Below are 60,948 nucleotides of genomic sequence, written 5' to 3'. Positions count from 1 at the left end.
AAAGATTTGGAATTTACCTCCCACGCGAAGGCAGATCAAGCCGTTGCAGACTTGGAAATCTTGGAGGTTGTCATAGATGCTTTCGAAAGGGATTGGGGGGAGCCTGGTTGCAGGGCCTAGCGTGCCGCCCTTCTGGATCTCGGCGGAGTAGAAGTGTTCCTTCTCGTGTGCAATGACAAAGAACAGGATTCGCCCGGTGCGAGATATAGATTGACGATGGGACAAAAAACGGCGGCGTATGAGGAGTGTATTGAACTTGAAGGATTGGGAAACGCTTCTCAGCGCCGCAGATAGGAGGACTAGGAGAGGCATGTCTTTGCCGCCAGTAGGCTTGGCAGTTGGCAGTGGAATTGATGGAAAAGATTTCGGGAATGCAAGGGTTTCGGTCCTTGGATATACCAGTAATTCTATTTAGAGCCAGTTTTGGCTCAAAGGCTCAAAGCGATTTTTATTATGGGGGTTTCAGCCCATGGGGTAACTTTGGATTTGGTGTGGATGTAAACTTTTTTTTATTTTTGGTGTTCTTCCTTTAAATGCAGCAAAAGTATGTTCTACAAATGCATGAGGAAAGAGATCCAGACAAGGATCATGGAACAATAAATTCAGTTTTATCACCAGAGATCCCAAAAAGGGTGTTGCAACGATATAGGATAGAGATTTTTAACAATTTTGTTGTTCAAATCGTTAATAATTTTAGCAGCAACTTTAAGAGACTCTATGAGATCTACCCGTCTAAACAAATGGTTGAACAATCTAAGTTTTATTTGGACAAATAAATCACATATGAGTTTTTAAAAAATTGCTGGAAATCCAATCCCATGAAATGGGTATTTAATTTCTTAGGGAAAGCTATTTTTGTCAGACAAATGATATAAAAATTAAATTTCCGTGATGTCAAACAAACCATTTATGATGTCTTGCTTGAGATCCTCCATATTATTCTGTAAAATTAACTCGAGATCCTCCATATTAATTTATATTGAATATAAATTAATTCGAGATCCTTCATATTATTCTATAAAATCTTGACATTGTAAATGGCTGGTAGGTCGGATCCGTTGTGTTCTTGGTGTCTTGCTTGTAGGTTACTTGATTATTACTATGTATTATGAATTTATTTTTAAGTGCTAGTGTGATTATTTAATTTGTACAAAAAATAGTAAATTAATTCTACTCTAGACCTAAAATTGGTGTTCACTTCTAACACATATGTATATGTGGAGCTTTAAATGGGTTTGGACTGCACATTCGTGTCTTCACAGAGCAAGACATCAAAAATGGTTTTTTTGACGTCATGGAAATTTAATTTTTATATTATTTGTTTGACAAAAATAGCTTTCCCTATGAAATTAAATACCCATTGAGATTGGATCTCCAACAATTTTTAAAAACTCATATACACACACATAGGTACACTCATAGACCGGAGAATATTCAGTTCATGGTTAAACTTTTTTTAAAAAAATCCTAAAGTCATAAATATGACACTTGTCCACTAATTAAAAATAATAATAAAATATTATTTTAAATTTAAATAAAAAAAACAAAATAATAAAATATTAAGGGTGGCTGATCACCCCAGTTTGGGTCTAGGGTGGCCGAAGCCAACCCAACCCCAAACTGGGATGGTCCGGCCACCCCAATGGTTAATATTTTATTATTTATTTTTATTTAAATATAAAATAATATTTTATTATTATTTTTAGTTAGTAGACATATGTCCATATTTGTGGCTTTGGCCATAAATTATTTTTTCGTCCAGATTTTGGATCATAAAAGAATCCTATTCCACATCTTTTTAGGTTGAAGAGAGTTTTTTAAGTGGGAAGGCTTAGGTGCGGTGGTAAAACTACCGCTATGCGATAGTCAAAGCTGCACCGTTTGGTGCAGTTTTGAGAAGGAAAAATTTAAAACTGAACCAAACGGTGCAGTTTTGGGCTGGAAAAAAATAGGTTTTTTTTAAAATATAACAAACAATTATTTAAGAATTAAAAAATATAAAAAACTAATAATTAAAAATATTTTTCATTTTGGCCAAGGGGTGGCTCCACCCTTTTCATTTTTTATTTTTTTTTCTCTTCTATTTTTTTAATACTTTTAGTTTTTAAATATTTTTCTTTTTCTTTTTCTTTTTCTCTTCTACTGCATGGTGCGGTAGTTTTGAACTACCGCACCTAAGCCTTGCCCGTTTTAAGTAGGGTTGGCAATTTGGATATGACTTGTAAACTCTACATGAATATCACATGAAGTTATCGGGCTTGGGTCATAAACAGATTACCTGTTTATTTTGTTACTTACAAGTCAACCACTGGGTGACCTACCATACCAGTTTAATAAATAAATATATTAAAATTTAAAAAAAAAATATATAAAAAAATTCTGAAGGGCTTCCTAAACCTAAAAGATCATTTTCCTCTCCTTTCTTTCTTTCTTTCTCCATCCCTTTCTTCCTCACGCCGCCTCCCTTTCTTTCTCTCTCACTCTCAGAGTCTCAGCCCTCAGGCTCTCACAGACTCACTCTCAACTCAAACTCTCATTTTCTCTCCTCACGCCTCCTCTCTCTCTCTCTCTCTCTCTCTTTTTCTCTTGCTCTGATTTTGTTTTTCATTTCCAAAAGGCACCCTAGGCCCTGCAATCAGGCTCCCCCCAATCCCTTTCGAAAGCATCTATTACAAGTTTACAACCTCGGCAATTTCCAAGTCCGCAACGGCTTGATCTACCTTCGCGTGGAAGGTAAATTGTCAGCATAATTTTCTACTTTTGGATTGTGTGAGAAAGAGAAAATCAACTTCTATTTGAGAAAATCAAGTCACTTACGTATAGATAAGGCTAAACAACGTCTTGTTTTTCTGGTGCTAAAACAACTCCTTCTTTTCAGAAAATTCTTCTATTTCTTTGATTCCTGAAAATTTAATTTTAATTTTTTTATTTATTAGAGTACATTCTTTGAGATTGCATTTTTTAGAGAATGTAAATTCTTTGAGATTGCATTTTTGAGACAACGTAAATTCAATCTCAAAAATCCACGTTCCTCTTGTTAAAGTACTAAATACTTGCTTGAATTTTGTAGGCAACGAAAGGGGATTATCATGACACTTAAAGACACATTTTTTTTCCCATATAAGGATGCCTCAAGAATCACACGGATTGACTGAAGATAAAATGGAAGGTATGACTTCAAATTTAGGGCAAGTCTGGGAAGAATTGCTTTCAATTGCAAGGTCCAAGATCTATTTGCTCTATTTTATGGCTTATAACTACGAACAATTGCATCGAATGAAAATTGAGTTTGTTGAGGAATTTGAGAAAATTGTTATTTTAATTATGCATGTGTGTTATAGTTTTTCTTTTTCAATTAAGATTTGTTTACCTTTTCTTATTAGAATAATGATTTGTTTTCATTTTCCAATTAGGTTTGCTTTTCATTTTTCCTTGTTAATTTAGGAGGTGCATAGCCTATATAAATGCATTAGTCTTTGTTATTTTTTAATTCAGTTTATACTATCAATTAAATTTAAGTCTTTCAAAGTGATTTTTATGTTTGCTTATTTAGGGCAATTAGGGACTTTCTCTTCCTATTTGTTATTTGCTCTTTTTGAATTTCCTTTTTAATTTTCAATCTTAGTTTCTGCTGTTATTATACACAGTCAGAACAATCTTAGTTTTGCCGGGTGTCATGATCGATTGATCGTACTCGAGTTGTTTTACTTATTTTTAGATGATCAATACTTGCATTAGTCGACGCATAAGGAATCAAAATCATATTTTGCTTGAATATCTTTGGCAATAAGGTAAAACATTTACTAACATAATCTTATAATTGTTACAAACAGGTAAAGATTAACCACCATAGAGGAGAAGTGTTCACTTAAGAGTGCCGTTTCGCTCAACGTCAATGCATCAATTCTTCAAATTACTCAAACAAGTACGGTGGCATTCATTGCTCGAGACAAAGACTTCCGTCTTTGTATTGTGGGATGGTCTGGCCAACTCAACAAGATAGCAGCTTTGTTGAAGCTATTGGAGTTTGCATCACCATTAAAACTACGTTTAAGGAGTCTGGGACAAAACAGACAATTACTATGCAAACGGCCAACAAAAATTTTGTGAGGCTCCTTTTAAAGGAACAAAAAAGAATAGCGACGAAGAATACCAAGACAACTGCAGACAAACCCATTATTGACAAGCTCGTTGATTGAGTGATGGATACACTTAAAAAAACATGATCTAGGCTTGAGGTGACATATGTTCCTCACATCCGGAACATTGTAGTGGATGAATTGACAAACCCAGTAAGAAAATTGACACATGTAGTTACTGCCAATAATGTAACACTAGAGTACGAACCATTCTGGGATGGCTAGGAAAAAAAATAATTTGATCATGATATGGGTGATTGGATACACATGTACATGTATTGGACAAATAAGATTTTAGATACATTGAATGGGACGGTCCTAGAAGACATGTTGGTTAGAGTTGTGGTGAAAGAAGGAAAACAACGCAAAACCGTTAAGGTAATGACTGCGACGGTTAATAAGACTGAACTCAGAAAAGATAGCAGAGACCTAGTGACAGGTATTGTTTTCTATTTGAAATATTTCCTTCAATATTTTTAATTAGTATCATTATGTTGATTTCCCTTATTTCTGAGCTTGGGAAACAAATAAACGATGGAAATGTCAAGATATTTGTATTGAGATGCAACTTAGAAGATATGATAGAAAAAATTACGTGTATAATTTAATTAAGTATAACTAGACCATAGTTAGTTATGTACAAACGTTTTTAACAAGGTTGTTTATTATTGACAGTTACCGTTTATCCTTTGGAGAAGAATGGGCCTTATGAGGACAATGTTGAGGAAGAGTGAGTATGACACTCACTAATTTCCAAACATAAAGTTTATTTTTTTAGAAACACTGATAGTTTGACAATTTTCTATTTTTCATCAGGTTGAAGTCGCTATTACAACATTACGTGAATGTAGTGTCACCACCAAGCCCTCAAAATGTAAGTTTGTAATAGATTATGATTGTAATGTATTATGTCTTCCTATACTTTTCATACTAACTCCTATTTTTATTAATTAAGGTGTATTAGTAGACATGTGGACAAAATATGAGAAGCTTGTTTTGTCAGAGCCAAAGATTGAAGTTCTTACGGATTTAACTATAGTGAAACCTTATCAGGAGGTAATTATTGTTTTGTCATTATGAAATGTTAATTGTTTACATTTATTTAAAAAGTTGAATTGAATAATTTTTTATTGTTGTAAAAAGGTGGCAACACATCGAGAGCAATTCGAGGCTACCCGATTATCTAGCATGGGTGGTCACAACAAACGTCATCATTGACTACATACCTGTCGTTAAGTCTATGCTCTATTGTACATCTTTTCTGAGTTGAGTTTTATTAACCTTCGTAGTCATTACCTTAACGGTTTTGCGTTGTTTTCCTTCTTTTACCTCAACTCTAACCAACATGTCTTCTAGGAGCGTCCCCTTCAATCCATCCGAAAACTTATTTGTCCAATATATGTAGGTGTGTATCCAATCACTTATATTAGGATCAATTTTTTTTTCTAGCCATCTCATAATGGTTTGTACTCTAGTGTTACATTCTTGGCAGTAACTATAGGTGTCAATTTTCTTATTAGGTTCGTCAATTCATCCGCTGCAATGTTTCGGATGTGAGGAACATATGTCAACTCAAGCCTATCATGTTTTTTAAATGTATCCACCCAATCAATGAGCTTGTCAGTGGGTTTGTCTGCAGTTGTCTTGGTCTTGTTTGTCGTTATTCTTTTTTCTCCTTTAAAATCAGCCCCACAAAATTTTTGTTGTCCGTTTGCATAGTATTTGTTTGTTCTGTCGCGGACTCCTTAAGTGTAGTTTGAATGGTGATGCAAACTCCAATAGCTTCAACAATGCTGCTATCTTGTTGAGTTGATCAGGCCATCCCACTATACAAAGACTGATAGTCTTTGTCTCGAGCAATGAATGCCACCGCACTTGTTTGAGTAATTTGAAGAATTGATGCATCGACTTTGAGTGTAACGACACCCTTAAGTGAACACTTCTCCTCTATGGTGGTTAATTCTTTACCTGTTTGTAATAATTGTAATAATTGTTAGAGATGTTAGTAAATGTTTTACCTTATTGCTAGAAATATTCAAGCAAAATATGATTTCGATTCTTTATGCGTCGACTAATGCAAGTATTGATCATCTTAAAAAAAGAAAAAGAAAAATTTAAGTAAAACAACTCGAGTCTGATCATGATGCTCCAAATAATTAAGATTGTTTTGATGGTATATAATAGCAGCAGAAACTAAGATCGAAGATTAAAAATGGAATTCAAGAAGACAAATAACAAATAGAAAGAGAAAGTTCTTAATTGCGCTAAATAAGCAAATAACAACTAGGAAGAAAAAGTCATAAAAGAAAAATGAAAAATGAAAAGCAAACTTAATTGGAAAAGGAAAACAAATCTTTATTAAAAAAAGGAAAACAAAAATACATATGCATAATTAAAATAACAATTTTTTTAAATTCCTTGTGAATCAACTATCTAAACAAATAAAATAAATCAACTGTAATTTCAGAGAGAAATATAAACTAAGAAATACAACAACAAACTCAATTTTCATTCGGTTTGATGCAATTGTTCGCATTATAAGCCATAAAATAGAGCAAATAGATCTTGGACCTTGCAATTGAAGACAATTCTTCCCAAACGAACCCTGATTTTGAAGTCATAACTTCCCTTTTATCTTCAGTCAAACCGTGTGATTCTTGAGCCATCCTTCTATGGGAAAAAAATGTGTCAAGTGGCATGATAATTCCTTTGTTGCGTACAAAATCCAAGCAAATATTTAGTACTTTAACAAGTGGAACGTGGATTTTGGAGATTGAATTTTTTTCAGTCATACAATATCCATAATTCGTCCCCGAGTTTGTGCTCCAAGTTGACTTTACCCGACAACTTCAGTTTGTCCATCTCAAATATTCCTAATACAAGAAATAACCAAAAGTTGGTTGCCATCTTTCATAACCCATTATTATTTTTTAAGTAAAGCAAAAATACATTGGAAAATGATCTTCTCTAGTTGAATTCAACTAGAGAGGAACCGGTCCCTTTTAGAAGAGCAGAATTGTCATTTTATAATTTTTTTAACAATTCTGCCCTTCATTTAGAAGGAACCGACTTCTCTCCAGTTGAATTCAACTGGAAATGATCATTCTCAAAACAACACAACATGAGGAGAAAAAAAGAAAAAAAAATTATGAGCTAACAGCTGAGCAACCCAACCAAGACAAACAAATAGCATATTACACAGTTGGAGGAAACCGAGAAACGTAAAAGTCACTATGGAATGCAGCCACTTAGGATTATGATTTTGATGCCTTATGCGTTGACTATTGCAATTATTGATCATCTAAAAATAAAATAAAAGATAAGTAAAACAGCTCGAGTCCGATTATCTAAACAAATAAAATAACCTAGCTATAAATTCAAAAAGAAATAGAAACTAGAAAAAGCAACAACAAACTCAATTTTTATTTGTTCGCAGTTCTAAGCCATACAATTGTTTGTTGCTATTTTTGCATGGAATGAAAATTTTCAAGAGTTAGTTCGCAGTTATAAGCTATACAATACTGTTGTCGCGCGATGCAATTGTTCGCAGTTATAAGCCATAGAATTACAAACAGATTTACATTGTTTGTAATTCTAAGGAAAGATGCCACTCATATAGTTAGTATTGAATATAGCAATGTGGAGCAAGCTGTATCAAAGTATTTGATAATCGCAGTCAATTTCTATTAATTCGTTATCCTGGGCTCAGAGTCAGAGCTTAAAGATCTAGCAATTAAGCTAATAAAGGAAATGAGTCTATTTACATAGAGCACTCGAACATAGCACAAATTTCTGGAAGTAACGAGAAAATTATAGGTATGCAGCAATAGAATGGAAGATAATCAAAAAAAAAAAATTCATAGAAAAGCAAACTAGATAACAGTATTTCACATTTTCACTACTATAGATCTAATCCATACTTTCAAATACATAACAGTATTTGCCAGGAGAAATGGATTTTTATTTTGATTCCTTATATGTCAACTAATACTGTTCATAAACAATGTTCTTTCGAATCTTTCTTGATTTAGTAATTAAATCTATAATAATTGTTTTTTTTTTTTTGAAAAAAAAATCAAAAAGAAAGCAACAATGAGTGGAAACTTAGCAGCTAGCAATGATTAATCTGCATCCCAAATATGATTATGTGATTAGGTGATCTACTTTTGTTGGATTTATTCTTAGTCAAGTCAGGAAAAACTTAGTTACATGACAAACTTAGGATTTATTTCTCATGAGTCATGGGTCGTATGGGTGTTTGAAAAACTAATTAACCTAAATAAATATGAAAATGACAACTATTGACAAGCCGTCCTCCTCCTCCTCCTCCTCCACATGTTTTCGATTTCAAATCATCCTCATCACCTGCAAGTTATTGACTTGGAATTTAACATGCAATTTCATGGAGAAGACTTGAAGCCTGGATTCTTTGGAGTTTTTTTAATTTTTAATTTTTATTTTTATTTTTTTATTTTTTTTTATTTTTTTTATTTTCAATGCAGGGAAGGAGGGATCCTTGGACTTATTGGTGTTGGGCTTTAGATTAAGAGGCTTCAAAAAAAAAAAAGAAAAAGCCTAACACCGGCCAGGATCCCAAATATGATTATGTGATTGATGGCTCCTTTAGGAAATTAATTCTCTATTATTAAGCTAGTCTGCGATATATAGGAAGGTCTTCAGCCGAATAGATCTATAGTACTATAAGAGAATGTGTTTTAAATAAGAAGAACACACGCTTATGAATGTAATTTTTGTCTCATATTAACTAATCATATACATAACACATCTAATATAGACTTGCTCTAACCAGAAAACAAACAATGTAAACACAAACGGAAGTGTTCCACTTCTAACTCAAAACTAAGGCGGCTGGGAAGTCGATCGATCGTTTTAGCACTAAAAGTTGAAGTGACGCGGTTTAATTTAATTGGTCATATATTTCGGCGCCTATAGACTATAGAGCTCGTGGATTTGACTATTTGACTGAGTCATATCCTTTATTTAATTTCTACAATTTTCTACACACGTCACATTCCATGTGGTGGACAAAACAATCATTCAGTGGGATTAATGGGATATTGGGAAGACGATTATGAGCTTCATAGAATATTCAGTGGGATTAATGGGATATTGGGAAGACGATTATGAGCTTCATAGAATCTTCGATCGGGAGTACACTTGAACAACTCATTATATACCTACATGTGTATATATGAGATTGAGTTATTTTGTGCACCGTCACCTATATACAGTTTATAGGCACTAGTCACATTTTAAAAAATAATGTAATAATTCATGAAATATTTATTATGTCCGCTACTAGAAAATAGTGTTACATAACAATTCAAGTGAAGCTTATTTTCACCAGAATGGCATAAATTTTTTTCTCCAAGTAGTTAGATACACATAGATACACATTAATCTTTATGTCTTATTAGTGTAAACGACCTTGGTTCTTATTGATGTTCTAGTGAAATGAATTAGGCTATAACTCAGTCGAATTTGAGGAAATACTTACGGTTCCCATTATTTAAGCCTCCCTAGCTTGTGCAGCTCTCAACATATATATAACTGTTACTATAGTTACGCCCAATTAACTTACCCACATGTAATATATTCGTCGAAATAACCAAATGTGTTAATTAATTAGGATCCTCCTTAATTTTTAATTTGTTAAAAATAAATAAATAAGCCCGCATATTGGCCTTAGCATGATGTTTGCATGACATATATATTGGAGTTGTTAATCGATTCAAGAACGTTGCGTTTCAACATAACTTTCGAATGAGAACTGAGAACTTTCAAACTGTGGAGCCCCGACAGGCGACAGTATTAGAAATTAAGCCAGCACTTATTTCGTTACCTCTTTTTAGTGGACTTTTTGTTATCAATGAGAGCAATGTTATACACAAATATTTCTTTAATATTTTACGAAGTTGACTTGGAATTGTGGAAATGTCTAAGAAATCATTAGATTTTTTTTTTAAAAATGAGAACTGATCAAACAAAAGTTGATTACTATATTTCATATTTTCTTGAGAGTAATTAACTTCTAAAAATTAATTATTTGATTTACTTTTGCATTACTTGCATTCTGTTCATTGCAATATTGATCAGACAATTAATTATACGTGCATGGCCTGTCATGGGTTGCAGCTTTTAAGTTTCATCATACTTTTTTTTTTTTTTTCTTCTTATAATTAAAAGCGGATAGAAAGTTAACCAATGACAACCCAGAACGTGTCCCACAAAATACAATTAGCCCTGGGATCCCAAATTCAAAGATATAATATTAAATTATATGAATTAAGCTAAGATCTCAAATAATTATAAATAAGTAAAGTGTCACTTTATCTTAAAATAACATGCAGGATGAGGAAGTCTGACAAATTAAGTCCATTGCATGTATGCATTAGAATGTTCATACAATGAAGCAACATTATAATCCTAAAATAAGTTGTTAATTATTAATTAGGGCCGTACGTAATCTAATACTTGTGTCACCGTCACCCTTTCATGTCGCATTCGAATTATTATATATGTATTTATCCATAGAGATATTCCAAATCTTTATATTAATTGCTTGTGTGAACAAGGAAAAAGCAAGTGTCGCCCATGATTAACCCACCTGTGGACTATCTTTAAGCTAATCACCTGTGGTCTCGAATACCCACTTTTCTTTTCTTGTTTTTTTCCTTTTTGGGTGCCAAGTGTCCAGTACTCTTAAAAAAATCTATGTGCCCATTGCTTATCCTCTTAATTGGATTTAGGACGACATCACCTCTTTGGTTTAAGGATTCTAGCTATTGGGTTATCCACTTGATTATTTTTCAAGTGGAGTGTCTGTAACATTTCTCATATATTTTTCAAGAGGGAAACTGAGAATGCATAAAGAGTAGTGCATGTTATATTAATTGACTTCATTATAGGATGAAAGATATTAGAAAATGTAGAATATAGTTTCTAAATGTAAAGATACCGACAAATATGTTAATGACTCGTTACATTTGAGAAATAATTTTGAAATAAATTTAAACTTATTTGGAGAAGCAAATTAAAGAAGTATGAGGTGCTACTATATATAAAGGAAAATAACCTTAAAATAATTGCATATCATTTATAGATAATTAAATATAAGAAGCAATTAATTGGATATACAAACAATACTTTCTTATTTGGAGTTGTCTCAAGACTAATACAAAGAAATTCTTGGGTATATTTGTTAATCCATGCTAATATTTTGGTATTTTTATGTTATTAGGAGTACTATTTCGCATTTTGAGTTTGATTATATTTTTGTTTTGATACCAGAAAACAATTAAATAGCCAAAATTTACACTACTTTAAAGACAATATTATATATTTGACAGAAAGAAATTAAGCAAACAACCAAAAAGCTCTCTTGCACACAAATAATTAACACAATACTAGTAAACTAAAGGACATGCATACTGATCATATATATATATACTCTCCGACGACGGTAACCAGTCGGGGCCTAAAACGCAGAACTTTTCACGTTGGGCTTCAGGGTCGGTGAAACATGCGCGAGGAGCTCCTCATCGCATTCAAATTTAGCCATGTCTTCTTCTTTCAGGTTAATCCACGCTTCTATTCCGTTCCCGGACTTGGTGTCAAGGAAAGTAACTAAATTCTTGAACGGCAATCTTGCCGCGCTAACCCACACCGGCTTCCCCCACCCAAAATCAGCATCATATATGGGAAATCTGCACAAGCTGGTGAAGCTAAACGACACCACATCTCCTTTCCTGATTTGTGCGGTGCGCTCTTTAATGAAATTCAAGTGCCCAAGCCAATCACTCTCTTGAAGCTTCTTCACGTATTCCGCGTTCACTTTGCTTATCGAATCCCTTACTTGGTTGACGATGCCACGACACCCATCATCGTCGGAATCCACGGACGGTATTGAGATTGCGATTCGGCTTATATTTCCGAAATAGTTTGCCGAAAGAGGCGGGTCCATTCTGGTGCGTAGATTAACAGCATGGAGAACGGTGTAGATCTTGCCAGCTGGGTTGGATTTTGATTGAGTAGCAGCCGTGAAACGACACCATATGAAAGCCGATAAGGCCTCGACGCGAGTAGGGCGTACGCGTCTTGTGTCATCATATTTGGCTCTAAGAGCCGCTATTGAGGAGGCGTCGAAGAGAAACCTCTTGGCCACAATGTTTTCCTTCACAATCCCAGTCCTCGGTTCAAACCCCTTCAAACTCCTCGGCGGGAAAAGCGTGGCGGAAGCGAATCGAGGGGTCACCGTATCGGTATGGCAATTGCCGCCAGCAATGGCAGCCCAGCTGTTGATAAACATGAAGAATGACAAGCCATCGCCGACCTTGTGGGACATGCCAAGACCGACGGCAACCCCGCCGCAAGTGAAGAAGGTGGATTGGACGACAAGAGGGAATTCATTGACATCGTCGAGTTCAAATGGGAGAAATTTGTCGATCTCAGCAGGGATTGGATCTTGGAGAAATTCAACAAGTTGGGATTTGGCTTCGGCTTCCACGTAGTAGACGCCCTCGTCATTGCAATCAATAAAAACGCTATCCTTAACCCGTCCTGCTAGTGGATAGAATCGGGTTAAGGCATCGGACAAGGATTTCTTGAGCCGGTTGCTTTGCTCTAAGTTGGTGATCGGATTATTGGAAGCAGCTTGTTTGGGGAAGAAGAGAAACAAGGGCATGAAAACAGGGGGTGCTATTTGATCGAGAAAGGAGAGCTGGTAATGGCGAAGATGGTGTGGGGTTGGAGAAGAGGGTGTGATGATCTCTTTGGAGATAATTTCGATGTCAACCTTCATTTCTTTTCTCTCACTACGCTAAAGAATGGCTGTTGATTGATATTGGCAAATGATGATGGCATGGAGATGGAGAGCCATATATATGTCCAAGACCTGGAGATTTATATATGGGGAAGTTGGGAATTCAAATACACTTTCTTTTTTTCCTGGGCTCATTTTATTATTTACAAAATGAAGTTGCCTACAAAAATATATATATATATATATATTAAAATGAAACTATACAAAGGTAATTTTAATATATATATATATATATATTAAAATGAAACTAGTACTGAGGAGGGGGTTTGACTAATTAGGACTTTGGAAGTTTGACTAATCCCACCCGTTCATGCATGGAATCCATTATCCATCCACGGAACGCAATAAGAAATGCTCTTCCGCATTTTCAAGTACATTTTTTTAGTATTTTAATCTATGTATCACATTTATATGCACATGAATATTAAAAGATTTTTACTTGAGAATGCTAAATAGCATTTCTAAAAAATAATACTTAATAAACATCCACGATAATCTTAGGTATTATATGCACTTACATGAATATTTTCAATACAATTACTTTAATTTTAAATTAAAGCTGAATTAATGTAAGTGTTATATATATATATAATTGGCATATATGATTATAAGTTCTGCGAAAATAATTGACATTCCGTATATAAAAGGTGAGAAGATTATGAAAGATGTTCTTTTACCCAAATTACTAATCATGCCAAATTTTTAATAGATGAGTTGTTAGTTTTGTTTTGTGTTTTGGTGTCTTTGTTTTGTTTTTGTTTTTGTTTTTTGTCTGATTGTAAACATCATGTAGTCTGCATTCAAGCCAAAACTTTTTGTTTATATCTTTCTCGTTCTTACTTAATTCTTGTTAGGGTGCAGACAGCCTTATTAATTGTCGTTGAAGCCAGAATTATTGAGCGATTTGTTGGATTTGCTACATAGCCTACATTGTCTACATGATCTGATCGAGGGTAATTGGGTGCCAGAAAGCAACATGGAACGAAAGACGCTGAGATAGAAGCTTTCATTTTTTCCAGAGTTGACGTACGAAAATGGATACATGCATAGTTATTTCCCCATATCATATCGTTATCATGCTTTGAACATTCCGTCCCTTTCGTTTTTGCCTTTCTAGTTTCTTCAATTCAATTATCTCATGGTTATGAAATCTACTGATCAACATGCATTCATCTTACTTCACGCTCAAGGAGCTTGCCATTTGACACTTTTTTTTTTTTTTTTTTTTTAAAAGCAAACTTTATAAAACAAAGCCAAAGAAGATGTTGGGCTAATGCACTGAGTACTCCATCAATCAAAACTCAGTCCATTAACCAACCAATCCGAGTACATGACCCAGCTTGATTTCACACGGAATCCCCTCCTAAGTCACGTCAATTACCATCTCCATAATTCCCAATATGAGGCAAAGTATGCACGATGGGGTTGTGGGGTGAAGAAAATATTATTCGAAGCAGAAAAGTCTCTAACGAAAACACGACAAAAAAGCAACCGACACAGGGTAAAAATAAGATTCTGATCTCTTTTCTTCGGACCCTATTTCACTTCCTCGATCTAAGACTATTCTTTTCAATTAATTCATATTGATTTAACGTCAGAGCTAGCTATTTTTTTTCTCTCCTTGCATGCACTTCCCTTGTTACTTTGGCAAGCGCGATCAACTTTTCTAACATAATGACAAAAAAAAACACATGGAAAGACAAAGTAGACAGTTACACGATTGATGGATCCGTCTACGTCAATCAAAGATAAAGCACAACCAAGAATGTTCATTGGATACCAGTTAAAAAACAACAAAGCGAAGCATGCAAACATAAAGAAAGACCAATTTTTTTTTTTTTTTTTTTTTTGGGGAGGAGGGAAAGGAATTAGTTCAGTCTCATTGATTGATAAATGAGCATAAAATTTAAATAACACAGAGTAAAAGGTCTGAAGCAACCATAACCGAAGCTACGAGGTTACAAGCGTGAAAGATGACGTATTACATTCCATACTTAAACAAAATTCGTTACCCTATGACTAATTTTCAAATTAAACAGTAGATCTGCGCCAAACAGACTCAAACCAATGTATAGGTAGCTCTTATTCCTCGATACTGAAGGTAAAGAACTCCAAGCCAAAGCTCATCCTCCTCAACCCGAAAGCCAGGATAACGTTTACATCTACAACCCAAAGGTCTAAACCAAAGCAACAAACTCGAAGAGCATCAGGCGGGCAGATCAAGAGAGAGGACCGAGCATTATTACAAGCAAAAACAAAAACGATTACAAGGAAACAAAACAAGACAAAAAAAATAAAAATAAAAAGGAAAGCCAAATTACAGGGAAATAAACAACATAAAAGGCACACCAATTAAGAGGATGACAGCAGCCGGAAAGAAGAGCCGATTGCGCACTCATCGGAAACTGAAAACGAAAGGGGCATTGGAAGCTGATCGTTGTGGGGGCGCGAGAAAAGGCATATTAGAGGACGGTGGGCAGCAGAGCATGCGGAGGAGATCAGCAGCGCACTCAAATGGAGGGGGAAGTTTGAGTGAAACCCTAAGAGCATCACCCACAAAATGTACTTAAACAAGCAAAAAAAACAACAAAAGCAAATACTAAAAGAAACTAAAACAACTAGAGACCAAAGGAGGGGGAAGAGGCGAAGAGGAAGGGAAATGAAAAAAATCGTCCAAAGAGTTAAGGACATCAGGTAAATAGGCTAGCTCGCTAAACGAAATATAGTGATGAGAGGGGAGGGAGGAGGCAAAAGAGGGAGAAGGGAGGAGGCCCAAGGGGGATGGCTACTAAAAATGAAACCCTAGCAAAAAGGGGTGGGGGCTAGAGAGAGATAAAGAAAGACCAAACTGCACGCGTGCGTACGAACCCAAACATGACAAGATTGGAAAGAGAAAGCCAATGCAAAAGAAACAACGCAAAGGGCATTTTTTTTTTTATCCTAATCAAACAATGCAAAGGCTTATTACACTACCAAGCATAACGTAGCCATTATTCAAAATTAATATAGAGAAACCCTGGGGGCTCACCAACCGCCTATTGACACCGAGGAAACCCAGCAGGAGAATTTATTAAAAGTGTTACATATATAGGATCTCTTACTGACTTTTATTAATTTAGTAATTTGATGGAACCATTTAAATATCCAATTATTTTTTAATAATCTATGAATCACAAAAGTGAACCAAGCACTTTTAATTTTGATATGGTACCAATATTGCAACATCATATGATATCGATAGTTTATCCCTTTATAATTAATATATCAAATAAATAAAAGAAAGGAAAACAAGTACCTTTTGTAACTAAATTTTATGGATCACCAAATTATACATTGAGAGATACGGCGCGCGGCCCTACACCATAGCAAAGGGACAACAAAAACTTAAACTAGTATAAAACCTCATTAATTACAAAAACCCCACTAAAAAGAAATAACATCCTCTCCATGCACTAGCTAAAAACATATATAACATGCATTAATAAAGACTTCGTCTGGTCAACTACAAGAAACTTTCAAGTTTCACCCCAATTTGCTATAAGAACTTGCCACATCATTAGGTATATCTATCAATATTATCTTCAATGCCTATATATACAGCTTTATATATATTTTATATCTTTTCTTCACTGATCCACTAATAACATCGGCTACCCATTTAGTGGTGAGTTGTTAATTTCTTCTTCGTTATCTTAATTTATTTACCAGCGCGCTCCTCATTATTTTGGTATCAAATCTTGCTTTAGATCGATGTGTTTCTTTGACTAAGGATTTTTCTTAAATTTGGATATTGATTAATTTCAACAAGGCGTCGTGATACATAAACAGGGTCCATAGCTCAGTGGTAGAGCATTTGACTGCAGATCAAGAGGTCACCGGTTCGAACCCGGTTGGGCCCTTTTTTTTTGTTTTTTTTTTTTTTAATACAAGGCTTTGAGATACGGTAGTAACGGTATTAAATCCCCACCTTCACTAATACGTACGGACTTCGGAATTTAGAGAAAGAGAAAGAGAAGTTATCGCCTAATGTAGTCCATATATAGCTCATCTCATTAATTATATAGTTTATAGAAATGCAATACGTACCCCGACAACGAAAAAAGAAAAGATAGAAAATATATACAACAAAATGAATTATTTTCCGTGCTAGCTCTTATATATTCCTTCTGAGGAGTGAGGATATATATATATATATATATATTAATTTTGTAATTTTATTTATTTGGGTTACGTCTCTACATATATACGCCTTTGTATATATAGCTTTTTTAAAAAAAATATAAAATCACTTTTACACCTAAAGATTAATTATATATAGGATACTATATAACCAAACCTTTTGCATGCATGTGCTTGCCGGTGCCATGAATGATGAACCTTTCTGGTTTCAAGAGAGTTTCTCGTCTTATCAAGTTTACTTGTATATGTATCTATGCTTAATTATTGCTTGCTGCTATGTCCGGGTCAAAATCCCATCACGCGTTTTTAAGAGACAGCTCAATCAACTGGAGACTATGCCTCATCAAGCACAAGTCATTAATTTGAATTTAACCTCTCCCTCTTGTATGGACATATCCAACCAATAATAATAATAAAAAAACCTCTCCTCGCGCGTTTGCACATGCATGAAAGAAAGATATATATCATCAAAGAAACTTATATCACGTCCACTTATTATTATTATTTTATAAGTAAGACTTTATTGCACAACAAACAAACGAAAAAAAAAAAAAAAAAACAGACTACATGGAGAGAGGCTTGTCACGGAGAGACTTTATTACATGGAGAGAGGCTTGTCACGGACTCCAACTACTACAAACAGACTACATGATCTGAAAGATCCTATCAAGGACATTTTTTATCCGTGAAAGATTATTCTAGAGTTTCCTTAATCAGGCATAATAATTAGGGGAAAAAAAAAAAGAGATACAACACCAGATGATTCACAGGCATACTTGCACTGAAACAAACTTTTAAGCAGCAAGACAATTTTAAACTTGAGAAACTTTGGCAGACGAAACATGAGCCAGGAGCTCCTTGTCGACTTCAAATTTAGCCATGTCTTCCTCATCCAAGTTAATCCATACCTCCACTCCACTCCCTGACTTCCTGTCAAACAAAGTAACTAGATTCGGGTATATCAATCGACCCGAGCCTACCCACAAAGGTTTCCCCCACCCGAAATCCGCTTCAAAGACAGGAAACCTGCACAGACTAGTGAAGGCCAACGAGATCACCTCTCCTTTTCTGAATCTTTCCGCGTTCTCTCTCATAAAACTCAAGTGCCCACCACCCTGTTTGAAACTTTTCACGTAATTCATGTCGGCTTTCCGAATGGCATCTCGCACCGGAACAACAACGCTGTGGAACCCATCCTCCGTGTCCCTGGAGAGTACAGAGACTGTGGGCACACTCATGTTTCCAAAATAATTTTCCGGCAGCGGCGGTTCCATCCTCGGACGCAGGTTCGCTATGTGGAAAACGGTGCAGACCTTATTGGGGTCTGCATCTGGTTGGGTGGCGGCGAGGAAGCGACTATATATGAAAGCCGACACGGCCGCCACGCGAGTGGGCCGTGGGTATTCGATGTTGGTGTCGTCGGTGCTGTATTTGGCTCTTATAGCGGCTACGGCAGACGCGTCAAAGACAAATCTTTTTATTGAAATATTTTTCGTCCCCACCCTCACGCTTGGACTTTGGCTAAGAAAAGTTTCCGGAGGGAAGATCTTGGCAGCGTCGAATCGTGGAGTGGCTATGTCGCCACTACCACGAGCAATAGCAGCGAAACTGTTGAGGAACAAGAAGAATGAGGAAGCATCCGCAACCTTGTGGGCGAAGACAAGACCGATGGCGATCCCACCACAGTCGAAGGAGGTGAATTGGATGGCTAAGGCTCGTTCATTGACATCGTCCAATGAAAATGGCAAGAACTTGTTGTTCTCAGCTGGGTTTGGATCCTCAAGAAATTCGGAAAGTTGGCAGTTGGCCTTGGCTTCCACGTAGTGGACCCCCTCATCGTTGCAATCAACGTGAAAATTGTCTTTAACACGTCCTGCTAGCGGGTAAAACCGTGTCAAGGCCTCGGACAAGGATATCTTTATCCGGTCTTGGCGTTCTTCGTAGGTGAGATTAGCACGGGCATCTTCTCTTTGGTAAAAGAGAATGAGAGGCATGAAAATAGAAGGTGTAATTTGATCGATGAAGGAGAGAGTGTGTTGGCGGAGGTGGTCCGGGGTGGGCGAAGAGGGTTTGATAGTGTCTGTGGAGATAACTTGGACGTCAACCTTCATCGTACTAGAAAACTATGAGCAGCTGCCGAAATGAACAGATGTTTTGTTAGTCGATGAGGCTGAGAATGCACGGCCAGCATATATGTAGTTATATATATAGTGGTGCTAGTGCTACGTACTCATGCCCTTGGAGCTATTATTAACAAAACTTCGCTTACACTCACAATTAAATCAAACTGCAAATAGGTAAAAAAAAAAATCATCTCATATGTTCTTATAAAACTATTAAAAAAATCAATCCTTTAATAAAATAACAAGTAGTCATGTGGCGGATATAATGTTATAACATTTTAAAATGATTAATTAAATAACTTGAATTGTGTACCTTCCGCCAGGGTCAAAGTCACTTATCCACACCAAGAAAAAGGTTAGCTTTATGCTTTCTTTTCTTAATCATCAACCCCTGCCCTCAAATCGAAACATTAATTTTCACCTGCTCGATCTTCCTCAGTACACCTTCAGATCACCTTCTCAATTCGAAATTAAACCAAGAAATTCTTAAGGTAGCTAGCTACACTGTCTACATCCAATGGTAGGGTGTACGAAAATAACTGGGGATAAAAATATGAGAGAAATAATGAACAAGAAAAAGAGAGCAAGGACTCTTGAAGCTTAATTCCTGTCTTCTCTGGAGATGATTGTTAAGAATATTACTTGTTATTTACTTCTTTAAGTATTATTAGTCTACTAGGTTTACATTTCCTTAATTTATTAGGTTACTTGCGTCTCTATAAATAGAGGCCTCTGTATTCATTATTATTATTATTAGAGTTAATACAATGTAGTCCATTGTGTACTTTCGCTCTCTTTCTCTCTCTTCTCTCTCTTTCTTCCGTTACTAATATATTATCCAATATATTTAACATGGTATCAGAGCCACTTTTCTATGGCTTTCTATAATTGTCTGTTATGGTGTTTTCTTTTTGACAAATTTCAGTCTAGTCGCCCTACATCACGTGCCGCTCAAAATTTCTGCTGTCCATAGTGTCAAAATCGCCGCAGCCCTTCTGCCGTTGCCGACAGTTCAGACGCCGCCAAGTACAGATCCAAAGAGATCTAAAGTGTCCAAGCTTCCGAGCGCTCACACGCGCCACCAGAAGGATCTGTTCGTCAGTAAACACGCCTCCACGTGCATCCTAAGGGTTCCTCGGGCCCACACGTGCATCTAAAGTGTTTCTTTACGGGCCTCTACAAAGCTCCGATCACAACAACGGTACCACCAATCGACAGATCAAAGCCAGAAGAGTCTAGATCTGTCGAGATCTCCGCCAAAGAAATTCTGACGCGCCTACACGCGCCGCTGCAATGCCTCACGCGCCGCCAGGTTAGGTGGATCAATCTGTTTCCGTACCGCTCCATAAAATACGGCGCCGACGGTCACATCACCACCAAGAACGCAATCATGCCACCACTAATGCGCTGCCACGCGCCAGTGGAATCCTCCGCGCATGGGATTAATGTGCCATAGCACCACCGCTGTTGAGGCGAGTGCACCACATGCGCTAGGCACTGCTTCACTGTATGCCCTAGTGACATGTCAGCCCTAGCGCCATGTCATCACATCTGTAACGTCATCAGCCACTACCACGTCAGTGCATTAGTCATGTCAGCTCACTGCCACGTCAGCACATCAGCCACGTCAACAGATCTGCCACGTCAGCACCTTGATAAGGTTGACTTTTTCTTTGTTGACCATTGACTTTGACAATTGAAAAAGTTGACCAGGTGTTTACTACTCAATTTTTCGTCCTGATTTCAAATGTGTGGTCTATTTCTGCTTTTGGCATCTCTATATGGCAGAAAACAAGATTTTTCTCGAAATTTAGGCGTTTGTTTTATGCGGTTCAAGTTGGTTCATGCTTGTTCAATTCGGTTCCATAGCCTTTTCTTTGGTGTAGTTCAATCCGGTTCATTCTTCTTGTGGTATGCACTCTCAGGTCAGACCAATCTTTCCTCAGGTTCATGGGTTTTTGGGCCAAAGAAGCCCCTTTCAACCGACCCACTTATGCCTTGTCAAATGCCGCCATCATCAGTCACTGCAGCCTCTCCTAAGCCATTGATTCATTACTAGTGAGAATTTTTTGGGTCAGACCTTTCAATGGTCCAAGGGTTTCAGGCATGATAAGCCTCTTCAACCGGCCATTTTTCTCCCTACTTAGCTCAGCCGACCAGGCAAGACGGTCTACTAGTTAGATGGGTCAGACTTTAGTTCAGCCGACAAGGCGAGACGGTCCAAGGGTTTCAGGCATGATTAGCCTTTTCAACTGGCCCTGCTTATCTCAGCCAAGCAGGCGAGACTGTCTACTAGTTAGAATTTTTTGGGACAAACTTTAGCTCAGGTGAGACGGTCCAAGGGTTACGGGCCAAACAAGTCCCTTTTAATCGAACCTACTTTTCTCAGCCGACCAGGCGAGCTCTTCATTATAGTATATGGTTTTCAAGTCCAATTACCACCAAGTGAACCAAGTTCCAACTTAAATGCATAGCTCAATTCAAGCAGAATCCATCGGTCTCTACCAACTTTTATGGCGTTACTCCGGCAACTCTTTCGGTACAAGCAACTTTTTCGGCGAATTCATTTTTCTTTCCCTTTTCTTTTACCCAAACTCAAATTTACACATTGAGTTTGAGGGGGGATGCTAAGAATATTACTTGTTATTTACTTCTTTAAGTATTATTAGTCTACTAGGTTTACCTTTCCTTAGTCTACTTGGTTTACCTTTCCTTAGTCTATTAGGTTACTTACATCTCTATAAATAGAGGCCTCTGTATTCATTATTATTATTATTAGAGTCAATACAATGTAGTCCATTGTGTGCTTTCGCTCTCTCTCTCTTCTCTCTCTTTCTTCCGCTTCTAATATATTATCCAATATTTTTAACAATGATGAACATAAAAATGGTCAGATAATTATTTTACCATCGTCGATCGTCTTCCTCTTGGCTCTAATTAACTTTCTTTTTTTGTTTGTTTGTTTTCCAATATTATATCTTATTTTACTGGATTCTGGTCAAAGGTTAGAATCAACGTACCCCTCAAGCCTTTGATCGATGACAACTGTACAGTGGGTTGGTGAATACAACATCTTTACGTGCTCCTTTTTCTTTCATCGATCTTCTCTCAATCAATTTACGTCCAGATCGAGGTTGAGTGCAAGAATAGGATTGGAAAAATTATTGAGTAGGGTTGACAGGAGGTTGGAGCTTCTTCGTATTACTTACAGCAATAATCAATAAATCAAATCTATACCATATCTTTCCCTATCACACAGCCCCCGCTAAGAAAAACAATATATTATTATCCCATCAAAATTAAGTCATCCTTAATTGTGTTCTTTTTTCCGATCCTTTGCTTTTCATAATATTTTTTTGGGTCTCATTTAGCATGCAGTCCTTATTTATTAGGGCAAACAACCTTGCGTCAGGGTGGCAATATGGGAGCACTATTGCTTCGAAAATATAGCACATGCATGTACATGTGTGATTATAAAGTCAAAGAATTGACTGCTATGAAATTGCATGCATATATATATACATGTGGGTCTGTGACAGGCCAGGGCAGAAGTATTAAGAGGCTTGGGGGCAGGCTTGAAATTTTCTTAAAATGTTCTTATAAATTTTTTCTTTTCTTTTTTAATTTCGTCCACCCACGTTTAAATTCTTAGTCCCACCCTACATGTGAATATATATATATATATATATAGCTTCTATTCGAGAGTAGTGATGCAGACATGGTCATATTTTAACGGTTTATATGTATATAGCTGGCACCCGGAACGTCCACTACGATTGGAAACCTTAATTTCCTGATCTTTTCTAACAAAAAGTCAAATTTATTTCTTTTCACATTTTTAAATAATTTTTTTTATTTTACAAAAAAAATTCATTTTAATTTTCCTATTTATATCACATGAATCAATTACTTTCTCATTTCTCCCCAACCAGTATGTATCAAACCGAGCGTCTCAAGTTTTGGTATTCAACAACTTTGCGTCCCTTTGGCCGATCGACTTTCAATTGATTCTTTGACCTACCGCCTTCGTTTTTTTTTTTTTTTTGACATATCCACACAGGAGGGGGAGGGAAAATTCGAACTGATGACCTCCACTTCATGAGACGTAGTCTTCAACCAATTGAGCTACTCCTTAAAGACTTAACGTCTTGATTTTTACTTTTTTAGTACTGAACTTAATGCATTGCCTTGCTCCATCGAGGCATGGACTGAGATTTTCCAAACTTCAATTTACTTCAATTTTTGACTTTTTTGAACTGCATTTTGATATCGACTCAATCTACATCTAAACCTTACAGTACTATTATCACAAATAATGTATTCCTGACAATTTTCAAACATTATCCTTATCATTCATGTGAAATATATATATATATATATATATATATATATATATATATATAAAAGCTCTTAATTAAATTAATTTGGTAAAACATAGAGTTTGAGTACTATATATATACAATTAAATTAATTTGGTAAAACATAGAGTTTGAGTACTATATATATACATGGTAAATTAATAGGATATACAGATGCTACAGTGAAAACGTTGCATGCTTTTCAGTTGACAGTGAATTGTTTAGCATGAACCACCACAGGTACACAGCGTAAGCAATGAAGACACGAGGCCATTTTCAAAAATTGTTAACTTTAAGGATCGTTTTCACGAAAAATAATAGTTATTAATTATTATTAGGAATAGAGTGGAGGGAAATGAAATAATTATTTTTACTCTTTAATTTTGATACAGCACACATACTTTAACTCAAATTAAATCAAAATTATTAAAAGCTCCACATTATAATTACTTTTTTCAACTTATATTAAAAAGAACAAAAAAATAAAAAACATTAATTAGCCACTCACAATAGAGGCTGGGGTGACACAACCACCCCAAAGCCCTTAGAGTGGCCGTGACCATCCTAGAGGAGCTCCGGGGTTGGTTGTGACAAAATGCCACGAGAGTGTTCACTTCATCCTGCCGTATGGGGTTCCGACCGTATGGGGTGTGAGAAACCACCGACTTTATAGAGGTGTCCAGGCCGGCACGATGCACCGTCCCCCGTTTTTTTTTTTTTTTTGGGCGGATACCCACCCCTTGGCCATGAGGTGGTTCCGTCTATCTGACCTGGGTATAGAGTGGCTGAAATACGACCCCGCCAGAGGGTGAATTAGGCCCTATTTTTGATCCCTTTTTTTTTTGGCGAGGTGTGCGTGGGGTGGTTGAACCACCCCGTGATATTAAAAATGGGGTGAATCCATTTTATCTTTCTCCTTTTTTTTTATTTATTTTGCTTTATATATATATTAATATTAAAAAGTACACTTTTGTTGCACCTGTCAGATGGCATTGTAGTTGGAACAGTACCGTTCCAGCAACAGTGCCGGCCCCGGGTTGTTGGCAAACGGGGCCGAAGTTCTACATCATTAAGATTGAATTTGACCAAGAGGGTTTGACGTTGTCTCTTAATTTGGAGGTCACTTCGACATCAACCTTCATCGTTTCTTACCTATAATATAATTAAGAAGAGTGTTACGAGTAGAGATAATTTTTTTTTAAAAAAAAAAAATTATAAATTAAAATGGTACAATATGAATGGAAATAAGGGTGGAAATATTAACGGTTTTAAAAAAATTATAAATTAAAGTTGTACAACATGAATGGAAATAAGGGTGGAAACATTAATGGTTTACTACCTACCAACCGCTTACCAACCGACAACGGATTTCTGGCCGTCAGTAGGCGGAATAAAAATATTGTTTCAAGTTTCAACATCGTTTCGGTTTGGTAGGCGGTAAATTTTATTTATTTTTTTTTTCGGTTAACTGACAATTAACTAACTTAACTGATTTTTCAAGTGATTTTTGAACTTTATCTAGTAACTTTCATTATTGTGGTTGTCATTTTGGTCCGTATTTCATGAATTTACTTTTTCTTTTCATTTATAAAACATATTATTTACTGATTATGTAGTCACAAGGAAGTTGATAAATTTTAACATAAAAACATGTAACCAACTTACGCGACCACCTATTAATCGACAAACCGATTAACCGAAAAATTTGAAACTATTCATTGTGGGTATGAAGTCAGTTAATTAATCAACTTAATAGATTTTTACGAATCGGTAGGCGAAAATGCCCTTACTGACACCGATCGAACTGATACCCATCCCTAATTGAAAATGAGATAAATTTAAATTTTGAGAAACCCAATTTTATTGTGTCACATTGTAAATTTTTTTTTTTTATAAAATTTGTTTGCAAACCTAACATTTTCTTATAATTAATGTCTAGCTGCCAAAATTAACAGAGTTTTATGATCAGTATATGAGGCTAAAAATGGGTGCATGTGGGCATATATAGGGGATATACGGAGAGCCACCTTGGCTAGCTAGTAATTAAGTTATATATGTAAGGAAATTAATGAAGTGATAACACAGCTAGAAATTAATGAATCAAATTATACATATATATATATAGCTCTCCCTTTTTATTAGGCATAAAATCTTGCATCGATCAGGCTGGCAGTATCTTTCATTCATGACTTTATTAATAGAAGGAATAAAATGTGCTTTTTTTTTTTCTTTTTTTTTTTTTAAGGCTTATAGACTTAATTTGCAGCATTTATGAATGAAATTGATATGGATTCTCATTTTTTTTGAAAAAAAAAAAAAAAAAAAAAAAATTGTAGCATTTATGCATAAACACATTTTGGTGGATAATTAATTTAAATTTGAACATATGCATGCACATCATCTTCAAAGGGGGTGGCCGGATGTGGGTGTTCGGTCACATCCATAGGTTTTTTATTTTATTTTATTATTATTATTTTTTAAACATATCCGCACAAAGGAAAAGAGGGATTCGAACTAGTGACGTCCGCTTTATTAGGTGTGGTTACATCCATAGCTAACGCCTTGGGGTTGGTTTGGCCCTCACTATAAAGGCTAAAAGGCGTGGCTGAGCCACCTTAGCCTTTTTAAATTTTTTAACTTTATGATTTTTTTTTAAAAAAATTATACAGATATTTTAATCTTGATGAAAATATTTTACTGTCAATATTTTTTTGTTGGCCATGAGGGCATTGGCATTAATTGTTTTAATAATTAGTGAAAAACATTGACAAAATTAATAGTTTGAGGTTGAAGACATTAATAATAGAGTTATAGTTTGAAAAGAGTACATATACTTTTCATTTTATTTTTTTATTTTTTACACCTAATAATATAATGTTACTTCTTCCTTAACATTATTAAGCGAATATATATAGCTTTAAAAAATATATATATATATAAAATCACTTTTACACCTAAAGATTAATTATATATAGGATACTATATAAGCAAACCTTTTGCATGCATGTGCTTGCCGGTGCCATGAATATTGATGAACCTTTCTGGTTTTATGAGAGTTTCTGGTCTTGTGAAGTTTACTTGTATATGTATCTATGATTAATTATTGCTTGCTATTCTGTCTGGATCAAAATCTTATTGCGCATCAATATGTAGCTCAATTGGTTGGAGACTATATATGTCTCATGAAGAGTAAGTCACTAATTTGAATCCAACCTTCCTCTCTTGTGTGCATATGTATAAAAAAAAAAAAAATCCCTCCTTGCTGTGCATACAAGAAAAATATTCAAACCGCATAATATATATATATATATCATCAAAGAAACTTACATCACGTCCACTGATTATTATTGCACAACAAACAAAAAAAAAAAAAAAAAAAAAGAAGATACATTTTGGACGTACTTCTTCAAAGAAATCAACACCAGATGATTCACGGGCCAGGCATAGTACTTGCACTGAAACAAACTTTTAAGCAACAAGACAATTTTAAACTTGAGAAACTTTGGCCGACGAAACATGAGCCAGGAGCTCCTTGTCGACTTCAAATTTAGCCATGTCTTCCTCATCCAAGTTAATCCATACCTCCACTCCACTCCCTGACTTCCTGTCAAACAAAGTAACTAGATTCGGGTATATCAATCGACCCGAGCCTACCCACAAAGGTTTCCCCCACCCGAAATCCGCTTCAAAGACAGGAAACCTGCACAGACTAGTGAAGGCCAACGAGATCACCTCTCCTTTTCTGAATCTTTCCGCGTTCTCTCTCATAAAACTCAAGTGCCCACCACCCTGTTTGAAACTTTTCACGTAATTCATGTCGGCTTTCCGAATGGCATCTCGCACCGGAACAACAACGCTGTGGAACCCATCCTCCGTGTCCCTGGAGAGTACAGAGACTGTGGACACGCTCATGTTTCCAAAATAATTTTCCGGCAGCGGCGGTTCCATCCTCGGACGCAGGTTCGCTATGTGGAAAACGGTGCAGACCTTATTGGGGTCTGCATCTGGTTGGGTGGCGGCGAGGAAGCGACTATATATGAAAGCCGACACGGCCTCCACGCGAGTGGGCCGTGGGTATTCGATGTTGGTGTCGTCGGTGCTGTATTTGGCTCTTATAGCGGCTACGGCAGACGCGTCAAAGACAAATCTTTTTATTGAAATATTTTTCTTCCCCACCCTCACGCTTGGACTTTGGCTAAGAAAAGTTTCCGGAGGGAAGATCTTGGCAGCGTCGAATCGTGGAGTGGCTATGTCGCCACTACCACGAGCAATAGCAGCAAAACTGTTGAGGAACAAGAAGAATGAGGAAGCATCCGCAACCTTGTGGGCGAAGACAAGACCGATGGCGATCCCACCACAGTCGAAGGAGGTGAATTGGATGGCTAAGGCTCGTTCATTGACATCGTCCAATGAAAATGGCAAGAACTTGTTGTTCTCAGCTGGGTTTGGATCCTCAAGAAATTCGGAAAGTTGGCAGTTGGCCTTGGCTTCCACGTAGTGGACCCCCTCATCGTTGCAATCAACGTGAAAATTGTCTTTAACACGTCCTGCTAGCGGGTAAAACCGTGTCAAGGCCTCGGACAAGGATATCTTTATCCGGTCTTGGCGTTCTTCGTAGGTGAGATTAGCACGGGCATCTTCTCTTTGGTAAAAGAGAATGAGAGGCATGAAAATAGAAGGTGTAATTTGATCGATGAAGGAGAGAGTGTGTTGGCGGAGGTGGTCCGGGGTGGGCGAAGAGGGTTTGATAGTGTCTGTGGAGATAACTTGGACGTCAACCTTCATCGTACTAGAAAACTATGAGAAGCTGCCGAAATTAACAGATGTTTTGTTAGTCGATGAGGCTGAGAATGCACGGCCAGCATATATGTAGTTATATATATAGTGGTGCTAGTGCTGCGTACTCATGGCCTTGGAGCTATTATTAACAAAACTTCGCTTACACTCACAATTAAATCAAACTGCAAATAGGTAAAAAAAAAAAATCATCTCATATGTTCTTATAAAACTATTAAAAAAATCAATCCTTTAATAAAATAACACGTAGTCATGTGGCGGATATAATGTTATAACATTTTAAAATGATTAATTAAATAACTTGAATTGTGTACCTTCCGCCAGGGTCAAAGTCACTTATCCACACCAAGAAAAAGGTTAGCTTTATGCTTTCTTTTCTTAATCATCAACCCCTGTCCTCAAATCGAAACATTAATTTTCACCTGCTCGATCTTCCTCAGTACACCTTCAGTTCACCTTCTCAATTCGAAATTAACTAAGAAATTCTTAAGGTCTCTAGCTACACTGTCTACATCCAATGGTAGGGTGTAAGAAAAGAACTGGGGATAAAAATATGAGAGAAATAATGAACAAGAAAAAGAGAGCAAGGACTCTTGAAGCTTAATTCCCGTCTTCTCTGGAGATGATGAACATAAAAATGGTCAGATAATTATTTTACCATCGTCGATCGTCTTCCTCTTGGCTCTAATTAACTTTCTTTTTTTGTTTGTTTGTTTTCCAATATTATATCTTATTTTACTCGATTCTGGTCGAACGTTAGAATCAACGTATCTTATTTTAGCAATAATCAATATTAAATCAAATCTATACCATATCTTTCCCTATCCCACTGCCCCCGCTAAGAAAAACAAAATATTATTATCCCATCAAAATTAAGTCATCCTTAATTGTGTTCTTCTTTTTTCCGATCCTTTGCTTTTTATAATATTTTTTTGGGTCTCATTTAGCATGCAGTCCTTATTTATTAGGGCAAACAACCTTGCGTCAGGGTGGCAATATGGGAGCACTATTGCTTCAAAAATATAGCACATGCATGTACATGTGTGATTATAAAGTCAAAGAATTGACTGCTATGAAATTGCATGCAAATATATATACATGTAGGTCTGTGACAGGCCAGGGCGGAAGTATTAATTAAAGAGGCTTGGGGGCAGGCTTGTAATTTTCTTAAAATGTTCTTATAAATTTTTTCTTTTCATTTTTTAATTTCGTCCACCCACGTTTAAATTCTTAGTCCCACCCTACATGTGAATATATATATATATATATAGCTTCTATTCGAGAGTAGTGATGCAGACATGGCCATATTTTAACGGTTTATATATATATAGCTGGCACCCGGAACGTCCACTTCGATCGGTAACCTTTCCTCTTTTCTAACAAAAAGTCGAATTTATTTCTTTTTACATTTTTAAATAATTTTTTTATTTTACAAAAAAAATTCAAAATTCATTTTAATTTTCATATTTATATCACATGAATCAATTACTTTCTCATTTCTCCCCAACCAGTATGTATCAAACCGAGCGTCTCAAGTTTTGGTATTCAACAACTTTGCGTCCCTTTGGCCGATCGACTTTCCATTGATTCTTTGATCTATTGGCTTCATTTTTTTTTTTTTTTTGACATGTCCACACAGGAGGGGGAGGAAAAATTCGAACTGATGACCTCCACTTCATGAGACGTGATCTTCAACCAATTGAGTTACTCCTTAAAGACTTAACGTCTTGATTTTTACTTTTGTAGTACTGAACTTGATGCATTGCCTTGCTCCATCGAGGCATGGACTGAGATTTTCCAAACTTCAATTTACTTCAATTTTTGACTTTTTTGAACTGCATTTTGATATCGACTCAATCTACATCTAAACCTTACAACATACCATATTTTGACAATGAATTTGCCTAACACTATTATCACAAATAATGTATTCATGACAATTTTCAAACATTATCCTTATCATTCATGTGAAATATATATATATATATATATATATATATATATATGGTAAATTAATAGGATATACAGATGCTATAGTGGAAACGTTGCATGCTTTTCAGTTGACAGTGAATTGTTTAGCATGAACCACCACAGGTACACAGGGTAAGCAATGAAAACACGAGGCCATTTTAAAAAAATTGTTAACTTTAAGGATCGTTTGGTTCATGAAATGCGTATTTTGTTAAGAAAAAAAATTGTTATTACTAGAAATAGAGCGAAGTGAAATGAAATAATTATTTTTATTCCTTAATTTTTAACAACACATACTTTAACTCAAATTAAATCAAAATTACTAAAAATCCCACATTATTATTATTTTTTTCAACTTACATTAAAAAAAAAAAAAAAATTATAAGCCACCCGCAAAAGAGGCCGGGGTGGCACAACCACCCCCGAAGCCCTTAGAGTGGTCGTGACCATCCTAGAGGAGCTCCGGGGGTGGTTGTGGTTGGGGTGGCCTAGCCACCTCAAAATGCCAAGAGGGTGATTGCACCATCCTGGCCTCTTTTGTGGGTGGTCGACCATTTTATTTTTATTTTTTTAGGTTTTTAAGTTTAAAATATATATATATTGTTTTTTTTTTTCTTTTGAAAAATGCAATATATTCCTTATGGCCGAACCATATCACGATAAAATAATTAAAAAACAAGTCGGCTTTCAATGCGACAACCATCACGTACGTTTATGACTATCGCATCTGATTTTTTTATGAGATTTGATTGGATGCGATGTTTTTTTTTTTTTTTTTTGGTCAATTGATTGGAAGCGAAGTTGGGAATTGAATTAATATTGCGCCGTTAATCTTGGCTTCTTTTCTGTTAGTTGTAAAATGAAGTTCTGCATAATTAAGATTGCATTTGACGAATTGAAGGGGGTTTGACGGTGTCTCTTAATTTGGAGATCACTTCGACATCAACCTTCATCGTTTCTTACCTAGAATATAATTAAGGGGAGTGTTACGCGTACAGATAATTTAAATTAAAGTGGTACAATATGAATGGAAATAAGGGTGGAAACATGAACGGTTTTAAAAAAATTATAAATTAAAATTGTACAACATGAATGGAAATAAGGGCGGAAACCCGACAATGGATTTCTGGCCGTCAATAGGCAGAATAAAAATATCGTTTCAAGTTTCAACATCAGTTTGGTTTGGTAGGCGGTAAATTTATTTATTAATTTTTTTTTTCGGTTAACTGACAATTAACTGACTTAACTAATTTTTTAAGTGATTTTTGAACTTTATCTGGTAACTTTCTTTATTGTGTTTGTCGATTTGCGATTGTCATTTTGGTCTGTATTTCATGAATATACTTTTTCTTTTAATTTATAAAACATATTATTTACTGATTATGTAGTCACAAGGAAGTTGATAAATTTTAACATAAAAACTTGTAACCGACTTACCCGACCACCTATTAATCGACTAACCGATTAACCGGAAAATTTGAAACTATTCATTGTCGGTATGAAGTTAGTTAATTAATCAACTTAATTGATTTTTACGAATCAGTAGGCGAAAATGCCCATACTGACACCGATTGAACTGATACCCATCCTTAATTGAAAATGAGATAAATTTAAATTTTGAGAAACCCAATTCTATTGTCACATTGTAAAATTTTTTTTATAAAATTTGTTCGCAAACCTAACATTTTCTTATAATTAATGTCTAGCTGCCAAAATTAACAGATTTTTATGATCGATATATGAGGCTAAAAATGGGTGCATGTGGGCATAGGGGATATACGGAGAGCCACCTTGGCTAGCTAGTAATTAAGTTATATATGTAAGGAAATGAAGTGATATATATATAGCTCTCCCTTTTTATTAGGCATAAAATTAATCTTGCATCGATCAGGCTGGCAGTATCTTTCATTCATGACTTTATTAATAGAAGGAATTGAATTACATCTGCATTTTTTTTTTTTTTTTTTTTTTTTATAAGGCTTATAGACTTAATTTGCAGCAATTATGAATGAAATTGATATGAATTCCCTTAAAAAAAATAATAATAAAATTTCAGCATTTATGCATAAACTCATTTTGGTGGATAATTAATTTAAATTTGAACATATGCATGCACATCATCTTCAAAGGGGGTGGCCGAATGTGGGTGTTCGGTCACACCCATAGCTTTTTTTTTTTTTTTTTTTTTTTTTTTGGGCTGACCCACCTTAGCCTTTTTAAATTTTTTAACTTTTTGATTTTTTTTTAAATAAATAAAATTATACGGATATTTTAATCTTGATGAAAATATTTTACTGTCAATTTTGTTTTGTTGGCTGTTAAATATATTGGATAATATATTAGAAGCGGAAGAAAGAGAGAGAAGAGAGAGAGAGCGAAAACACACAATGGACTACATTGTATTGACTCTAATATTAATAATGAATACAGAGGCATCTATTTATAGAGAGGCAAGTAACCTAGTAGATTAAGGAAAGGTAAACCTAGTAGAATAAGGAAATGTAAACCTAGTAGAATAAGAAAAGGTAAACCTAGTAGACTAATAATACCTAAAGAAGTAAATAACAAGTAATATTCTTAACATCCCCCTTCAAACTCAATGTGTAAACTTGAGTTTGGATAAACGAAAAGGGAAAGAAAAAGGAATTCGCCGAAAAAGCTGCTTGTGCCAAAACAATTGCCGAAGTAACGCCATAAAAGTTGTTAAAGACCGATAGATTATGCCTGAATTTGAGCAATGCATTTAAGCTGAAGCTTGGTTCACTTGGTTGTAATTTTGACTTGAAAACCATATACTAGTAATGAAGTAGCTCGCCTGGTCGGCTGAGAAAAGTAGGTTCGGTTAAAAGGAGCTTGTTTGGCCCATAACCCTTGGACTGTCTCGCCTGATCGGCTGAGCTAAAGTCTGACCCAAAAATTCTAGCTAGTAGACCGTCTCGCCTGGTCGGCTGAGATAAGTAGGGCCGGTTGAAGATGCTAATCATGTCTGAAACCCTTGGATCGTCTCGCCTAGTCGGCTGAGATAAGTAGGCCCGATTGAAGAGGCTAATCATGTCTGAAACCCTTGGACCGTCTCGCCTAGTCGGCTGAGATAAGTAGGCCCGATTGAAGAGGCTAATTATGTCTGAAACCCTTGGACCGTCTCGCCTTGTCGGCTGAACTAAAGTCTGACTAGTAGACCGTCTCGCCTGGTCGGCTGAGATAAGCAGGGCCGGTTGAAGAGGCTAATCATGCCTGAAACCCTTGGACCGTCTCGCCTTGTCGGCTGAACTAAAGTCTGGCCCATCTGACTAGTAGACCGTCTCGCCTATCCGGCTGAGCTAAGTAAGGAGAAAAATGGCCGGTTGAAGAGGCTATTCAGTGACCGGTGATGGCGGCATTTGACAAGGCATCAGTGGGCCGGTTGAAAGGGGCTTCTTTGGCCCGAAAACCCATGGACCTAAGGAAAGATTGGTCTGACCCGAGAGTGCCATCCGCAAGAAGAATGAACCGGATTGAATTGCGTCAAAGAATAGGCTATAAAACCGAATTGAACAAGCATAAACCAACTTGAACCGCATAAAACAAACGCCTAAATTTGAAGAAGAGTCTTGTTTTCTGCCATATAGAGATGCCAAAAGCAAAAATAGACCACAAATTTGAAATCAGGACGAAAAATTGGGTAGGAAACACCTGGTCTTTTTTTTTTTTCAGTGGTCAAAGTCAACGGTCAACAGTCAAGTCAACGCTACAAAAAGTCAACCATGTCAAGGTGCTGACGTGGCAGATAGGGCTGACGTGGTGCATAGAGTTGATGTGGCTCTGATGACGTGGCACACATGCTGCGTGGCACTGATGACGTGGCAATTAGGGCTGACGTGGCTATGATGACGTGGCAAGGATTGCGTGGCAATTAGGGCTGACGTGGCAAGGATGGCGCGTGGCACGTGGGTGCGATGGCACATGTGGCACACGCGCGAACGGAGGAGGCTTGTCCTGGCGCATGGATCTGACGCGTGGAACTTCTGTGGGCGCGTGGAGGCGCGTGCAGCGTCGTATGGAGGATATGGGACTTGTTCTGGAATCACCGAGATGAAAGCTATCGATTGGTGGTCTTGGAGAAGTGATCGGACCACCGTGACGGCTGGTGGCGGAAGGGCAGTGGCGGAATTGCCAAAAATTTGGGCGGCGCGTGAGGGCGCGTGGAAGCTCCGATGGGGCTGTGTGCGGCGGCTCTGGGACGGTTGTCTTCCGGGTTTTCAAGCGATATAGTGATACACTGAAAACCTCGAGGAGAAGATAAAGAACCGTGAGGAGCAGAGAGAATGATTCGCCGGATAACACTGGCGGCGCCGGAAAACGTCAAAGACGTTTATTGGAGGCCACAGAAAAGTGGCTCTGATACCATGTTAAATATATTGGATAATATATTAGAAGCGGAAGAAAGAGAGAGAAGAGAGAGAGAGCGAAAACACACAATGGACTACATTGTATTGACTCTAATATTAATAATGAATACAGAGGCATCTATTTATAGAGAGGCAAGTAACCTAGTAGATTAAGGAAAGGTAAACCTAGTAGAATAAGGAAATGTAAACCTAGTAGAATAAGAAAAGGTAAACCTAGTAGACTAATAATACCTAAAGAAGTAAATAACAAGTAATATTCTTAACATTGGCCATGAGGGCATTGGCATTAATTGTTTTAATAATCTGTGAAAAACATTGACAAAATTAATAGTTTAAGGTCGAAGACATTAATAATAGATCGAGTTATAGTTTGAAAAGAGTATGTATACTTTGTCATTTTATTTATTTTTTTATTTTTTTACACCTAATAATACAATGTTACTTCTTCCTTAACATTATTAGGCGAATATATATAGCTTTAAAAAAAATATATAACATCACTTTTACACCTAAAGATTAATTATATATAGGATACGATATAACCAAACCTTTTGCATGCATGTGCTTGCGCGCCGGTGACATGAATGATGAACCTTTCTGGTTTTAAGAGAGTTTCTGGTCTTGTGAAGTTTACTTGTATATGTATCTGTGCTTAATTACTGCTTGCCATTCTGTTCTGATCAAAATTTCATTGCGCGTCTCTAAGAGGTAGCTCAATCAACTGAAAACTATGTCTCATGAAACATAGATTATTAATTTGAATCCAACCTTCCCCTCTTATGTTTACATGTCAAAAAAAAAAAAAAAAATCTCCTCGCGTGAATGCACATGCATGCAAGAAAAATATTCATCAATATCCCTAAAAGCCGTCTCAATTTAAACCGCATAATATATATACCCATTTACATCGATCATCAAAGAAACTTATATCACGTCCACTGATTATTATTATTATTTTATAAGTAAGACTTTATTGCACAACAAACAAAGAAAAAAAAAATTACATGGAGAGAGGCTTGTCAGGACTCCAACTACAACAAACAGACTACAAGATCTGAAAGATCCTATCAAGGACATTTTTTATCCTTGAAAGATTATTCTAGAGTTTCCTTAATCAGGAAATAATAATTAGGGAAAAAAAAAGAAGATACATTTTGGACTTCTTCAAAAAAATCAACACCAGATAATCCACAGGCCAGGCATACTTGCACTGAAACAAACATTTTTAAGCAACAAGAAAATTTTAAACTTGAGAAACTTTGGCAGACGAAACATGAGCCAGGAGCTCCTTGTCGACTTCAAATTTAGCCATGTCTTCCTCATCCAAGTTAAGCCATACCTCCACTCCACTCCCTGACTTCCTGTCAAACAAAGTAACTAGATTCGGGTATATCAATCGACACGAGCCCACCCACAAAGGTTTCCCCCACCCGAAATCCGCTTCAAAGACAGAAAACCTGCACAGACTAGTGAAGGCCAACGAGATCACCTCTCCTTTTCTGAATCTTTCCGCGTTCTCTCTCATAAAACTCAAGTACCCACCACCCTGTTTGAAACTTTTCACGTAATTCATGTCGGCTTTCAGAATGGCATCTCGCACCGGAATAACAACGCTGTGGAACCCAACCTCCGTGTCCCTGGAGAGTACAGAGACTGTGGGCACACTCATGTTTCCAAAATAATTTTCCGACAGCGGCGGCTCCATCCTCGGACGCAGGTTCGCTATGTGGAAAACGGTGCAGACCTTATTGGGGTCTGCATCTGGTTGGGTGGCGGCGAGGAAGCGACTATATATGAAAGCCGACACGGCCTCCACGCGAGTGGGCCGTGGGTATTCGATGTTGGTGTCGTCGGTGCTGTATTTGGCTCTTATAGCGGCTACGGCAGACGCGTCAAAGACAAATCTTTTTATTGAAATATTTTTCTTCCCCACCCTCACGCTTGGACTTTGGCTAAGAAAAGTTTCCGGAGGGAAGATCTTGGCAGCGTCGAATCGTGGAGTGGCTATGTCGCCACTACCACGAGCAATAGCAGCGAAACTGTTGAGGAACAAGAAGAATGAGGAAGCATCCGCAACCTTGTGGGCGAAGACAAGACCGATGGCGATCCCACCACAGTCGAAGGAGGTGAATTGGATGGCTAAGGCTCGTTCATTGACATCGTCCAATGAAAATGGCAAGAACTTGTTGTTCTCAGCTGGGTTTGGATCCTCAAGAAATTCGGAAAGTTGGCAGTTGGCCTTGGCTTCCACGTAGTGGACCCCCTCATCGTTGCAATCAACGTGAAAATTGTCTTTAACACGTCCTGCTAGCGGGTAAAACCGTGTCAAGGCCTCGGACAAGGATATCTTTATCCGGTCTTGGCGTTCTTCGTAGGTGAGATTAGCACGGGCATCTTCTCTTTGGTAAAAGAGAATGAGAGGCATGAAAATAGAAGGTGTAATTTGATCGATGAAGGAGAGAGTGTGTTGGCGGAGGTGGTCCGGGGTGGGCGAAGAGGGTTTGATAGTGTCTGTGGAGATAACTTGGACGTCAACCTTCATCGTACTAGAAAACTATGAGAAGCTGCCGAAATTAACAGATATTTTGTTAGTCGGTGAGGCTGAGAATGTACGGCCAGTATATATATAGTTATATATATATATATATATATATATATATATAGTGGTGCTAGTGCTACGTACTCATGGCCTTGGAGCTATTATTAACAAAACTTCGCTTACACTCACAATTAAATCAAACTGCAAATAGGTTAAAAAAAAATCATCTCATATATTCTTATAAAACTATTAAAAAAATCAAACCTTTAATAAAATAACATATAAGTCATGTGGCGGATATAATGTTATAACATTTTAAAATAATTAAATAACTTGAATTGTGTACGCACGACAAAACAAGATTTTGATCGTGAAATAAAATAGGAAGATAATTTTCTCTCCCTTCCGCCAGGGCCAAAGTCACTTATCCATACCAAGAAAAAGGCTAGCTTTATACTTTCTTTTCTTAATCATCAACCCCAGGCCAGCCCTCCGTGGCGAAGCCACGTTGGTCTTTGGGGGTGCCGTGAGCTTTAAAAAAAAAAAAAAAAAAATTTCTTTTTTCCTACCCATGTAAGCCACGGCACCTCCAACGGTACATTGCACTGTGTCGTAGTAGTCCTAGTGGGAGTTTCATGTTTGATTGTTCATTTGTTTGAACTTTGAAGGCTTAATCTTGAGATGGGAAGAGAAGAGGTGAGACTGGCGAGGAGTGAGGAGTCTTATCTCGTGAAAGGTGGAAAATTGGAAATAGAAGATAAGAAATGAGTGGTTAAAAGATAAGAATGAAATTTTTTAAGGAAAAAAAAAACTTGCAAGGAGTAGTAGGCTGTAGGCTGTAGGCTTGCGCAAGTTTATTTTTTATTTTATTTTTTTCTGAGCAGTACGTAGGCTTGAGCGTGAGTTGAAGACTGAAGTTTAAGGAAGAAAAAAATAATAATAATAAAAGAAATAATTGTAGACAGTAGAAGGGTGAGTTTTACGGTAGAAAAAGTATATATTAAAGAGAAGAGGTGAGGAGAACTAAGACAAAAAGACGAAGATAGGTGTTAGTGGAATTTGAAGGAAGGAAAAAAAAAAAATGATGAGAGTAAATGTAAGCATTAAATTCTAGAAGGTGTGAACTGGAATTGTAAGGAAGAAAAAAAATAAATAAATAGAGGAGTAGGTGTGAGGATGTGAATTTTTTTTTTTTTTTAAAAAAAAAAAAAAAATTATGGTGAGAAAGTTTAGAATACAATTTAAACTAAAATAGAAGTACTAAAATTAATTAGTGTGGGAGGAAGTTTATAAGACAATTTAGAAGATAACTTTTTTTTTTGGTTCAATTATTTCTTTTTCTAATTCATTATTTGTTTTTATTGGTTTACGGCATTCGGCTAGACCTTATTGTGCTTGGTTCGTTTTCAAGAAATCCTTTAAGATACCTCTGATTCACTATTAATTGTGCTCAAGTTTATTTCGTAATTAATAAGTAGTTTATATTATTATGTCTTTGTGATAGGTAGATAATATTTTGAATGGTTACTTTGTTTATTGAAGTTCTTGTTTACCTTTTTGTTGTTGTTGCTCAATCATGTCAATAGCAAACTAAACACTTTTGTATTGGGAATGAAATTTTTTTTTTCTTCAGTGCCAATACGTTACATTTCTAATATATCAATTTAAATACGAATTTTTATAGATATCTTGTTGTAATGCATATATTGTGTGAATTACCAAATTTTTAGGGTGTAGAAAATTTTTAAGTCGCAAAAAAAATTTTAGCAGCACTCTCAATATAAATTGTCTGGATCCGCCACTGCTAGCCCTCAATCCGAAACATCGATTTTCACCTGCTCTTCCTCAGTACACCTTCAGATGGATCACCTTCTCAATTCGAAATTAAACTAAGAAATTCTTAAGGTCGCTAGCTACACTTTCTACATCCAATGGTAGGGTGCAACCGTGCAAGAAAAGAACTGGGGATAAAAATATGAGAGAAATAATGAACAAGAAAAAGAGAGCAAGGACTCTTGAAGCTTAATTCCTGTCTTCTCTGGAGATGATGAACATAGAAATGGTCAGATAATTATTTTACCATCGTCGTCTTCCTCTTGGCTCTAATTAACTTTCCATTACTATATCTTATTTTACTCGATTCTAGTCAAAGGTTAGAATCAACGTACCCCTCAAGCCTTTGATCGATGACAACTGTACAGTTGCTTGGTGAATACAACATCTTTACGCGCGTGCTCCTTTTTCTTTCATCGATCTAATTCTCTCAATGAATTTACGTCCAGATCGAGGTTGAGTGCAAGAAGAGGATTGGAAAAATTATTTAGTAGGGTTGATCGACAGGAGGTTGGAGCTAGCTTCTTCGAATTATTTATAGCAATAATCAATATTAAATCAAATCTATACCATATCTTTCCCTATAAAACTGCCCCCGCTAAGATAAAAAAAATATTATTATCCCATCAAAGTCTTCCTTAATTGTGTTCTTCTTTTTTTCCTTTGCTTTTTATAATATTTTTGTGGGTCTCATTTAGCATGCGTCAGGGCGGCAATATGGGAGCACTATTGCTTCGAAAATATTGCACACATGCATGTACATGTGTGATTATATATAAAGTCAAAGAATTGACTCCTATGAAATTGCATGTATATTATATATAGACGTACATGTGCGTCTGTGACAATGCGGAAGTATTAAGAGGCTTGGGGGCAGGCTTGTAATTTTCTTAATTTTTTTTTTTTTTAATTCTTTTTTGATTTCGTCCACCCACGTTTAAAATCTTAGTCCCACCTGCCCTACATGTGAATATATAACTTCTATTCGAGAGTAGTGATGCAGACATGGCCATATTTTTAACGGTTTATATATATATGGGTGAAGCTAAAGAGCACGCTCGGTGCGTGGAATTTTTTTTTTAATATTTTTAATTATAAAAAATAAAATAAAATTCAGTTGACGTGTACGTGCATGGCACGCTAGCGTATTGTGTATCATGACCATATATATATATATAGCTGCCAGCCTGCCAACCGAAACGTCGACTACGATTGGTACGTAACCTTTCCTCTTTTCTAACAAAAAGTCAACTTTATTTCTTTTTACATTTTTAAATAATTTTTTAATTTTTTTTTTTACAAAAAAATTCAAAAATCATTTTAAATTTCATATTTATATCAAATTAATCAATTATTTTCTCATTTCTTCCCAACCAGCATCCAGCATGCATGTATGAAACCGAGCCTCTCAATTACTTTAATTTGCATCCCTTTGGCTGATCGACTTTCAACTGATCGATTCCTCGACCAAACGTCTTGATTTTTAGCACTGGACTTGATGCATTGCCTTGCGAGCTTAGATCGAGGCATTGACGACTGAGAGTTTCCAAACTTCAATTTTTTTGACTTTTTTGAACCGCATTTTGATATCGACTCAATCTATAATACCTAAACCTTACAGCATACCATATTTTGACATTGAATTTGCCTAATACTATTCTCACAAATAATGTATTCATGACAATTTTCAAACATTATCCTTATCATTCATGTGAAATATATATATATGTATATATATAGTATATGCTTTTAAATTAATTTGGTAAAACATAGAGTTTGAGTGTATATATGTATACACACGGTAGATGTGTAGCACTGTATATTAACCGAAATAGGATATAGATGCTATAGTGGAAAAGTTGCATGCTTAATTTTCAGTTGACAGTACTGAATTATTTAGCATGAACTGCCACAGGTCCACAGCATAAGCAATGAAAACACGAGGCAGTTTTCAAAAATTGAAGGCTCGTTTGATTTACGAAATGGGTATTTCGTTAAGAAAAATAATTTGTTATTATTAAGAATAGAGTGGAGGAAAATGAAATAATTATTCTTATTCCATAATTTTGTAACAACACACATACTTTAACTCAAAATAAATCAAATTACTAAAAATCTCACAAAATTATTATTTTCTTCAACTTATAATATTAAAAAGAAAAATAAATAAATAAATAAATCCCTTATTAGCCACCCACATGCAGAAGAGGCTGAGGTGCCCACAACTACCCTCAAAGCCCTTAAAGTGGCCGTGACCATTCTAGAGGAGCCCTGGGGTGGTTACGGCCACCCGTAAAGCAAATTTGGAGTGGTTAGGCCACCCCAAAATGCCACGAGAGTCGTTGCACCACCCCGGCCTCTTTTGTGTGGTTGGCTGACCACTTTATTTTTTTAAGTTTTTGTTTTTATATTTTTTGGTTTTTAAGTTTAAAAATATATAATTTTTTTTTCTTTGGAGAAATGCAATATATTACTTATGGCCGACCCATATCACGATAAAATAATTAAAAAAAAAAACAAGTCGGCATTCAATGCGACAACTTTCACGTTCGTTTATGGCAATCGCATATGATTTTTTATGAGATTTTATTGGATGCGATTTTTTTTGTTCTTTTGTCAATTGACTCCGGCCAGGAAGCGAAGTTGGGAATTGAATTAATGCGCCGTTAATCTTGGCTTCTTTTCTGTTGTAAAATGAAGTTATACATGATTAAGATTGAATTTGACTAAGAGGGTTTGGGATTGAGATCCCTTCTGATTATTTAGAATTTGAGATTTTTATATTACGAAATCATAGCTTTCATTTTAAATTTAATGGTCTATAAAATTATTTAAACTTCCGTAAAACAAAAGCTAGTTTAAAATCAAAATTTAATGCCTCGGTTATACAAAAACAGCTGACATTTCATAGACTATTAGATTTAAAATGAAATGTCACGATTTCGTAAATGAGATTCTCTAATTTTGAGTAATTAGAGGAGATCTCAATCCCAAGGTTTGACGGTGTCTTAATTTGGAGATCACTTGTACGTCAACCTTCATCGTTTCTTACCTATAATATAATTAAGATGAGTACTGTTAGACTTACAAATAATTATTATTTTTTTTTTGGTAAAAAAAAATTATAAATTGATGTAGCACAACATGATTGGAAATAAGGGTGGACACATTAAATGTTTACCACCTACCAACAGCTTACTAACCGACAACCAATTTTTGGTGGTCGGTAGGCGAAATAAAAATATTGTTTCAATATCGGTTCGGTTCAGTAGGTAGTAGATTTTTTAAAATTAACTGACTTAACCGATTTTTCAAATGATTTTTGAATTTTATCTAGTAACTTTTCTAATTATGTTTGTCAAAATTAACAGAGTTTTATGATCGGTATGCGAGGCTAAAAATGGGTGCACGTGGGCATAGGGGATATATGGAGAACCACCTTGGCTAGCTAGTAAGTTATATATGTAAGGAAATGAAGTGATAATACAGCTAAAAATTTATGAATCAAATTAATATATATACATTATATATTATATGTAGCTCTCCCTTTTTATTAGGCATAAAATTAATCTTGCATCGATCAGGCTGGCAGTATAGTATCTTTCATTCATGACTTTATTAATAGAAGGAATAAGATGTGCTTTTTTGTAGGCTTATAGACTTAATTTGCAGCACTTATGCAGAAACTCATTTTGGTGGATAATTAATTTTAAGTTTTAACATATATATATATATATATATACATCATATTCAAATTAATAAGGGGGTGGCCGAATGTGGGTGTTCAGTCACACATCTTAACGCCTTGGGGTGGTTCGGTCCTCGATCACACTATAAAGGCTAAAAGGGGTGCATGCATGGCTGAGCCACCTTAGCCTTTTTAAATTTTCTAACTTTATTTTTTTAAAATAAAATTAAAAAAAAAATAAAAAATAAAAAATAAAAATTATACGGATATTTTAATCTTGGTGAAAATATTTTACTGTCATATATATATATATATATATATATATATATTGGCCATGAGGGCATTGGCATTAATTGTTTTAATAATTTATGGAAAAGATTAACACAATTGATAGTTTGAGAAGCCATTAATAATAGAGTTATAGTTAGAAAAGAGTACTTATACTTTTCCTTTTATTTTTTTACACCTAATAATATAATGTTCCTTCTTCCATAACATTATTAGGCGAAGATATTTCTTTTTTTTTTTTTTTTTTCTTTCGATGAAACAAATTAACTTATTACATGCCGGAAAAGAAAAATCTCACTTCACTCACAGGCGGAGAGAATGAGAGACAAGTAGTAAAACATTAAAAACCAGATGTAAACAAACTTTTAAACCGCAAGACCATATATCTTGGCAACAGCCGTCAGAATCCATCCAATTCCATGAATCGAGTCACGTACGGCCTAAATCACAGAAATTTTTGCCGATGAAACATACGCCAGGAGCTCCTCGTCGACTTCGAATTTAGCCATGTCTTCCTTATCCAAGTTAATCCATGCCTCTATTCCATTCCCTGATTTCGTATCGAAGAAACTAACTAGATTCTTGTACAGTAATCTAGCCGAGGCAACCCACACAGGCTTTCCCCACCCGAAATCCGCCTCATAAACTGGAAACCTGCACAAGCTGGTGAAGCCTAGTGAGACCACCTCTCCTTTCGCCAATCTTTCCATGTTTTCTACCATAAAATTAGTGAGCCCACCACTCGCTTGGAAACTTTTCACATAATTTATGTCGACTTTCCTCGTGGCATCTCTCAGCGGAATAACAATGCGCTCAAACACATCCTCAGTGTCCCTGGAGACTTCAAAGCTTGTGATCGCGTAATTGTTTCCGAAGTAATTTTCCGAAAGGGGCGGATCCAACCTGTTGCGCACGTTTGTTAAGTGAGATAGGGAGTAGAGCTTATTGGGGTCCGGTTGGGTTGCGGCAAGGAAGCGACTATAAATGAAAGCTGACAAGGCCTCCACGCGAGTGGGGCGAGGGTATTCGATGTTGGTGTGGATGGTTCTGTATTTGTCTCTTAGAGCCGCTATTGCAGACCCCTCGAACACAAATCTCTTTATCGCAATCTTTTCCTTATCCGGATTACCCCTAGGTAGAATAAAGCTAACTTCATTTACCGGCGGGAAGATGGTGGCCGATTCAAATAGTGGAGTGGCTATGTTGCTACTACCACGAGCAATAGCTGCCCAACTTTTGAGGAACAAGAAGAATGAGGAAGCATCCGCAACCTTGTGGGCGAAGACCACACCGATCACGATCCCACCGCAGTCGAAGGTGGTCAGTTGGACGGCTAAGGCTACTTCATTGTCAGCGTCCAGTTCATATGGCAGCAATTTGTTGTGCTCAGCGGGGTTTGGATCCTCAAGTATTTCGGAAAGTTTGCATGTGGCCTTGGCTTCCACGTAGTGGAGCCCCTCATTGTTGCAATCAACGTGAAAATTGTCTTTAATCCGTCCTGCTAGCGGGTAAAATCGTGTCAAGGCCTCGGATAAGGATTTCTTAATCCGGGTTTGGCGTTCTTCGTTGCTGAATTGAACAACACCAATATCTCTCGGATAAAAGAGAAGTAAAGGCATGAAAATTGAAGGTGTAATTTGATCAATGAAGGAGAGAGTATGATGCCTGAGGTGTTCGGGTGTGGACGAAGAGGGCTTGATGGTGTCGGTAGAGATAACTTGGACGTCAAACTTCATTGTTTTCGTCGAAGTTAATAATGTCAACAACAGGGGTTTATCAGTGATGAGTAGTGATGAGGCTGAAAATGGGTGTTGGCATAGGGTGATGGAAAGCCACCTTGGCCGAGATACTACATATATAGAGGTGCTGTATTGTCGAGAAAATCATTTTAATTAATAATTAAATAGTGCCACTGTACCAGATATCACGTCTACATTTAAAATAAAATAAAAAAAAAAATTAGCACGTTATTGAGCGGCTGCTAGCTAATTAACACTTGTTTATTTATGGTTTTTGGTTTTTTAGTTTAACATAACAAGCCATATTATTTATCGCTCGATTCCTTTCACCAAAAAAAAAAACATATTATTTAACCGTAGAATGTCAACACTCAAGAGAGAGTATGTTGGTCACTTAATTAATACGTACAATTTGGGGATCTCTTCTTTCGTATTATCTTCTTCAAGTGTTGATACAGCAAGCAATTATGAATCAAATATATATACCCCATTATATTTAATTAGCTCTCCCTTTTTATTAGGCATAAAATCAACTAATCAAGTATCAGGTTGGCAGTATCTTTCATTCACATTATTAATCGTAATTTTAAATTTGACGTTGTGTGATATATATATACTTGAGTGCACGTTTCCTCTGGCAAAACGCAGTGGCCGGCTGTCGTAGGAATTTAATTTGTTATTTTTAGAATTTAGAGAATAAAAAATTTAAGATAATTATTATTATTGCTCATGGTCAAATACGAGATTGTCACATTTTGAAATCCTAGCTGTCCTTTGCATCTAAGGATCTAAAACATGCCATGCTGTTGAAATTCCAATTTCAATTTTAAACATATCTTCCTGGAGAAATATTACTTACTTTTCTTTTATTCTTTTCCTGTCAATTTTTAGTTGTATTGCTTTGTTTTTTCCTGTATTTTTCTTGTTTTTCTTGCTGCTTATAATAAGGCCATGTCCTCTTTCTTGATCTCCTCGCTTGTTATTTTGGTCCAGACCCTTGGGGTTGTGGATGTGAACGATATCCTGAATTTCGGGTTCAGGAGGATGTGTGTCGGCATGGGGTCCTTTTGATTCCAGGGTCAAGGAATAAGAGCTACCTATGCATTAGTTTGTGTCTGCATAGCGCAGATCTGTTATTCCAACTAAAGATTAATTATAGGTTAGCGGATGTTTGGCGTCTTTGTTGTGTAATCTTTTAGTTATGACTTTGATCTTTTAGCTTCGGCTATGATCTTTCAGAACGTTATGTTCTATGATTGTAAGAGTTTTAATGCTCTTGTTTCCTCTATTAATGAGATAAGAATGATTTTCCTTCCAAAAAAAAAAAAAGACTCACACCATCACTTATGTGGATCCTATAAATTCAATGGTTGATTTTCAAAAGATGAGAATGAAGAAAGATAAGAATATAGGATCGAGAATGATATGGAAATACTAAATAGCATTTATCATTTGCTAAAATCTAAAATAAAGAAGATTAACATTCCAAAAAAGAGTCTTGCTTGTGTAGATCGAAGAAGATAGAGAAAGATTGGGAGGGTGGAGTAACTATTTTGGATACCGACGATAGCACTACAACCCCTTTCCTCCACCACCGTTCTTGGGCGCTGCCATATAGCTCTCCCCACCATGAGTTTCATTATTTTTGAAAAAAGTCGTAGGCCTAACTCATATCATAAAATTGGTTCAATAAGAGAGGGTTGTCATATTGCTCCTTGTAAACACACCCAAAATCTTATCAACAAACAATGTGAAATTATTCATCAACAATTTTGTCCCTTGTTCAACATTCTAATTAATCCCATATTTGACGTTTGGATTGGGATTTGGTGAATTGAAATTTGAAACTAGAACAATCACCTGCTCCACCAATGTCACCCATATTTAACGTTTAGACTGGCCATAATCGCATTCTGGTTTCCAAACTATGAGTGCTTGAAAAGCCCAGGCAGGGCCTAATGTTACTCTCTATTTTTGTGGCTCAGTTAAAACTAATTAATCCCATATTTGACGTTTGGATTGGGATTTGGTGAATTGAAATTTGAAACCAAAACAATCACCAGATCCACCAATGTCACCCATATTTAACGTTTAGATTGGCCGTAATCGCATTCTGGTTTCCAAACTATGAGTGCTCAAAAAGCCCAAGCAGGGCTTAGTGTTACTCTCTCTTTTTGTGGCCCAATTAAAACTAATTAATCCCATATTTGACGTTTGGATTGGGATTTGGTGAATTGAAATTTGAAACCAAAACAATCACCTGCTCCACCAATGTCACCCATATTTAACATTTAGATTGGCCATAAATTGCATTTTGGTTTCCAAACTATGAGTGCTTGAAAAGCCCAGGCAGGGCCAGCCTAGTGTTACTCTCTCTTTTTGTGGCTCAGTTAAAACTAATTAATCCCATATTTGACGTTTGGATTGGGATTTGGTGAATTGAAATTTGAAACCAAAACAATCACTAGATCCACCAATGTCACCCATATTTAACGTTTAGACTAGCCATAATCGCATTATGGTTTCCAAATTATGAGTGCTTGAAAAGCCCAGGCAGGGCCTAGTGTTACTCTCTCTTTTTGTGGCCCAGTTAAAACTAATTAATCTCATATTTGACGTTTGGATTGGGATTTGGTGAATTGAAATTTGAAACCAAAACAATCACCTGCTCCACCAATGTCACCCATATTTAACATTTAGATTGGCCATAAATTGCATTTTGGTTTCCAAACTATGAGTGCTTGAAAAGCCCAGGCAGGGCCAGCCTAGTGTTACTCTCTCTTTTTGTGGCTCAGTTAAAACTAATTAATCCCATATTTGACGTTTGGATTGGGATTTGGTGAATTGAAATTTGAAACCAAAACAATCACCTGCTCCACCAATGTCACCCATATTTAACGTTTAGACTGGCCATAATCGCATTCTGGTTTCCAAACTATGAGTGCTTGAAAAGCCCAGGCAGGGCCTAGTGTTACTCTCTTTTTTGTGGCCAGTTAAAACTAATTAATCCCATATTTGACGTTTGGATTGGGATTTGGTGAATTGAAATTTGAAACCAAAACAATCACCTGATCCACCCAAAACAATCACCTGCTCCACCAATGTCACCCATATTTAACGTTTAGACTGCCATAATTGCATTCTGGTTTCCAAACTATGAGTGCTTGAAAAGCCCAGGCAGGGCCTAGTGTTACTCTCTCTTTTTGTGGCTCAGTTAAAACTAATTAATCCCATATTTGACGTTTGGATTGGGATTTGGTGAATTGAAATTTGAAACCAAAACAATCACCTGCTCCACCAATGTCACCCATATTTAACGTTTAGACTGGCCATAATCGCATTCAGGTTTCCAAACTATGATTGCTTGAAAAGCCCATGCAAGGCCTAGTGTTACTCTCTCTTTTTGTGGCCCAGTTAAAATTTTGCCATGATCATGGAACAAACTGATTGCTTTGTTCTACTTAATTTGTTTTTATCTGCATGAGATTGCACGTTTATATTAGCTTAAAGTCAAGGATTCTGCTGAATCATTTCAAGGGTAATTACCTTTTATTCTCATTAAATGACGCGCTCACCATCCGACCACACTAAACTATTATTTACTTATTTAAATTCTCATTAATTAATTTGGTCAATAAACCTCGTTAAATCCTTGAAATTATACAAATATTTTAACTTTATAAACAAAATTTATATATAAATACCCTTAAAATTAAACAAATTAAAAAACTAAAAAAAACTAAAAAAGAAAAAAAGAAAAAAGGAAAGAGGTGGCCGTTAATGTAAGTTGTAGTAACCCCTCAACTGTACATGGTCTCCCGATCAATGATATTTTTGCTGGAATTTTCTATTTACTTATTTTCTTCAGCAAAACCAACTTTGCTTCCTTATTCCTTTAACATAATTAAACAACCATATTTCTGTTTCTTTTTATCTTTTTTATTTTGGGCTCATTCAGATGAAACAAACTTAATTATTGTTATTACACGCACCCACAAATAAAAAGGAATATCATATTATTTACCTCACAGGACAAGACTAGAAGTGAAACATGTACCAAAAGATTAAAAACGATATTTCCACGTGTAAATTAACAAACTTTTAAAGCAGTAAGACCATTTTGGCCACAAACATGAGCATCCATCCAAATTCCAATGGACCAATTCCAACCATGTCACTGCCGCCTAAACCGCAGAAACTTTTGCCGGCGAAACCTACGCCAGGAGCTCCTTGTCAACTTCGAATTTAGCCATGTCTTCCTCATCCAAGTTAATCCATGCCTCTATTCCACTCACTGATTTTGTGTCGAAGAAACCCAATAGATTCTTGTACTGCAATCTAGCGGAGGCTACCCATAAAGGCTTTCCCCACCCGAAATCCGCTTCATAAATAGGAAACCTGCACAAGCTTGTGAAGGTTGCTTATATGGAGGTGCCGTTGACAACTTGACAAGAAGTCGATAATTAATAATTAGTACATCTACATAAAAAAATAAATTAAATAAATAAATATTACCACGTGATTCAGCAACCAATTGATGACTCAATAGGATTGTTCATCCATCTCCAAATGGCTGGCCATATAAAGGGTTTCAATTATATATGAATTTTCACGAAATAAAAGTAATCTCCATCTCTTACTCTCTTGGAGATAAACTCGTACATTAAAAAATTAAAAATTAAAAAAATGATTTGTTTTCTTAATCAGCTACCCAGCCTTTGGACCAAAACATCGATCTTTACCTTCTAGAATCCATAATTAATATTCAGCAATTTCTAACGCTACTACAGTACTGCATGTCTACATCCCAGGGTTAGGTGGCAAGAGAAGACAGAGGAAAAAAATTATTTATTGGCGAAATATTTAAGAAAATTAGAGATAGAAATTCGGGAGGGGTGAGCGGTGAGCATAGCAGAGATCAGAAAATTATTTTCCCATCGTCGTCTTGCTTTTAACTTTTTTTCTTGGATGTTACCATGGTTCCAATATCCCAGCTGAGAGCCGAATCTCATGCATATGTATAATAAGCCATAACTCGCTTACTTATTAAGAAAAAATAATTAAAAACTTCAGCTCATTAATCAATTCTAGTTTTTTCCAATCTTGTTATATATATATGGTTGATCAAATCAAGTTATCGCTAAATTCAATTCCTCATGTTCCATTTTCTTAATGGGTTGTCTTGTTTGTCACATTTCTATTTTAGTGGGCCAACGTGACCGTGCCTATTTTTTCCAATCTTAATTACGTTAGAGGTGGTCACCCTTCTTCCTCTATTTTGTATTTTAAAATTTGATATTTAGGGTAATTTGTACTTCAAATGCTCCACATGACAAGTACTGGCAATTAATAATGATGTATCAAACGAGAGTCATGTAATTAATGTTAGTCATATTGTTCATAAGCTCTGAGAAAGCCTCTAACACCAAAACAAATACATAAGGTGACAAATGGTGATTATCTTTCCTAAGAGCCTATTTGGGATTATTTTTGAAAAACAAAGCTTTTAAGTGAAAGAAATGTTTTAATATTCACAAAATTCAAATTCACAAAATTATAAGCATGCTAGCTTGTCGGGAGTTTCTAGGCGAGAAGGATGTGTAAGGAGAAATGCTATTGAAACTTTTAATATTCAGCACTCCTATTTTCTTTCCAAGCATGTGGCAAAACCAATTTGCTTCTTGGTTACTAAAACAAATTCCAATTTAGATTAAATATAGGAATTTGAGGCAAGTTTCAACACATTAATACACCAATTAAAACCAAATAATATAATATTACTTCTTCCTTAACCTTATTAATTAAACAAGCATATATATATATAAAATTTGGCCACAACCGTGAACATCCATCAAACTCCAAACAAGTCACGGCCGCCTAAATCGCAGAAACTTTTGCCGACGAAACATATGATAGGAGTTCCTTGTCGACTTCGAATTTAGCCATGTCTTCCTCATCCAAGTTAATCCATGCCTCTATTCCATTCCCCGATTTCGTGTCAAAGAAACCAAATAGATTCTTGAACAGCAATTTAGCCGAGGCAAACCACACAGGCTTTCCCCACCCGAAATCCGCCTCATCATAAACGGGAAACCTGCACAAGCTCGTGAAGGCCAACAGGATCACCTCTCCTTTCCTGAATCTTTCCAAGTTATCTAAAAAAACATTAGAGCTCCCACCACTCGTTTGGAAACTTTTCACATAATCCATGTCGACTTTACTTATGGCATCTCTCAGCGGAATAACAATGCGGCGAAACACATCCTTAGTGTCACTGGAAATTACAAAGCCCGTGCTCAGGGAAATGTTTCCAAAGTAATTTTCCGAAAGAGGCGGGTCCAACCTCGTTCGCACGTTGATTGCGTGACATAGGGAGTAGAGCTTACTGGGGTCCGGTTGAGTGGCGGCAAGGTAGCGACTATATAGAAAAGCTGATAAGGCCTCCACGCGAGTGGGGCGTGGGTATTCGATGTTGGTGTCGTCGGTACTGTATTTGTCTCTTAGAGCCGCTATTGCAGACCCCTCGAACACAAATCTCTTTGTCGAAATCTTGTCGTTTCCGGTACCTAGCCTGCTTAAAATAAAGCTAGGTGAAGTTACCGGCGGGAAGATGGTGGCTGATTCAAAGTGTGGAGTGGCTATGTTGCTACTACCACGAGCAATAGCTGCCCAACTTTTGAGGAAGAAGATTAAAGAGGAAGCATCCGCAACCTTGTGGGCGAAGACCACACCGATCACGATGCCACCGCAGTCGAAGGTGGTAAGTTGGACGGCTAAGGCTACTTCATTCACATCGTCCAGTTCATATGGAAGGAATTTGTTGTGCTCATCTGGGTTTGGATCCTCAAGAAATTCGGAAAGTTGGCACGTGGCCTTGGCTTCCACGTAGTGGACCCCCTCATCGTTGCAATCAACGTGAAAATTGTCTTTAATCCGTCCTGCTAGAGGGTAAAATCTTGTCAAGGCCTCGGATAAGGATTTCTTAATCCGGGTTTGGCGTTCTTCGTTGCTGAGATGAGCAACACCATCTCTCGGGTAGAAGAGAAGAAAAGGCATAAAAATTGAAGGTGCAATTTGATCAACGAAGGAGAGAGTGTGATGCCGGAGGCGGTCAGGGGTGGACGAAGAGGGTTTGATGGTGTCGGTAGAGATAACTTGGACATCAAGTTTCATTGTTTTCGTTGAAAAAAAAGTGAAGCTGCCGGAATTAGTAGAGCTAGGTTTAATTTACTAGTGAAGAGTGATGATGGAAAGCCATTTCGGCCAAGATATATAGTTATATAGAGGTGCTGTGGAGAAGACGTCAAATACAAGAGTTAACTGGGAGTACATTTACATTAAAATAAAGAATTAAATACTACCACCGTACCACGTAATTCGGCCTCTGCTACAGTGGTTTACTGTACTTCGGCCTAAACCAAAGATGATTTTGTCTATTTGATGGTGGACTGGTCATGATCAATCACCGTTATAAGGATAGTCGACCGCCTTAGAAAAATAATAATTATTTATTGGCGAAATAATCAAGAAAACTAGAGGGGTGACTGAGCTTATATAATATACATATTGAAGAGATTAGAAAATGATTTTCTTATCGTCGTCTTGCTCTTAACTTTTTTTTCTTGGATCTTACTTATATTACCACGGTTCCAATTATATATATATACCCCGAGTAATGATACATTGCACGTTGATGCACGCCAGGCACAAAATTTTTTTTTATTATTATTTTTTTTAAAAAAAAAAAAATTTTGCACTGGCGTGCGTGGGCGTGCCACGCACGCCGCGTGCATTGTATCATTACTCTATATACCCCTCACCGCCGAATCGCATGCATGTATAGTATTACTGTATTATGGCATATTTGTGTGTGTGTTTGGGTAGTTTGAAAGTTAAAAGTGTGTTTAATATTTAAAAAGTTTATATGAAAAAAAAAAAAAAAGTATCTGTTTGGTAAAAATATTAAAAGCGCTTTTAAGAGTTTAAAAAACCTAAAAATAACCAAAATGTACTTTAAAAGCTTAAAAAATGAAGCTATATATTGCCAAAAAACACTTTTTAACTTAAAAATTTTATTTCTCAAACGCAATTCCAAACATGTTCTTATTAAGCCGTAACTCGCTTAATTATTAAGAACAAAAATAATTAAAAACTTCAACCCATTAATCATACGTAGCCTCTTCGATATATTCATGTAGCAAGCCAATAAAAAAAAATTAAAAAAAAAATCATTATTGCTTGCTTTGAGATCAAACTATATCACATCTGGGAGAAGCCAAATGAGATCACCTTGCATAGGGTAATGCAATTATTTAAAAAAAAAAAAAAAAAAAAAGAACTTTCACGAAATATATATCTCCATTGATATATATATATATATATATATATATATAGCTAGGGTTTCAATTATAATATGAACTTTCACGAAATAAAAGTAATCGCCATATATTAATTTCTTACGTAATCTCTTGGAGATAAACTCGTTCATCCAAAAAAAAAAAAAAAAAGCTTTCTTTTCGCAATCATCTACGCAGCCTTTGGACAAAAACATCAATTAATATTCAGCAATTTTTAACGCTGCTACACCGTCGATCTACATCTGAAGGTTAGGTGCAATAGAAACCAGCAGAAAATATATATATTATTGGCAAAATAGTCAAGAAAATGAGAGGTAGATCTTGGGACTTGGGCTTCCGGATTGGTGAGCAATGAGATCATAGAGATCAGAAAATTATTATCCCATCGTCTTCTTGCTGTTAACTTTTTTCTTTGGATGTTAATGATTCAAATTTATAGGGTCGCGAATCTCATGCATGTAGTAATTAGCCATAAGTAGTCGCTTAATAATGAAGAAAAAATAATTAAAAAACTGATCAGTTTCATGATTCATCATTAATTAATCGATTGTAGTTTTCACAATCTTGGTGTAGTTGACCATGTCAACTACTTATCGACAAACTCAACCTCATGTTCCATTTTCTTAATTAATTATGACCACGAGATCAAGCACAGCCCCTCCTCACCGGCTAGCTAGGGGTGGTGCATACCCCTCTATTGAAATCGCATAAGAACTTAGGGACAAAACTTGATTTTTTTCTGAAAAAGACAAAAAAAAAAAAAAAAAAAAGAAGAGGATATTGTCTTCCGATGTTCCTTTTTGTAGGTCTTAAGTTCTTGGTGTGGAACGAGTGACCAAATTAAAGCTTTTACTGTGTGAATATTGTATCCCTCATTAGAGGCCCGACTTCTCCACAACTGAAATAATTTTCACAAGAAAGAAAGAGAGAAAACCTAGATAAATTAAAGATTTATAGGTGATTTGGTGTTAGATACTTACATTCACAACTTAGGAAGAGCCTAAAAGAACTACATCTTGCTTTTATTTGTATTTTTTTTTTATATATATATATATAATTGTATAAAAGGCTCTATTTATAAAATATACAAATGGTTTAAACTTATTCAAATATAATCTAATCCTAGTCCACTCCATTCACTTAAATTTAAAAAACTCATGCAGTTATATATGGATGTTAATTTGGGCCTTCGGGGTGTTTGTACCTACTGAAGGTGGATTTCATGGGGAAAAAAAGAATAAAACTTTGAATTTTTTCATATACACGACTCCTAAATTTGCATATATATGATCAAATCGTATTGAAAACAAAAGCAAGAACAAATTTGCATATATATTCCAGCAGTAGTCATATTTACACTTTTACTTTAAAATGATTAATCACCTTACAATTGGAGATTCCTAACATCAATTATAAATAATTCTTTTTTTTGTTTTTTTTTTGGGCGATGAAACACACGCCAAGAGCACCTTGTCGACTTCGAATTTAGCCATGTCTTCCTCATCCAAGTTAACCCATACCTCTATTCCACTCCCTGATTTCCTGTCGAAGAAACCAACTAGATTCTTGTACAGCAATCTAGCCTAGGCTTCCCACACAGGCTTTCCCCACCCGAAATCCGCCTCATAAACTGGAAACCTGCACAAGCTGGTGAAGGATAGCGAGACCACCTCCTCTCCTTTCCTTAATCTTTCCCTGTTATCTATGATAAAATTAGAGCTCCGGCCGCCAGTACTCTCTTGGAGACTTTTCACATAATCAATGTCGACTTTCCTCATGGTATCTCTCAACGGAATAACAATGCACTGAAACACATCCTCAGTGTCCATGAAGATTTCAAAGCTTGTACCCAAGGAAATGTTTCCGAAGTTATTTTCCGAAAGAGGCGGGTCCAACTTTGTGCGCACATTCACTACGAGAGATAGGGTGTAGAACTTATTGGGGCCCGGTTGAGTGGCGGCAAGGAAGCGACTATATATGAAAGCCGACAAGGCCTCCACGCGAGTGGGTCGTCGGTATTCGATGTTGGTGTCGTCGGTTCTGTATTTGTCTCTTAGAGCCGCTATTGCAGACCCCTCGAACACAAATCTCTTTGTCGCAATCTTTTCATTTCCGGGACTACCCCTAGGTATAGTAAAGCTAGGTACTGTTACCGGAAGGAAGATTGTGGCGGATTCTAAGTGTGGAGTGGCTATGTTGCTACTACCACGAGCAATAGCCGCCCAACTGTTGAGGAACAAGAAGAATGAGGAAGCATCCGCAACCTTGTGGGCGAAGACCACACCGATCACGATCCCACTGCAGTCGAAGGTGGTGAGTTGGACGGCTAAGGCTAATTCATTGACAACGTCCAGTTCATATGGCAGGAATTTGTTGTGCTCAGCTGGGTTTGGATCCTCAAGGATTTCGGAAAGTTTGCATGTGGCCTTGGCTTCCACATAGTGGACGCCCTCATCGTTGCAATCAACGTGAAAATTGTCTTTAATCCGTCCTGCTAGCGGGTAAAATCGTGTCAAGGCCTCGGATAAGGATTTCTTAATCCGGGTTTGGCGTTCTTCGTTGCTGAGATGAGCAACACCAACATCTCTCGAGTAAAAGAGAAGTAAAGGCTTGAAAATTGAAGGTGTAATTTGAACAATGAAGGAGAGAGTGTGATGCCTGAGATGGTCAGGGGTGGTCAAAGAGGGTTTGATGGTGTCGGTAGAGATAAGTTGGACGTCAACCTTCATTGTTTTCGTAGAAATTAATAATGTCAACAACGTTAACAGAGAGGTTTATCAGTAATGAGTAGTACTGATCAGGCTGAAAATGGGCGTTGGCATAGGGTGATGGAAAGCCACCTTGGCCGATATACTACTTATATATATGGAGGTGATGTTGGCAAGAATTCAAATATTAAGAATTAACTAGTACTATATATCACATCTGGCATTTTATAAAAAAGGAAAAATTTAAAAATTACCACGTGATTCAGCGGCTGCCGACACTTTTCTTATTTTATTTATTTATTTTTGTTTGGTTTAAATAGCAATTAATTCAACGAGAAAAAAAACAAGAATACAAGATGAGATTTGAACAAATGAATTAATAAGTTCTAAGGACAACGAGCCGGCCAAAAAAATAATTGCATGCTTAGATATGATACCGTTGAACTCGACAATCTTTTGTACAAATTTTACGACAAAGTTATTTACAAATTTACGCAATAATAGTCAGATGAAATAATTAAGCAAAGTAATTGACTTATTAATTCTCTTAATTATTTTTTTTAATTATGAATTATCACATCAATTTGCAAATGATTTTGTGATAAAAATTTAGTACGTCAAGCATTTTCCTTATAATACTCTAAGGCCTCGAAGACGGATATATATCCGATACCCATTTTTTCTTCCTTCAAGGATTATATAGAGAAATGATAAAAATCATCTACATCATATCTTTTGCCCATCTTCATATAGTTAGTAGGTGAATCTATCATTAAATTTGTATGAGACACATATAAGTCTACAAATCTAATGGCTATTGGACTAAATAATATTTTGTGCAAATTTTATTGTGAATTTATTTACAAACTTACATGATAGTCTATAATTTATGAAATAATTAAACGAAAAATATGACTTATTAAATTTTCTTAATTATTTACAAAATATAAATTATTGAAAATAACTTTATAATAAAAGGTATATATAGAGCATTTCAAGTATTTTTCTTACACTTTAGGGCTTGGCCCTGGAGGACGGATATATTCCATACGTACGTATCATCTTATTCTTCCTACAACGATATCATATATAGGGTACTCGATAGTAAACGTTGTTGCCACACGTGGGAGAAGCCAAAGTGATCACCTTGCATATTACAAAGTCAACATGGATAGATAATGCAATTTTCAAAAAAAAATTATTGGCAAAATAATAATCAAGAAAATGAGAGGTAGATGATTCAAATTATTTTCCATCGTCTTCTTGCTTTTAACTTTCTATTTTGAATGTTAATGATTCAATTTAATTATAGGGGCAGAATCTCATGCGTGTAGTAAGCCATAACTCGCTTCATAATTAATGAAGAAAAAATAATTAAAAAACTTAGTTCATCATTAATCGATTGTAGTTTTCACAATCTTGGTATGCTTGATCATGTCAACTTATTGACAAATTCAACCACATGTTCCCTTTTCTTAATTATGACAAGGAGAAGGGCAACATCCCCTCATATATCCAGCTAGAGCTGCCGTGCACCCTTCTCATTTGGCAAGTACAGTTAGTACATAACGTGTCAAACAAAAGGTACTTTATTTGTTTAGTGGTCTGAAACTGCAGCAAGATTTGACAAATTGGAAAAAAAAAAAAAAAAGTAAGAGTGTTTGATATGAAAAAGTAAAATTTTTTAGTTTTTGTAGTAATTTTTTTATTTAAATAGTAGTAAAAGATGATTGATGTAATATAAAAATTAAGAATGTTGGAATTGAATTTGAGATGAATGGTATGTGGCATGAATTATCCTTCCCCAATATGCAAATGAGTGAAATAATAACAAATCAGGTTGAAGCCGCTTGCCTACCGATTACAACATTACGGTACTGTAGTACGACCACCAAGCGCTCAAAATGTAAGTTTGTAATAGATTATGATTGTAATGTATTAAGTCTTACTATACTTTTCATACTAACTCCTATTTTCATTAATTAGGGTGTATAAGTAGACATGGTGGCAAAATATGAGGAGCCAAAGATTGAACTTCCTACAAATTTAAAACCAAGGATTGAAGTTCCTGCAGATTTAACTATAGTGGAACCTCATTATCTGAAGGTAATTATTATTTTGACATTATGATTTAATCATTTACATTTACTTAAAAGTCTGAACTAAATAATTTTTTATTGTTGTAAAAAGGTTGGAGGTGAGAGGTGGGATTCAAATATATTACCCGGCCAATGGATTGACTTGGGTTGTTATAATCTGGCGAATATCAAACTTGGCCTTCAGGTAATTGCTTGAACAAAATTTGTTTTTTTTTTTAATATACATTTTTAAAAGCTAGCTAATCACAAAAAATAAAATAAAATGAATCTATAATTGTAGATAACTATGAGAAGGGCACCACCAAAGGAGGAAGAGACTACATACTTGAAGAGAATAAAAGGTAAAGCTTACTTTTTTTTATTTATTTTTTGCAATCAAAGGACTAATGAATAAAAAAAATTGAAATTAAATTTCAGAAATCAAAGAAATAGAAGAGTTTTCTTTACTAATCAAAGAAATTAATATTTTAATGAGATGAAACAATGCGTTTTGATTGGGACTAACGGCTATTAAAAAATTTTGATGGTAAGGATTTTATTGTCATTTTGATTGACCAAGGAAGTAAATTTTCAACAACAAAAAAAACTTAAAAATTTTTAAATTTTGGAGGATTGACTCAGGAGACTTATTATACAATTAGCCTACAAAAATTTATCTTTTTAAATCTCGATATCATCTCGATCTCAAGATACTGAGATCTCGAGATATGATATGAGATTATATGCTGGTCAGGGTGACTGACATATATTGGTCCCATAACAAGATATCTCCACACTTCTACAATGTAACTTGGGCTAAATAAAAAGGTATGGTTTCAAAATTTAATTATTTTACTTAAATATTTTTGGTATATGATAAACTATTTACTAACATAATGTTACAATTAGGTAAAAGGGCTAATATAAGTCCAATGAAGTGGTCACCCATTGATGACACGACCGTCGTGACATACACCTCGGATGCCACAATGACTCGAAATAGTAGCATAAGCTCAATCGCATTCATTACTAAAAATTCATTCTTCAATTTAATCCGTTAATTGTGGGATAACAAGAATTTTGTTGATCAAATTTCTAAGGAGCTAAAAAGAAAAGGCAAGGAAAAAAGGAAGAAAATCATTGTTCAATCGGACAACAAGAACTTTGTTGATCAAATTTCTAAGGAGCTAAAAAGAAAAGGCACGGAAAAAAGGAAGAAAATCATTGTTTTGTCGAACAACAAGAATTGTGTTGATAAAGTGCTTAAGGAGGCGTCCGCGACAGTACCAACAATTACTGTGCAAACGGACAACAAAAACTTTGTGCAGCTAATTTTGAAGGAGAAAAAAAAAAGAAAAAAAAATAAAAAAGATACGAACAAGGCCAAGAGGCCTACAGACAAACTCATTGACAAGCTCGTTCAATGGGTGGTGGACAAACTTGCGGTACATAAAAATCTTGAGGTGACATATGTTCCTCGCATTTGGAACATTGTAGCAGATGAATTGATAAACCTGGCAAGAGCATTGACACCAGTAGTTACTGCCAAGAAGGTAACACAAGAGTACAAACCATTATGGGATGACCAGAAAATAATTGATGATAGTATGGGTGATTGGATACACACCTACATATATTAGAGAAATACGATTCCAGATGCATTGAAGGGGACACTCCTTGAAGACTTGTTGTTGGTTAGAGTTGGGGTGAAAGAAGGAAAACAACGCAAAATCGTTAAGGTAATGATTGTGACAATTAATGAATCTCAACTCAGAAAAGATGTAGAGCGGAGCATAAACTTAGTGGAAGGTATAACTTTTTATTTGAAATATTTCTTTCAATATTTTTAACGGGTATCCTAACGTTTTGTTTTTTTAAAAAAAATATATATGAGTATGCTAACGTTGATTTCCCTAATTTTAGGACTTGTGAAACAAATAAACAAGGGAAATGTCAAGATATTTGTATTGAGATGCAAGTCAAAAGCAATGATAGAAGAAATTACATGTATGTAAAATTTAATTAAGTATAACTAGACCATAGTTAGCAATGTATAAATGTTTTTAACAAGGTTGTTTGTTATTGACAGTTACCATTTATCCTCCGGAGAAGGATGCAGAGAAGGAGGCGGAAGAGGGGTCTTATAACGACAATGTTAAGGAATAGTACGTATGACACTCACTAATTTCCAAACATAAAGATTATTTTTTCCAAAACACTGACAGTTTGACAATTTTCTATTTATCATCAGGTAGAAGCCGCTTGCTATTTATCATCAGGTAGAAGCCGCTTGCCTACCGATTACAACATTACGGCAATGTAGTACCACCACCAAGCTCTCAAAATGTAAGTTTGTAATAGATTATGATTGTAATGTATTATGTCTTTCTAGACTTTTCATACTAACTCCTATTTTTATTAATTAGGGTGTATTAGTAGACATGGTGGCAAAATATGAGAAGGAGCCAAAGATTGAACTTCTTACAGATTTAAAACCAAAGATTAAAGTTTCTACAGATTTAACTATAGTGGAACCTCATTATCTAGAGGTAATTATTGTTTTGACATTATGATTTAATCGTTTACATTTACTTAAAAGTCTGAACTAAATAATTTTTTATTGTTGAAAAAAGGTTGGAGGTGGGAGGTGGGATTCAAATATATTACCCAGCCATTGGATGGACTTGGGTTGTTATAATCTGGCAAATATCAAACTTGGCCTTCAGGTAATTGCTTGAACAAGTTGTTTTTTTTTTAATATACATTTTTAGAAGCTAGCTAATCACAAAAAATAAAATAAAATAAAATCTATAATTGTAGATAACTACTAGAAGGGCACCACCAAAGGAGGAAGAGACTACATACTTGAAGAGAATAAAAGGTAAAGCTTACTTTTATTTATTTATTTTTTTGCAATCAAA

The 60,948-nt window shown here is 35.9% G+C and overlaps 6 protein-coding genes, 1 long non-coding RNA gene, 1 other non-coding gene and 1 pseudogene across 9 annotated transcripts; 2 read left to right on the top strand and 7 right to left on the bottom strand.

The window, feature by feature from the left end:
- Positions 1–2,413: 2,413 nt before the first annotated feature.
- On the top strand, positions 2,414–6,197 carry LOC132177637 (uncharacterized). Of its 2 annotated transcripts, none has more exons than XR_009439786.1 (7): positions 2,414–2,733; positions 3,071–3,169; positions 3,834–4,578; positions 4,815–4,869; positions 4,956–5,013; positions 5,095–5,195; positions 5,283–6,197. It is a non-coding gene; the product is annotated as an uncharacterized LOC132177637 (long non-coding RNA). The 2 variants fall into 2 exon arrangements; XR_009439787.1 differs by having other exon boundaries at positions 4,815–4,873.
- A 5,345-nt stretch (positions 6,198–11,542) lies between these two features.
- Positions 11,543–12,960, bottom strand: LOC132179999 (stemmadenine O-acetyltransferase-like). The gene has a single exon (XM_059592833.1). It carries the CDS (start codon positions 12,958–12,960, stop codon positions 11,638–11,640), a length of 1,323 nt encoding a protein of 440 aa, XP_059448816.1. The 3' UTR covers positions 11,543–11,637.
- Positions 12,961–16,808: 3,848 nt separating this feature from the next.
- Positions 16,809–16,880, top strand: TRNAC-GCA (transfer RNA cysteine (anticodon GCA)). The gene has a single exon. It is a non-coding gene; the product is annotated as a tRNA-Cys (tRNA).
- Positions 16,881–17,738: 858 nt separating this feature from the next.
- On the bottom strand, positions 17,739–19,318 carry LOC132179617 (stemmadenine O-acetyltransferase-like). Its single transcript, XM_059592360.1, has one exon. The coding sequence runs from the start codon at positions 19,269–19,271 to the stop codon at positions 17,973–17,975; it is 1,299 nt and encodes a 432-aa protein (XP_059448343.1). The 5' UTR covers positions 19,272–19,318; the 3' UTR covers positions 17,739–17,972.
- A 7,730-nt stretch (positions 19,319–27,048) lies between these two features.
- LOC132179699 (stemmadenine O-acetyltransferase-like) lies at positions 27,049–28,435 on the bottom strand. The gene has a single exon (XM_059592458.1). The coding sequence runs from the start codon at positions 28,424–28,426 to the stop codon at positions 27,128–27,130; it is 1,299 nt and encodes a 432-aa protein (XP_059448441.1). The 5' UTR covers positions 28,427–28,435; the 3' UTR covers positions 27,049–27,127.
- Positions 28,436–36,040: 7,605 nt separating this feature from the next.
- LOC132179956 (stemmadenine O-acetyltransferase-like) lies at positions 36,041–37,339 on the bottom strand. The gene has a single exon (XM_059592776.1). The coding sequence runs from the start codon at positions 37,337–37,339 to the stop codon at positions 36,041–36,043; it is 1,299 nt and encodes a 432-aa protein (XP_059448759.1).
- Positions 37,340–43,585: 6,246 nt separating this feature from the next.
- On the bottom strand, positions 43,586–44,881 carry LOC132178471 (stemmadenine O-acetyltransferase-like). Its single transcript, XM_059590901.1, has one exon. The coding sequence runs from the start codon at positions 44,879–44,881 to the stop codon at positions 43,586–43,588; it is 1,296 nt and encodes a 431-aa protein (XP_059446884.1).
- A 5,880-nt stretch (positions 44,882–50,761) lies between these two features.
- On the bottom strand, positions 50,762–52,057 carry LOC132177030 (stemmadenine O-acetyltransferase-like). Its single transcript, XM_059589233.1, has one exon. The coding sequence runs from the start codon at positions 52,055–52,057 to the stop codon at positions 50,762–50,764; it is 1,296 nt and encodes a 431-aa protein (XP_059445216.1).
- Positions 52,058–54,647: 2,590 nt separating this feature from the next.
- LOC132178470 (stemmadenine O-acetyltransferase-like) lies at positions 54,648–55,970 on the bottom strand (annotated as a pseudogene).
- Between the last annotated feature and the right edge of the window lie 4,978 nt (positions 55,971–60,948).

Source organism: Corylus avellana, chromosome ca4 (assembly GCF_901000735.1).
Source record: "Corylus avellana chromosome ca4, CavTom2PMs-1.0".
In the NCBI taxonomy this organism is placed as follows: Eukaryota; Viridiplantae; Streptophyta; class Magnoliopsida; order Fagales; family Betulaceae; genus Corylus; species Corylus avellana.
This window is presented reverse-complemented; position numbering and strand designations above follow the sequence as displayed.

Coding starts and splice junctions, on each gene's coding strand:
- LOC132179617 (XM_059592360.1), bottom strand. CDS start 19,271: ATGAAGGTTGACGTCCAAGTTATCTCCACAGACACTATCAAACCCTCT.
- LOC132179999 (XM_059592833.1), bottom strand. CDS start 12,960: ATGAAGGTTGACATCGAAATTATCTCCAAAGAGATCATCACACCCTCT.
- LOC132179956 (XM_059592776.1), bottom strand. CDS start 37,339: ATGAAGGTTGACGTCCAAGTTATCTCCACAGACACTATCAAACCCTCT.
- LOC132179699 (XM_059592458.1), bottom strand. CDS start 28,426: ATGAAGGTTGACGTCCAAGTTATCTCCACAGACACTATCAAACCCTCT.
- LOC132178471 (XM_059590901.1), bottom strand. CDS start 44,881: ATGAAGTTTGACGTCCAAGTTATCTCTACCGACACCATCAAGCCCTCT.
- LOC132177030 (XM_059589233.1), bottom strand. CDS start 52,057: ATGAAACTTGATGTCCAAGTTATCTCTACCGACACCATCAAACCCTCT.